Source organism: Quercus robur, chromosome 8 (genome assembly GCF_932294415.1).
Source record: "Quercus robur chromosome 8, dhQueRobu3.1, whole genome shotgun sequence".
Taxonomy (NCBI): Eukaryota; Viridiplantae; Streptophyta; class Magnoliopsida; order Fagales; family Fagaceae; genus Quercus; species Quercus robur.
Window position 1 is genome coordinate 34152787 of NC_065541.1, and position 72089 is coordinate 34224875.

At 35.1% G+C, this 72089-nt stretch overlaps 6 protein-coding genes and 1 pseudogene across 6 annotated transcripts; 4 read left to right on the plus strand and 3 right to left on the minus strand.

Annotated features, from left to right (window-relative positions):
* The first annotated feature begins 2652 nt into the window (after positions 1 to 2652).
* Positions 2653 to 15187, plus strand: LOC126696198 (lysM domain receptor-like kinase 3; annotated as a pseudogene).
* A 3937-nt stretch (positions 15188 to 19124) lies between these two features.
* On the minus strand, positions 19125 to 24547 carry LOC126695301 (uncharacterized). The gene is made up of 6 exons (XM_050391992.1): positions 24181 to 24547; positions 21325 to 22079; positions 21147 to 21233; positions 20826 to 21056; positions 20661 to 20720; positions 19125 to 20545 (listed from the first exon to the last, which is right to left on the minus strand). Exons 2-5 carry the CDS (start codon positions 21649 to 21651, stop codon positions 20661 to 20663), a joined length of 705 nt encoding a protein of 234 aa, XP_050247949.1. The 5' UTR covers positions 21652 to 22079; positions 24181 to 24547; the 3' UTR covers positions 19125 to 20545.
* On the minus strand, positions 21697 to 23703 carry LOC126696200 (protein FAR-RED IMPAIRED RESPONSE 1-like). Its single transcript, XM_050392975.1, has one exon. It carries the CDS (start codon positions 23701 to 23703, stop codon positions 21697 to 21699), a length of 2007 nt encoding a protein of 668 aa, XP_050248932.1.
* A 167-nt stretch (positions 24548 to 24714) lies between the features above and the next one.
* On the plus strand, positions 24715 to 30440 carry LOC126695300 (lysM domain receptor-like kinase 3). The gene is made up of 12 exons (XM_050391991.1): positions 24715 to 25505; positions 25941 to 25974; positions 26072 to 26097; positions 26208 to 26357; positions 26965 to 27173; positions 28023 to 28112; positions 28950 to 29046; positions 29132 to 29283; positions 29358 to 29449; positions 29592 to 29730; positions 29859 to 29957; positions 30039 to 30440. Exons 1-12 carry the CDS (start codon positions 24866 to 24868, stop codon positions 30138 to 30140), a joined length of 1830 nt encoding a protein of 609 aa, XP_050247948.1. The 5' UTR covers positions 24715 to 24865; the 3' UTR covers positions 30141 to 30440.
* Positions 30441 to 32376: 1936 nt separating this feature from the next.
* Positions 32377 to 47907, plus strand: LOC126695305 (lysM domain receptor-like kinase 3). Its single transcript, XM_050391996.1, is given in 15 exon segments — positions 32377 to 33083; positions 33758 to 33791; positions 33889 to 33896; positions 34025 to 34072; positions 39142 to 39252; positions 39887 to 39978; positions 39981 to 40094; positions 40924 to 41013; positions 41406 to 41502; positions 41588 to 41739; positions 41817 to 41908; positions 42472 to 42610; positions 42741 to 42839; positions 42928 to 43089; positions 47393 to 47907. Coding segments are annotated over 15 exon segments (1941 nt in total). The 5' UTR covers positions 32377 to 32452; the 3' UTR covers positions 47465 to 47907.
* A 10945-nt stretch (positions 47908 to 58852) lies between these two features.
* Positions 58853 to 59308, minus strand: LOC126696201 (uncharacterized). The gene has a single exon (XM_050392976.1). The coding sequence runs from the start codon at positions 59306 to 59308 to the stop codon at positions 58853 to 58855; it is 456 nt and encodes a 151-aa protein (XP_050248933.1).
* An 8738-nt stretch (positions 59309 to 68046) lies between these two features.
* LOC126695303 (chitin elicitor receptor kinase 1-like) lies at positions 68047 to 69073 on the plus strand. Its single transcript, XM_050391994.1, has one exon. The coding sequence runs from the start codon at positions 68375 to 68377 to the stop codon at positions 69008 to 69010; it is 636 nt and encodes a 211-aa protein (XP_050247951.1). The 5' UTR covers positions 68047 to 68374; the 3' UTR covers positions 69011 to 69073.
* The last annotated feature ends 3016 nt before the right edge of the window (positions 69074 to 72089 follow it).

Here is a 72089-nt window from a genome sequence, read left to right on the forward strand (position 1 = left end):
ATGGAAAAATTGGGTTTTCATAACAATTGGGTCTCTCTGATCATGAAATGCATCTCTTCAGTCTCTTACTCCGTCATCATCAACGGAGAAGCTTATGGCTGCATCACTCCCACGAGGGGCCTTCGCCAAGGCGATCCTCTTTCTCCGGGGCTTTTTCTATTGTGTGCCGAGGGTCTCTCTGCCCTTATCCATCAAGCCACAAGAAATAAGGCCCTTTCTGGAATTTCAATCTGTAGGGGCTGCCCGGCCATCACCCACCTTTTCTTCGCGGACGATAGCCTTTTATTCTGCAAGGCAAAGGTCATGGAATGCAATGTACTCATGAGCATCCTCGGAGTTTATGAATCTGCCTCTGGGCAAAAAATAAATCCCAACAAGTCCTCGGTCTTTTTCAGTCCAAATACCTCTCCTGCAGCCAGGGACGAGATCCTAAATTCTTTAGGACCAATGCAAGACTCCCGACACAAGAAGTATCTTGGCCTCCCTTCCTTGATTGGGAAATCAAAATCTCAAGTCTTTGCTGAAATTAAGGAGAGAGTGGGTAAGAAATTAGCGGGTTGGAAAGGAAAACTTCTCTCCATTGGAGGTCGAGAAATTCTTATCAAAGTCGTGGCACAAGCGGTGCCCACGTACACAATGAGTTGTTTTCAACTTCCAAAAACCTTGTGCGACGACTTGGAAAGCATGATGAGAAACTTTTGGTGGGGCCAAAGGAACCATGAGTCAAAACTTGCATGGGTTAGTTGGAAAAAGATGTGTAAGTCCAAATTGTATGGTGGCATGGGCTTCCGGAACCTCCAAGCCTTTAACCTTGCCTTACTCGCAAAGCAAGGGTGGCGGATCCTCACTAATCCCACTTCTTTGGTTGCAAAGGTCTATGAAGCTAAGTATTTCCCTTTTGAAGATGTCCTTAACTCAAGAATTGGAAGTAATCCAAGCTACGCTTGGAGGAGCATCTATAATAGTCTTCGGGTCCTAAAGGAGGGCACTCGTTGGAGGGTGGGCAATGGTAAGCGGATTCACATTTGGGAAGATAGGTGGCTCCCAACTCCAACCACCTATAAAGTGACCTCGCCTCAATTAGATTTTGGCATCTTCCCAATGGTCTCTTCCCTCATTGATGAGGATACAAAATGGTGGAGAATGGATTTGGTAAGATCTATCTTCCTGTCCCACGAGGCTGCTGCTATCCTTAAGATTCCTATCAGCTTTAGACTTCCTAACGATCAGCTTGTTTGGGTAGGTAACAAAAGAGGTTCTTTCACCGTGAAAAGCGCGTACTACATTGCTATGCGCATGATAGATGATCAAGATCTTGGTGAGTGTTCTGCTGTACACAGCCAAACCTCGTTCTGGAAAGCAATTTGGCATCTGAATATCCCCCCAAAGATCCGGATTTTTGCTTGGAAAGTTTGCAGAAACGGCCTTCCAACCATGCTAAATTTATGCTGTCGGGGTCTAAATGTCTTTGGTTTCTGCCCTATCTGTGACATGGAAATTGAGTCTTTCCAACATGCTTTATTTCTTTGCTCTCATGCCAATCTTACTTGGGCTAATTGGCCAGACTGCCTTGTAAGCATCTCTTCCCCAAATGCATCTTTTATGGACTCTATATCAAAGGTCATTGATTCAGGCTTATTCAAGGATTTGGCTCTTTTTTTCTTTGTCCTTTGGTCAATATGGGGGAATAGAAATCAAGCCATTTATGGTGACTCTGCTCTTCCGCCAGCCATGGTTTGGGAGACCGCAAAAAGAGCCCACTTGGATTTTGTTGATGCTAGGCTCTCCTCTCCCCCTGCTCTTCCTCCTGCCCGTGCCCATTGGACTGCTCCCCCTACCGGCTTCTTCAAGATCAACGTGGATGGTGCCACTGATGTTGGGGGAGGTAATTCTTGCATTGGAGCTGTCATTCGGGATTCCTCAGGCTTCCCCATTGGTGCTCTCAGCCTGGTTCTTTCTTCTTGTTTTCCTGCTGAAGTCACAGAAGCATATGCTTTACTTCATGGTGTCCTCTTTGCCGCTGAAATGCAAGTCCACCAAGCTCTTTTTGAGTCCGACGCTCTATCTATTATCCATGACTTAACCTCTGAAGCTTCTGGCAGCGACTTTGGGCACATCCTTGAGGACATTCGGGTAGCATCCATCTCCTTTAGTTTTTGTTCCTTTCATCACTTGAAGCGTGAAGGTAACAGAGCTGCCCACTATTTAGCTCTAGAAGCTAAACGCTCAGGCCAAACAAAAATATGGAAAGGAATCCCTCCCCCTTGTATTCAGGAAATTCTTAGTGATGATCTATTGTATTAGCAGGCTCCCTGCCACTGTGTACTCCTTTCTTTATTGGAATGAAATCTCTTCCAAATTTCTCATAAAAAAAAAAAAAAAAATATATATAACAATCAAGGAGTGGGACAGATAATAGTTACATAAAAATATAAATAAATAAAACACGTGCAGATAATAGTTTCATTTGCTCTAATCTCTAATCTTAGAAAAATGGTAGGTTTAACAACTCCTGATTATTTATTTTAATAGCAACAAATGTAGGGGAAATTATTTTAACAAATGGTCAACGGTCCAAAAAATTTAAACAATTGTCACCCTCAGATTCTCTGTCCGTCACCTCCTCAATCATTCATGTGTTTAAATCAGTGAAACTCCGGTACCAGAAAAACTCAAATCTAGATCGGGGTTTTGAATTTTGGACCTGATGAAACCTGAATTTGGGACATGTTTCTTAGTGCTAGTTTCACTTTGTTATACAGTCAAAGCATCACAGTGTAGCCAAGGGTGTAAGGTAGCTTTGGCTTCATACTTTGTATTGCCAGTGTCATCAAGCGACCCCGCACCCGTAGCTAAACTTTTTGAAATATCTGACCTTAATGTAATCCAAAACCACAACACGCTCAATGTAATCCTGTTTCAAAGCTTTTTAAGATATAACTTTCCATTCTCATGTGATTGTATCGGTGGTGAATTCTTGGGTCATGTTTTCCACTACACTACTCGGCCAAATGACACGTACGATATAGTTGCAAAAACAAACTATGTAAATTTGACCACGCCAGAGTGGTTGCAAAAGTTCAATAGCTATGACCCCAACAAAACACTTCCAAGTAACTCAACTTTGAATGTCACTGTTAACTGTTCATGTGGGAATAGCTCGGTTTCGGAGGATTATGGCTTGTTTATTACTTACCCACTTAGGCCTTAGGAGACTGCCGACTCAATTGCATATGCGACGAATCTTACTGCAAATTTGCTGCAGATGTACAACCCAGGCGTGAATTTTAGCCAAGAGAGTGGCATAGTGTATATTCCAGGCAGAGGTAATAAAATTTTTATGCTTTTACTTTATGATTCTTTTTGCAGATATCTGAATATTTTATTTAGTGAGTGTGTGTGTGTGTGAAAAGTGATAACTAAATGGGAATTGGATATCTTGTTGTAGATAATTCAGATTAGACTTAAGCAGGACAACATCTTAGATTAGTGATAGCATGTTGTATTTTGATCCTAGATCATCAATATCATCTGTGGCTGTTGAATGATGAGATGGGGATGGTTGGAATTGTTGGTGTGGGTGTGTGTTCCAAACACTTTTATTCTTATTTATTTTCTAGCTGTTGGAAATTTATGAGTAAAATAGCCGTTGGGCAATTATGAGAAAAATTGCCGTTAGGCAATAATTGATAATATAGCCATTAGGCTTTTAAAGGTTATTAGTAACCAATAACTATAGACTATTATCTTCATAAGTAGCCTATATAATACTCATCATAATACACTTTCTAAAGGGTCTTTTTTACTACTCTATATTTTAGATATACACAAGTCTACTATCTTTCTCTCCCACATATTTTTTCTACAAGAATATTTGTTCTAAGGAAATGCAATAGGAGGTTGTTCTTAAACCTTTTGTGAGTGGAAGTGTGTGCATCACAAAGGTCGACGTTATAGTTTAATCTTGGGGGGTTGTTTGGCCAAGAGAACCAATTGCACCAAGTTTTACTTTGGGTGGCATGAATTAACCTTTAAGGACAACGCTTTCGTAGTGTAATTCTATAGCATTGTGAGATTGTTCTAAACTCTTTTTTATTTTATGTTCTTGCTAATTATTGGGATATTATTTTTTGTATCAAAACTTGTTTATTCACTAAAATATTTCCAACAATCTTAAAGGTTGATTTCTTGCTTCAAAATGGATAAACAAGTTATTGATCATGAAATTTTATATTGTGATATGATATTATGTTTATAAAGAAAAAATGATAGTAGTTATATTCTTAGATATAATTACTTATATCTTTTGTGGAGTTTATTTTGGTATCTGGTTTATCTAAACAATTTGGTGGACTAATATTTTAGAAGAAAAATAAATGACGTCCATCCAAATGTGATTTTGATTCTCTAATCTAAATCATATGTGAATAATATTATGTAACGTTGTATTGATATGTGGATATCAACTTATTGCATTTGCAATTATGTGATATTATATGTGTATTATATTTTGTGAAATTGTTTTATGTTTATTGAAATCTGAGGAACATGAGATTGAAGAAAAACGTATGTGTTTTGAGAAATGTTTTTTGGAATTTTTTAAAAAAATGTTAGAAATACTTTTTATGAGAAATGAGATAAAACTTTATTTTTTGGAAAAATTCTAATAGAGAAAAAAATGGTGTAAACTTATGGTGAAGGCATTCCTATTGTTAAGTGAGAAAAATGGTGCCATATGATCTTGAATACTCCTTTGTATGATGAAGATACAAAGATACTATAATTTAATTGAATATTATCTTCCTTGCCAAAGTATTCAAATAATCATTTATGGTTGTGTGAAAAAGAAATTATGAATGATTAAACATTTGTATTATACAATTTTGGTATCATGATTTCAAATTTTACAAAAATATTAAGTATCTTATTCTTGTAAAATTTTGGACATTTCTAAGAGTGGTTTCTAGTAACTAGAGGCTATCAGCTCTATGTACAAAAGCTATTATTTTTACATCTGTTGACACAAATATATGAAATGAGAAATTATGGAAAATAATTAAAAATTTCTTTATATATAAATAATAAAATGATCCAACTAGTATTTTGGGCTAATGGATAAGATTTAGTGGGAATAAATATTCCTTTTATCCCTCAAGTACAAGAGTGATATTGAAAAATTATATATACATATTTTTATTGGCTATATGTGTTGTTTTGAGATGGTGGATAGGTTTTTGTGAATTTGAAATAAATAAATAAAAAAAAACCTTGCAAATCTATAATAAGAGGAACCAAACTCCTTAGTTTGGTCCATAGCATTTTGGATGATTTAAAACACACAATGATTAGAGGTGGTAAAAGATTTTATGTAATCTTTGTTGATGACAATTCTATATTTATTTAACTTTGTGTATTAGGAACCAAAGACGAGGTATTGGAAATTTTATAAAATATAAAAAATGAAATTGAGAATGACATAAGCCTAACTTGGTATACCTCGAATTGTGGGGGTAGTTGGCTAAGATATTACCCAAATCTAAAATGAGAATACCTCAAAGTGTGGGGGTACTTGCCTAAGGTCATGCTACATGAACCTAAAAGGAGGAAACTTGATTCTTAAATATGTGATTGTGTATTTATTGGTTATGTTTGTTATAGTTCATGATATAGAATTATTTTCATCAATAGTGATGTATTTAGAATTTAATACTATTGTTAAATCTTAAAAAATACTTTCTTTAAGTATGAGTTTCCTTTGAAAAATAAGGAAAATATGTTTCATGAACCTATTGATGCTTCTAATGATCTTATTGTGATGTTCAAGAATTGAGAAGAAGTAAGCGAACTAGGGAGAAAAAGAGTTACGGTAACAATTTTCTTACCTTTATTGTTGAAGATGATCATGTAAGTTATTATGATGCAATTAAATTTGTTGATGCACCATTATTGTTGGAAGCTTTTAACAAATTATTAGATTATGTCTAATCACACTTGGAATGGGTTGAGTTTCCACCTAAGGTTAAGCCTGTTGGTTGCAAGTGGGTGTTTAAAACAAAATTGTATGGTTGCAAGTGGGTTTTTAAAAGAAACTTATAACGGAATGGGATCATAGATAAGTATAACGCATGTTCGGTAGCTAAAGTCTATAAGCAAAAATATTATGTTGATTATTTTATACTTATTCTTCGATTATTAGAATTGCATCTATAAGAATGTTGTTTGTTATTGTATCTATTTACAAACCTATTATATATCATATGGATGTTAAAACTGTTTTTCTAATAGGGGAATTAGAAAGGAGAAAAAAATTATATAGAGCAACCCAAGGGTTGTGTTGTCCTTGGACAATAACATAAAGTTTGTAAATTGGTTAAATCCTTGTATGGATTAAAACAAGCACCTATACAATAACATGAAAATTTTGATATATGATGCTTACATATGGATTTGTGATTTATGGTCATGAGGATAAATGCATATATAATAAGTTAAATAATAATGAATGTGTCATTATTTGTTTATATGTTGATGACTTACTTATATTTGGAACTAGCCATAATGTTGTGCATGATACTAAATGTTTTCTTGCCTCTAAATTTGATATGAAAATTTTGGTTAGGGCAAATGCCATTTTAGGCATCAAGATCCTTAAGGATAATGATTGCAGTGTATTGTCACAATCTCATTATGGGAAAAAAAAAAAAAATTAAACACTTTGATATGTGACCTATGCCTATTATGTATGACTTAAAGGTGCACTTGGTCAAAAATGTGGTGATAATGTTTCACAAGACAAATAAGCACAAATTAATGGTTATTTAATATTTTTGACAAACTGTAGTCACCCTGATATTTCATATGATGTTGGTAGATTGAGTAGATACATTCATAGTCCTAGTGTTGAGCATTGAGATACAATATCTATATTATTGATATATTCAAAGGGGACTTTTTATTTTTGTTTGTTATATTGTTGTTATCCTGTTGTTTTAAAAGGATATTGTGATGCTAACTGGATCTCTGATACAGATTATGTAAAGCCCACTAGTGGATATGTGCTCACACTAGCTGGAAGGGCTGTCTCTTAGAAGTCATCCAAGAAGACTTGCATAGTGAGATCTAATATGGAAATAGAGTTAATGGCTTTAGAGAAGGCTAGGTCCAAAGCTGTATGGCTTAGGAGTTTATTAATTGATATGCCTCTATTTACTAACTCTGTTGTTTCTGTTTGCTTTCCTTGTGATTGCCAGGCTGCCATAACACGTGTTAAGAGCAAAGTTTATAATGGGAAAAGTCGACATATCCAATTGAGGTTAAGACAAATTATTGATAATGATGTTATGTCATTGGACTTTGTGAAATAGGAAAAGTCGACATATCCAATTGAGGCTGAGGCAGCTTATTGATAATGATGTTATGTCATTGGATTTTGTGAGGTCTGAAAAGAACTTGGCCGACCATTTGACCAAACCACCAGTAATGAGGCACGCGAGTGAGACATCTAGGGGGATTGGACTGATACCCAAGTTGCAACACTGTGGCTATGCCCAACCTCTATGATGGGTGATTCCACGCAAGAGGTTAAATGGGTAAAGGTCATTAGTGGTCCATGGGCACTGTCATTTGTTACGTGTTTTCCGCTATTTAGGTAAGGAAATTAGTGATGAGTCCATCCCTATGGTGTGAGACAGTGCTAAGTTGCAGAATTTGGTGAGGTTGAGCTTTAGGCTCTTAATGGATCCATATCCCTACCTATTGGGATGGGGTGTATTTGCATGCACTCCTGATGGATGCCACCGATTAAGTTGCAGATTGTTGGAGGTTGAGCTTTAGGCTTTTAATGGATCCATACTCCTTACTTGTTGGGATGGGGTGTTCTGCACGCACTCCTGATGGATGTCACCTATGTGTGAGTGGAAGTTGTGCCGCTTCCTATGAGACTTTTTGGGTAGGTCTTTAGAGCTCTCATGAAATCCAGTGGCACATGGCCTGGATAAGGTGCTAACCTGCTTAAGAACAACCTTGATAAAGAAAGTTATTTGGGTGGTAAGTTTGGTTTACTAATAGCTTGGTTAAAAGAGTTTTAACTCCACCATTGTCTTTTAGTTACTACTTATTTATCCTATGTATGGTTAAAACCTTCTGGTACCATATTGATGCATGCTTTCTTTAGTTGCTTGCCTTTCCTATTTTGTGTTTGTAACATGTGGGGGATTGTTGGTATGGGTGTGTGTTCCAAACACTTTTATTCTTATTTATTTTCTAGCTGTTGGAAATTTATGAGTAAAATAGCCGTTGAGCAATTATGAGAAAAATAGCTGTTAGACAATAATTGATAAAATAGCTGTTAGGCTTTTAAAGGTTATTAGTAACCAATAACTATAGACTATTATCTTCATAAGTATCCTATATAATACTCATCATAATACACTTTCTAAAGGGTCTTTTTTACTACTCTATATTTTAGATATACACAAGTCTACTATCTTTCTCTCCCACATATTTTTTCTACAAGAATATTTGTTCTAAAGAAAGGCAATAGGGGGTTGTTCTTAAACCTTTTGTGAGTGGAAGTGCGTACATCACAAAGGTCGACGCTATAGTTTAATCTTGGGGGGTTGTTTGGCTAAGAGAACCAATCGCACCAAGTTTTACTTTGGGTGGCACGAATCAACCTTTAAGGACAACGCTTTCGTAGCGTAATTCTATAGCATTGTGAGATTGTTCTAAACTCCTTTTTATTTTATGCTCTTGCTAATTATTGAGATATTATTTTTTGTATCAAAACTTGTTTATTCACTAAAACATTTCCAACAGGAATGATTAGATTGTTCATGTTTCATTTTACGATGTGGTGGGAGGTGTTCTGCCCACAAACATGTACAAAAGAAAATGTAAATTGTGAGCTTGAGCATCCAATTTACTGTATTGGCATCTGTTGTAGACTTTTTCCTTCGGTTTGGTTTGCTTTACTTCTTCTCTTTTTTTTTTTTCTTTCTTTTTTTTTTTTATTGTCACTCAGACTAAAAGAGGGGTAAAGGGGAACAATGAACCAGTAGGCCTTTAGTTTGTTAAGTTTTTTGGTAGGCAAAGTTATCCAATTTGAACGATCAGCAGTATTTATAGTCACCAAATGAATTATAGAAAAAGTTCATTTCTTCCTAATTACAAGAAGAAAAGCCGGTCACAGATTCTATCAAGTCTTAAAATCTGAACATATAAGCCTCCTGCTAAAGCCTTCTTTCAGCACAATAGCCACCTGCAATTATAATCATCTGCCCTGCCTCCTTTCCTGGTCTTATTCTTTTTTTTTCCAATATCAGCTTTAGTTACAAGGAAGAGTTAAACCAACTTTACTTTTAACATCATTTGGCTACTTCAGTATCCTTTTCTTCTGAGCAATCAGAAAAGGTCAGTTTATCAACAATATCTGTGTTCTGGTTAAATTGTTATTTTGGTCATAGTAGAGCTGATTTCATTTTTCACAATGCACATGTTACCAGACGATATAAAAAGACATTGAGTCATTTCACTTTTCACAAAGCCAAATGGGAAATAAATGCAATCTTACCAAAGTAAATGATTTGATATCAAGCATCTTGAGTCTTGCATCAATATTTTTTTCCTAGTAATTTTTGGGTGTAGTGAATTTTTTCATCTTGCCTCACCAATTTTTTTTTTTTTTTTTTTTTTTTTCTTTTTCAGATCAAAATTTCAAATATCTGCCTCTGAAATTAAGGTATCTTTCATTAATCTTCAAAACCAAATAACTTAAAGTAACATCTTTTTACTGCACTGAATCCATTATTAATCTTATAGTTTGTGTAATTTCTTTTCCCTTTTGCAGAACAGGTGGTTTTTCCTTCTTCAAACATTGGTTTTGATGATTATCTTCACTTAAATATTCAGATGAAATAGTGAGATGACAAAGCAGATACCTGATGCCACTTTGAACTTATATTTTCTCATATGAAGCAGGACTATCTGCTCTTGTTATTGCCTGCATATCCATAGCTGCCGTGATATTATTGGGAGTTGGTATATTTGTATGGTATTACTGAAAGAAGAAGGTGGACTCCAAATTTTTCTCAGTAGCATCTGATGATCTATCTGCTGAAGCTATGATTGGTATTTTACTTATTATTCATATCCTTCATTCCTCACCTTCTTCTTTGTTTCTATAGATATTTATGAATGAAAAAAAAAAAAAAAAAAAAAAAAAAAATTCTTTCATAAACTGATTTCAACAAGAATTTTAAAAGTAATTTAACTCATGTTGGAAATGCTGGAAATCTAAATCAAAGGAGGTAACTGATGTACTTAAATCATAAGTCATATTACTCCTCACTCTAAACATATCATGCTTACTGTTAACCATTGCCTTTTCCTAACCAATTACAATGGGTTTCCTATGTAAAATTGATATCAATTAGTTAAAGCATTTAAGTTTTCGCGCACTAGCTTTCTTAAAGTTTTCAACAGATGTTACTCTTTCAAGGTATGTGATCGTCTGATTTTTTCTGGGAAATTGTTACTCTATATTCTAACTAGTGTAATAATGCTCATCTTAGTTTCTTTGTTCATAAAAGTGAGCCAAATTGGTCTTAGCAATATCATTAACCAACACAATTAAATTAGTTGACAAGTTTTAAGTTATGAAGTAGTGAAAAATAGGAGCATCCTGTTTAAGCCATTGACACTGTTTACTTCCTTGCAAACATTAAATTAGTTGAAAACTTTTTTTCACTAGTTATTCTTGCTTGTGCTTCAAATAGAATGAAATCAAATGGATTACTAGACTTGTGTGCTCTGATTGATTTCCCTCTCTTTTGGGTTTAGCACTTGGAAGTTCCCTGGATAAAGCAGTGGAATCTACCGATCTGGCTGCCAGTGATGGTTCTGCTTCAGGGCTCACAGGGATGAATATGGACAAATCAGTGGAGTTCTCATATGCAGAACTTGCCAAGGCTACTGATAACTTCAGTATAGCTCAAAAGATTGGAGAAGGTGGTTTTGGTGCAGTTTATTATGCAGAACTGAGAGGAGAGGTTTGTAGTCACATACATTAATCTGATTTCATAACCGGGTTGTGAAAGAAAAGTTTCATTCAAATTACTGTGAGGCGTCCTCTATCACATAGCATTGCAACTTGCTGAGTTTCTTAGTCAAGACTCAAGAGTAAGAACAATTAATCTTTACAGTAAATGATATGCTACCCACTGTATTGCAGAAGTGAAGCATTCGTTTACATATAAAATGGTGAACGCCTTCCTGTTTACCCAATTAAAAAGCTCAGAAAGGTAATCTAAAGGTTCATAATGATAATCTATTTTCAACACACATAGCTAGAATGTTGGGGCATTTTAGGAGGTTGATTATAAGGGATTTGTGTCAGATGGACATGAATGGTGAAAATAGGACTCTTAGAGTCAGCTCCAAATGGTTATAACTTATCTGTGACTAGTTGGGTGAAATTTAATTTCAATCTGAATGAGAGGAAGCAGATGTGAGATAAAGCCTACTGAGTGGGAAAAATGTATGAACAATTCAGTCAGCCTTTAATTTTTTCTTCGGTTAGAGCTGAAAAGGTTTCATTGCCTTCATAATACAACTTGGCGCAGTTGCATAGTGGTGTTTATTCTGAATTGTATGCAGCACTTGCTAAATCTCTTTGTGGATACTGGATAGATATGCAAGCATCATATTTTTTGGCCGTATTATGCTGTTTCTCTTTGTTTACCTTGTCTTACTATCTAAATATCACCCATTAATCTGTTTATGTAGAAAGCTGCAATCAAGAAGATGGATATGCAAGCATCAAAAAGAGTTTCTTGCTGAATTAAAGGTTCTAACACGTGTTTATCACTTGAACCTGGTAATACACTTTTTTTCCCAACAACAAGTGAATATGATCATTGCTTGAGAAGATGAAATTTGAATGAAAATGTTTTTTCTTTCTGCAAATAGATATAACTGATATTTTATCTAATTAATTAGTTTGGATAATCTCTGGCATGTTACTTACCAAAGAAAAATTGCTGGCATCAGCTAGAAAGCTGTCTAGAAGTGCATGCCTGTCTTATTTTTTTCAGAGAATATCAATATCATCATATCATTGCATTCATCTAAACCTGATACTGAATTTCACATGGTTCCCAAGTGAGGCACAATTGGCCCTTTTTGTCAAAGACCAAAAGCTTATGTTGTATACTTACATGCACAGCTTAAGTATCCAGTGTATGCTTATGTGACTGTAGAACAGTCTTATTATCTGTTGTAGAGCTACCAATATAGATTACTGTATCAATTTAAGCCTTTATATTGTTATAATATATTCCGTTCAGTAGAAACACAGATAATTTTACTGGTTCTTTGCTTAACTGCATAGGACTTGAAACGCTACTTCTCTGTACTAATTACTTATTTATTTCAAAGGTTAGCTATGCATTTACTCTATCATGAATACCTTATGTCCCCCAAACCAAGCACAAAATTAGAATTAAAAGTTGTTGCATCGAATTTTAAATTACAAGTAAGACCTTATGGATTAATTATCAGAGGAGATTATTTTCAGAAGAGATTATTTGAACCTTGTAAAAAGCTTTATTTAAAAAAAAAAAAATTAAAAACGTTTTTTATTCATGTAAAGTAACCACCTGATAAATAAAATCTTTTGTCTGGGACAATTTTTCTAAGTCCCCTGCCTATATAATTCCTTGGTCAGGTTATGCAAGCAATGCAGTTGTGCTTTTTTTCTCTCAAGGATGAATGAGTTTTATGAGATTTGGTTACTTCTAAACTTCCAGATACCATGCATTACTTACAATCACTGCAGGTGCGCTTGATTGGATATTGCGTTGAGGGTTCTCTTTTTCTAGTCTATGAGTTCATTGAGAATGGAAACTTAGGCCAACATTTGCGTGGCTCAGGTGAGCATACATGTGCACTGTGGAGATCTATTTTAGCATCATTGCTTTCAAAGAAATGGTAAGAATTATGTTTAATTGTTCACAGGGAATAAGCACTCCCTGCCATGGTCTGCTAGGGTGCAAATAGCTCTGGATTCAGCAAGAGGTCTTGAATATATTCATGAGCATACTGACCCAGTTTACATCCATCGTGATATTAAATCAGCAAATATATTGATAGACAAAAACTTCAACGCGAAGGTTGTATTTGTACCTCTATTGTCAGTATGGAGCTTAAAGCCTTCTCACATTTGGTACTGACATACAAATGTTGCAGGTTGCAGATTTCGGATTAGCAAAACTCACAGAAGTTGTTGGAAGTATATCATTCCCCACACGTCTCGTGGGTACATTTGGATACATATCACCAGAGTAAGATAATGTTTTTTTCATCTACTTAGGATGTCGGTATGCGCTTAAACCTTCAGTATTGATGGTATCTGACATTGTACTTTGGTTGACTTACCAGATGTAAGCTATCAGAATGTGTGAAGAACAGTATCTCTACAATTGGCTATTCTAAAATGCTTCTGATAGTTTTCCCCCCAGTATATAAATTTATGACTAATAGGGCCATTAGATTGTAAATAATTGTTTAGTACTGTCCCATATATACAAAACCGGAATTAGTTGTTTTGGCCTGCTGCTTTCTGAAAATTCATTTGAGATCGTGAATGGTTGTTGGCATGCCTTTAGAATTGCAACAGGCCCTGTCCTGGATTTTTATTTATTTGTTTGTATTACTAGCTGACCAACAAACAGGTTCAGGATCCACATGGAAATGGGACTAATCTTTTCCCAAAATAGATGTCTATGCTTTTGGGGTTGTTGTTTATGAACTTATCTCTGCAAGACAAGCTGTGTGCAAGACGAATGAATTCAATGTTGAATCAAAAGGCCTTGCCAACATGGTAAACCTCCTTGCCATTCCTCCACTTACACTCGTATCACTTTTTTTCTTTTTTGCCAATAGCTTTATATGAAGTGATGAGGATGATTTTTGACTGATCGGTATGGGGGTGCCGAACCTTCCTGGCGACCCCAAAAGGGGATGACCGACCCATGGGCTGATGGATCGAGCAATTCCCAATCCCGACGATCTATCCCCTAGTTTTTCCATGAGGTTTACGTGGGGCCCACCCACACATCCTTGCATGGAAATTACTTGCACATCACGACCAAAGATCCTACCATGCAATCAGATCTCCTTTATATGGAAAAACGATCCCGAGTATCTTGGATTCTTCTCTCTACAAGGAAACCCCCTGCATCAAGAGATTCGGGTCAACTCTCTACTACTATATAAACCACAAACCTTACCCTTCTTGAGGTACGCGAATTCTCCCTAACTCTTGCACTCTTAAGTTCTTGAAAATTCTTCTATCACTGAATTAACCTTTGGAGGGTCCTTGGCCAATACCCACCTTGGTTCTTCTCTTTTGTTCTTCAGGTACATTCATTGGCGCGTGTGTGAACGATCAACTCACTGATGATTTTTGTGCATCATCCTGAAGCTTACACTTCCTCCTGTCAAATGCTACTCATAAGCTTTAAGAAAGCAACCTGAGCTTACTGCCCTTTTCTGTTTTACAGTTTGATGATGTTCTTAATCAGCCTGACCCTACAGAAGGCCTTCGCAAACTAGCTGACCCTAGGCTTGGAGATGATACCCACTGGACTCAGTCCTCAAGGTAAAAGATTTTCTGAAAGAACAATCTATCAAGTTAAACTTAATGATTCCGATTCTAATAAATTTTTTTGTGACTGTTTTGGTTGCAGATGGCTCAGCTTGCCAAAGCATGCACACATGCGAATCCTCAATTACGGCCGACTATGAAGTCTATTGTAGTTGCCCTGATGACGCTAACATCTGCTACTGACGATTGGGATATAGGCTCCTTGTATGAAAAACAAAATCTCTTCAATATAGTTCGGGGAAGGTAGAATCTGTAGAGAAAAAAAAAAATAGCATTAAGAGAGATTTTTTTGTTTAAACCAGACCATATTTATTGTGTTTTGAAGATGTGTGATACTTTTAACTCTTTTTATTTTTTTTTATTTTTTTAGGGGTAAAATTTTTTACTTGGTTCAAGTGTTAATAAATGTTATAACTAAAAATTATGGAACGGGTTTGTAAATTGTAATCATGTCAATTTTTTTTTAGTTAGAATTGTGTTTAAACTTTGTCCTAATCAAAATATGAAAAATGTTGTAAGTTTCAATTGGCACAATTAATGTAAGTCTCATATTACCAACACAGGACTTGGGATTTGAATTTCATTTTCACCAAAAATCATCTAATAGTATCTTGATCTAATGATATAAAACAGACATCATGGAGTGGATTTCTCTCTCTCTCTCTCTCTCTCTCTCTCTCTGATTGAATAGTTCGAAAAGTGGGGAACTTCGAGTGGTACTCTTGACTTAGTATTGGGGCGACAATGTTTGCTCTATGTCCATAACATTTCACAACAATTTTTAGTAACAGATTGTTACTAGTGAATAAAAAAGTTATGTCAACAGTGGACTTGTCACCATCTAAGATTTGTTGTAAAATTGTTTTGGTGGACTTGCTTATTTACAGTAGTTTATTTGGTGAGACAAAAAGTTAAAAACTAGCCTATTTTTTTAAAAAATTAAAAGTTGGATTATTTGAAATAGGGGCCTAGTAATGGATGCCCTTAGAGCATTCACATCGGCCTCTACAAAAGTTTAACTACACTAATCCAAAAACTTCACTTTTTCTAGTTTAACAAACCTATATCCAAAGGGGAATGCATCGGCCTCAATATTTGTTTCTCCACTTTATTTAAATATTATTTTTTCCCTCTCTACAAAATAATAAACAAATTAGCATTCTATTTTCTTTTTCTTTTTCCTATTTATCTTCCCCAAACCCCAACCCTTTCCCAACAACCCAACAATTTGAGAGGTGAAGTTTCTTAACATTGAAGCCAACATTGTCACCAAGAAGAGCCTCTAGGAAAGCCTCATGATGCATTTCAACGGACTTAACTTCAATGGTTAGCCTGGTGGGACCTGAAAGCTCAATAGTAAAACTACTAAAACTTGTTTAGACCCCTAATTCTTAATTACTACTTGATTAATTTTATGCTTAACATACTTAATGTGGAATATACGTGATTAACAAATTAATCAATCAAAGCATTCAACAATTGCATGGATGAACATATAATTGCAAGGCAAATATGTAAAGGGAAATAGGGAAAAGGATAACAAACCCAAGATAACACGGCAATATGTTATCGAAGAGGAAAACTGAAGAACTCGGTGTAAAAACCTCTCAACGGCCTTCCAAGTTGAAATGATCTACTAGTGAATAAGTTTGAGTGCAAGGATAACCAAAAAGACCCTTTAACCCTAATCTACCCAAAATACTTGAGTCGTCCAAGCTCCAACTACCAACGGACTTCTCGGAATCTTATCTTCACTAGCTTTCTGGATCCCGCAATACAGCCCGATTGCATCACCAAACCTCACCGGCTTATTTTGGCAAAGACCCAATACTTCCCAAGCTCCAAAACACTTTCTATACTTAAATTGAGTGTGAACTGTTTTTGGGTACAAATCTCTTTTCAATGTATGACAATGGAAGAGGGGAAGGGGTAGAGACTACAAGGATTTCTCTTTTGAGGGTGAGTAGCTCTTTCTAAAAGATGGGTGTTGTGAAAACCACTCTCTAGGGTTTTTCTTCTGAATAGCTTCTTTACAATTTTATGGGTAATGAGAATATATATAGTATGGGTGAAGGGTATAAGAGTCACACTTAAAATCCCAGCTGTTAGTGCATTTCGCAAGTCATCTCGAGAGTTAGCCAAGTCACGAGATTACTCGCGAAATACACTGACTCTTCAACTTCCAACATGTACTCCTCATGTGACTTCAACTGTCTTGATAAAATCTTCATCACTTAAGACTAAACCTATTACAATTAAATCCCACAAAATATAAAGAAATAAATTAATGAAATTACAACACTTTTTGTCATGGAATAAAACCAACATAAATGTTATGTGAAAAACCATTGCTTAACGGGACCAAAAGTCACAAGCATACTAGGCTTTACAAAACCTCCTTTTGCAACCTAGTTGAATCTCCTTCAGCAACACCACCAAGCAAAATAAAAAATTTTCACATTCCTTTTCACCGAAAACCCAAACCAAAACCACCACACCACTGCAAAAATCAAACTAAAAATAAACACAAACCTAGCAACCACCTCTCCCATTATCAGAAACAAACACACCCACCGCATAAAACAACACAAATCCAGCAACCATCGTACCCACCTCAAAACCACCACACCCACTACAGGAATCCCATCTCAATTCCTCTCTCTAGTTCTCTGTTGAACCTCTGCCCTTGAAGACCCCACTCAAATCCTAATAGAAAATCATAATCCTACTACCCTTCAACATCAACGGTGCCTTGATCAAGTCCAAAAGATCCGAACCCTCCTCCAACATGGCCGAATGGAAACTGCTCATAGGCTCATTAGGATCTTTTTCACTCCAAAGATCCATTCTCTTCACCGTTTGATCTTTTCACCCTCTGCTCTCTCTTCACCTTCCATGAAGCCCACTTTTTCGAATATGCTATTATCGATTTGCTAAAAGTACAAAATGAAGACTGAGAGTCAGGTGAGAAAAGAGAGAGAGAAAAAAAAAAAAAAAGAAGAAGAAGAAGAAGAAGAGAGAGAAGAGAGGAGAGAATGAGTCAAAGGGGAGAGAAGAGAGAAAAGAGAAAATAAAAAAATAATTTTCTTAGGAGCAGCGAGGAACATGTCTCCCTGGTTGTGGCGAGTGAAAATTGAATGTTAAAAATTTTTGGTAGTATGTTGAGACGGATGTGTAGGTTTTTTTTTGGGTTTTAACTAAAAAGTTTTGATACTACTTTTTATGAAAAATATAAAAAATTGTCCAAAAAAAAAAATCAATTGGTTTTTTATTTTTCTACAAAAATTTTTTGAAAATATATTTATTTTTTTGAGATAAAAGATAAACAATTTTTTTTATACCAATACTTTTTAGATTATCTGTTAACTTTAAAAAAGAAACAAAAAAATAGTGTGAAACTGGCAAATAGTATATATATATATTATTAATAAGAAGATTCTCCTGTTTCGTCTTCAATTTTTAGCGTACCAAAATATTCTTTATAAAAGTTCTGAAATAACATACCTTTTAGTTTAATTTTTTTTTTCTTATAAAAAAGCAAAAAATGTTAAAATAGTAATACTATCTCACATACAAAGGAAAAAAAAGAAAAAAGAAAAAACGTCATTCTCAACCCTTATTTGTATTCAAATGTCTGATTCTTATCTGTATTTGTTATCTATTTGAATTCAAGTACTTTAATTATTAAAAAAAAATTACTTTTTCCAAAAAAAAAAAAAAAGCCACTACCTCATGTAACATTCTTATTCTGAAAATTTTATGTTTTTTTTTTTTTAATTCTTTAAAAAATTCCAAAATTTATACGTTTCATTACCTCCTTAAAATATATATATATAATTTTTAAGTATTATAACACTAAACTAAAAAATTAAAAAAAAAAAAAAACATTATATTACACGCAAGGGCGCGTGTAAAGATTGTAAAGAGGGGAGGGGGTTACGCGGGAATGTTCTCTCAGTGAAAATTAAAAAGGGTAATTCTGATGCCACACCCTCTCCCACAACTTTTTGCACAACTTTCATATGTGGCCAGCCACCTCAGCACCTTGGGCCTACCAACATACCACAGCACTTAACTTTAATTATTTCAAATTTTCAATTAATAAATACCACCGAAACTACCTTTGCTTCTTCTTCCTCCCAAAGCTCATATGTGAAAAAACTTCAGCCCCAAAACAAATTGCAGCGGTTGGAGTACGGTGGTGCGAAAATGGAAAAATCACCCCGGAAGACACCATCCCATGCCAGAAAATAAAAACCCAACCTTGAGAAACATTACCTCTCCGCCGAAAAACCAAAACCCACTGCTCCTTGAATCCGCGAAAGACATCGTCCATCTTAGATTTGCTTTGCAAGAGTACTGGCACGGTGGCTCGTAAATGGAAATCCCACGCCATAAAACGCCATCCCAAATCGGAAAATGAAAACCCATCCTTGCAAAACATTAATCCATTGCCGAAAACAAAAACCCATTTCTTAATGAGCTTACAAATTTTGTGTGTTTTAAATTCCATCCAATGGACTTAAAAATCTTGTTTGTGTTTTGAATTCCATCCAAGTAAAGGAATAACTTCAATTGAGCTAATGTAACTTCTGGGCAGATTGGTGCTGCTCTTTTGATATGGACTAGGCATTAACAAGCTTAAAGGAGGAAAATGGATGCATAGCAACTATAAGATTGCTCTGGTACAGAAGGAAGTCAAATAAAAAATTAAAACTTGTTCTTTGTAATTTGTGGAACATTCCTTTTGTTTGTTCTTTGTGTAATATTTGCTTGTTGTTATGTTGATTTGCTCAAAGTATAATTCCAAGTATGTTGTAGTATTGTGTATTGTTGATAAGATTCTAGTTCAGTGGAAGAAAGGGAAGAAGAATTGATACTTGGAACAAAGAACAAGGTAGAGAGAAATAATAGGGAAGAAACAATGAAATTCTTATCTACATGAGCTTTACAATCCTTGCAGCTATATCCGCACCGACATGCAGGCACACACACCCCCTGGCAGCTATATCTGCACCACCTTGCACACACACGCACACTCCCCTGCACATCCTAACACACACAATTGTCACACCTACACACTCACACCCCAGCAGATATATAAGCACCACTTGTGCACACCCTTACACTCACTCACAAATATCTACAAATATCAATAGCCTACAACTGTCAAATACCTATTTACAAATATCAGCAAATATCCACATATGCATACATTTACAAATATCTGCAAATATCCAGAGTCACACTACAGTACCTATCAATTGTACAAATGCAGTTAACTGTCCAAAAGTCTTCAAAATCCATAGTCTGTCAATTACAATATATACATTCTTTTTTTTTTTTTTTTTTTTTTTTTAAATACCAGAATTGAAGGAATACAAACTATACAAATGCTGGGTGCACCCAGCAACAAGGACCAGGGAACTTAAGAGCAAACTTGGCTGTGTTACAAACTGAGCCTAAGATGACCCGAGGAACAAAAAGGGTCTGTTGCTGCAGAAATGCCAAGTTAGAGAGCAAGGTTATTTGCTGCCAGTTAGGACTACACTGCAAATTACAAACACTAACTAAACCTTTACTACAACACATGATCAAAATTCTGCAGAATCCCAAACTCTTTGCTTTAATAGCAGACACTACTAAAGCTTCTTGCGTTGCTGCAGTAATTGTAGAAGCTCCACTGCTGGCACAACCTGAGAACATGATCCTTCTTTATTTGAAGCTTCATAAGCAAAAGAGGTCCTCTTTGGTCTAGCTTTCCTAGCTCTTGCTATTTTGATAATAAGATCCCAGCATCCTCCAATATTCTGGTGATTAAACTGAATTCCTTTGTTAGGTCTGTCATGGTTTTTCTTTGTTTCAAAAGCTTCCTTGAACCTGCAAGTCCAAGATTGGGCAGTTAGTATAACTTCAGTGGGTTTAGGGGTTTTGCCATTCAAATTTGCTATAAATTTATAAAATCTCTAAAATGGTTAAGGGGAAAGAATTATACCTAAGATTCGTTATCAACTTTCTTCTTTTGATTCATACCAACCTTTTGATAGTGATGACCCTACAAAATAAAATGAAGGATAATATATATTATAATAAATACACTCAAATTAGCAACGTAAATTTCACTAAAAATTTAAAAATAGCTAACTGAAAAAATGCATACCTGAGATACATTATCATGGGAAAGAAAAGGGTGCATACCAAACTTTTGACTTGTTATACTTGTTTGAAATGGAAAAGTTCCTCCTTGTAACATATTTTGTTGGCCAAAATATGGATGTATCCCAGGGATATTAGGAATTCCACTTATGTTTGGCCACACAAGCGATTGGGGAAAAAATTGACAACTCTTATCACCAATATGCTGTGATTGTGACTGTTGCATTTCAAAATCCTACATTTTATATACAATATAATTGCATTTCAGTATACTTAATTTAAACCTATTAGCAACATCTTGATAATAGAAAATAAAGAGCCTTACATTAAAGTTCAAACTCTCATGCATTTCAAGCATACCAAATCCTATGGTAGAATTTGTATTATGCACATTTCCAACCTTGGCAGAATCCTACAAAAGCACAAAGTACAAAAGTTAATAATGGTAATACCAATGATTAATTATCCAAAAAAATAAGTAAATAATATAATTATAGCCTAACCTTCTCACAAATTTCCTCAAGAATTGAATTCTCAACTTGGTTAACTACATTCCTTTCGTTAGTTATAGTCTTCATTTTCTTTTTCTTTTCCTTTTCCTTTTTTTTCTTCACAGCTTGTTCAACCTTTGACATCTTCCTTTTAAAAGATGGTCGCCCCTTTTGAGAAACAACCACTGGATCAAGAATTTTTCTAGCTTCTTTTGATGTTACATGACCATTGTCACATGAGGTGGAATCATTCTGAATATCTATAGAAATAGGCTTATTGCTACCACAAGCATTCCCCCCTTCCTTGAGCTCCCCTTTCATTTCACATATTTGTGTCATCACATTCTTATATGCATTTTCAGAATCTGCTGCCAAATTAGCAACCTAGTAAAAGGCATTACACATCTTTTCATAGCGACATGCTTCAGGTTTCAAAGACCAATTGTCATAACTTATTCGAACTTTAGTGTGCCTCCTTTTGACATCTTTATTCCATCTGTCTAAGATGTACTTGTCTGGTATTCGATAAATCTTCCTATGAATAAACACCAATATTTGATGCCTGCATACTATCCCCTTGAACTCAAATAGCCTGCATTTGCATTTAACTTCACTGTTATCCTCATTAAAATACACATGAAAAATTACGCTCCGCTGACCTTCTCCACGTGATATATCTTCACGTACTTCATACTCTGAAAAGTTGTTATGTTCCCTGCATGAAGACAAACTGCAACAAATACTTCCAACTATCTCATTTTGGAAATCTGTAAATTTTTTCAAAGTGTAAGCACTCTGAAATTGTTTCTCCATATCATAAATAGTTATACAAGAAATGCGTGAATTGAAAGATTTAAAATCTTCAACAGTTTCATTATGCACCTTTGCTGCCAAAGCATTCTCATATTGTTCAACAAATTGTTTTAAAGTAGTTTTCTTATAAATGTACTTATCAAAGAAAGCATTCATGCTTTCACTTCGCTGCGTTGTTGACATTCCTGCCCAAAACATATCTTTCACAAAGGCAGGCACCCAACGATGCCACTCATCATACAACCCAAGTAACCATTCATTGCTTTCAAGTTGATATTTCTTAATGAATCTGCCCCAACTTTCTTCAAATTCTTCTTTTGTCAATGAATCATGAACAACATTTTTCATACAGAATTTTATTGATTCATAATCTTTGAACCCTTTAAATTTGTCAGGCAACTTATTCATGATATGCCACAAGCACCATCGATGTCGTGCATTTGGAAAAACAATCTCTATCGCTTTTTTCATGGCTTTGTCTTGATCCGTAATAATTGCATTGGGAGGACATTCAGACATGCATGCAAGCCAAGATTTAAATAGCCATATAAATGAATTTGTATCTTCTCTTAAGATCAATCCACATCCTAGCAATGTTGATTGCCTATGATGGTTCACCCCAACAAATGGAGCAAATGGCATTTCATATTTGTTAACCATATATGTAGTGTCAAATGTAACTACATCACCAAACTCTTTGAATGCTGCCCTACTCCTTGCATCAGCCCAAAATACATTTTTCAACCGACTATCATCATCAAAATCCATTGCATAGAAGAATTCAGAATTGTCAGCTTGCATTTTCAAAAAGTAATGGTGCATTGCACTAGCATCTCCTTCCCTAAGATGTGAACGTCTGACTTTTTCCATGTGATTTCTACAATCCTTTTCTAGAAAAGACAAATTCTCATGTCCCCCTGCTGCAACCACAAATGAATTAAAACTCTTGTTCATTCTAATACTAGCTTTGTCGTGTAATTCAAGCTTTTTTTTCACATGTGGTTCTATTATTCTATTGCATTTGTAAAATCTGGTCTTACTAGGACTCAATCCATGATTATGGTCAAGTACCATGGATCTAAGTATCCACTTTCCATTTGGGCATAGAGACAACCTAAGTTGAGCTTTGCAATCTGTTTTTGTTTGAGGTTTCAATTGAACTGGATTGGTAGATCTAGTCCTTTTAATTCCAGGACAGTTTAATCTAATCCTTGGCTTTCCAGCATAACTACAAGCAATGGTCACATACCTCACCACCCCATCGTTCCCCTTTTTAGAAGTTCTTTTAGCCACTGCAAAACCTTTTTCTTTAGCATATCTTCTATAATATATCACAACATCATCAATGGAGTCAAACATCATTCCCAACTTAGGGTCTTCTGCTTTGTTTTCCACCCCTTTTGTTTCTACCATTTCATTCAACTCCACTATTTCATTCTCAATATTATTTTCATTCGACTCCACCTCCACCATATCATTCTCAATATCTTCATTTGAATCGCCCTCCATCATATCATTCTCAATATGAACTTCGTTTAATTTCACATGTGAGAAAACATTTGATATTTCATCTGCCATGCCTATACAACATAATTCATAACACATTATCAAAATATAAAGTCACTTAATCATAAGAAAATTAATAATTCTAAATATTATAATTTATCCTTTCAAAAATTTTGTGCTTCATAATCTCATTTCCAAATGCAATAGAAAAATGGAAAACCCAGTTATTACGGGCAACAAATTCACAACTTCAAGATTGCATTTTTTGTTGATATTTCAATTTAGATTTCATTGAAACAGAATAGAGTACAAGGAGAGTATATAAAGCAGTGGAGGACCCTAAAACAAGGAACCTCCCAGCAACAATTTAGTTGAGAACAGAACAAACAATGGACAAAGTAAACTAATATCACAATAGTACATAGTAAAATAACAGAAATGCACAATAATTTTTACTGAATGAGAGCAATAATACAGGGGAAAACAAAGAATCAAAGAGTAACGAAGAAATCTAGAGAAAATACTAGGAAAAGCGGAATGAAAAATCACCTCCTTGGATGGCAGATGGTGATCAACTCTGAGATTTGGAAGAGAACTTTTTTTTTTTCCACAATAGATGGAGCTGATACGGACGATGGTTTTCGCGGGTTTGGGGAGCGGTGGGTTTTGGTTTTTCGGTGAAGAGGTTATGTTTTTCACGGTTGGGTTTTTATTTTCTGGTGTAGGATGGTGTTTTCCGGAGTGATTTTTTCATTTTCGCACTGTAGTTCCAATACTCCAGCAGCTGCAATCTGTTTTGGCGCTCAAGCTTTTTCACGGAGGGAGGGAGAAGAAGACTAAAGGAGTAATGTTTACTATGAAATTTGTTTTGGCGCTCAGGCTTTAAGTGATTGGGTAATTCTGATGCTGTGGTATGTTGGTGGGCCCAAGGTGCTGAGGTGGCTTGCCACATGTGAAAGTTGTGCAAAATGTTGTGAGAGAGGGTGTGGCATCAGAATTACCCAATTAAAAAACATTTCCTCACATTGTGGAATAGTGGAGCAATGACTTGGTCCACCGTATAATTTCTACTCAGATAGAGACAGTCGTCAGCAGCCAGTGGGAATTAAAAAAATAGAAAAACCAAACTATTCAAATTCATCTCTTTCTTTCCCAATTCCAATGACCAAAATCCGAATTCTTGATTTTTCCTAAATCCCACAAATCACATCTGGGTTCCATTTTTGCCAATCCGATGAAACCCAAGTTGTGGCGGCTTTCGTTATTGGTGTTGGTCTCAGTTTGCTTTTCCATAGCTGAATCCAAATGTAGTAAAGGATGTGATTTGGCTTTAGCTTCATACTACTTTTCGGAGACGAATCTCACTTTCATAGCTCAAGTTTTGCAGTCTAACCTTAATATCAACCCTAGTACAATTGTCAGTTACAACAAGCAAACGATAGCCAATGAAAACAGTGTTCAAGATGGTGTAAAAACCCGTGTTCCATTCCCATGTGACTGTATCAACGGCCAGTTTCTAGGTCACATGTTTGAGTACACGGTTCATCCAGGGGTTACGTACATGACGGTGGCACAGGTGTATTATGCCAATCTGACCACATATCAGTTGTTGCAACAGTATAATAGCTACGACCCCAATGATACCAACACCAATACCAATACCAATACCAAGTTGAATGTCATGGTCACATGTTCCTGTGGCAGTAGCTCGGTTTCAAAGGATTATGGTTTGTTTATTACATACCCGCTTCGGCCAGAGGACACCATCGAATCCATTGCGTCGGCTACGAGTCTTAGTGTGGCGTTGCTGGAGAGTTACAACCCGGGAAAGAATTTCAGCCAAGGAAGTGGTGTGGTGTATATCCCAACCAAAGGTGAGTTTATTTCAGTGAAACCAAATAGATTTTTTAAGTTTGTTTGTATGAGTTTATTTTTTGGGTTATTCTATTTATTTGAATTTGATCTAAACTCAACCTGCGTAGTGTACCTCGCTAAGAGTTTCTTATAGTAGCTCAGAGTCTTACTTTTGTTTCTTTCTAATTGAACGTACGTTTTAAATCCTATTATATCTATTAAAAAATAAATAAATAAGAAACCATTTCGGCACTTGCAATCATTTAATTTCATTGCTAGCATTTGTTAGAATATACAAATTTCTCATCCATATAGGAGGAGAAAAGGCAATATTACCTTGTATTTCATTGAGTTTTAAGCATACCGAGATGATACCCTTTTCCTTTCAAAATAATTTCTGGGGACCATGAATTTCCATTTGCTTGACATTTTTTCCCCTTTCTTTTCATTTGCAGATCAAAATGATAATTATCCACCTCTGGTATCAAGGTACCTTCTAAAATTTTTGTCTTCATGCTAAATGAACCTACAGCTTACTTCTGTTTCTCATTTTCTAATGTTTCTTTTCATTTTGTCCCTTTTGCAGCACAAGCGGTTTGGCCCTCTCCCACAGTTGGTTTTACAGTGATTAAGTTTTCTTTGATTTTTGGAGACAAATATGAGATTGTATAGTGGACAGCTGACACTACTTTTGTGCTTAATATTTGCTTATCAATAAGCAGGATTAGCAGCCGGAGTTATTGCTGGCATAGCTATGGGAGCTGTAGCTATTCTGCTGTTACTTGCAACTTGTATATATTTTGGATGTTACCGAAAGATGAAGGTGGAGGCATTGTTGCCCTTTACAGCATCTGAGGGTCAGCATGGGCGTGGTATATTTATTTGTTTAGAACTCTTCCCCTCCTGTCTTGTTAACTTTTATAGATATCTGTCAAAGAGTGATTGCTTCATGGATCTACTGAATGGAAATGCTAGAAATCTCAATTAAATGAAGTGAAAATCTTATTCAATCATCATCACATTGCTCATAAATAACTATAGATCTTATCCTTATTTATTGTTAAGCATGCCCTTACAACACCCCCCCCCCCCCCCCCCCCCCCCCCCAAAAAAAAAAAAAGGCATTATAGTTCTCATTAATTTTTTTGTTTTCATATGTGAATGAATTTATCTGAAGTTGCTGACAGATGTTACTATTTTAATGAATGTGATTGTTGATTTTATTTGAAGAGTTTGCAACATGAAACTCTCACTAGTGTCAGTACTTTGATCTATCCTTTTTTCTGCAAAATAGTTAGCAAAGTTAACCTTGGACATCCTATTTAAGCAGCTCCACTGAATCCATTGTACTGTATATAAAGAATCACTGTGACTCATAGAAACAATGAAATTGTATGGATCTTTCTACTTCTTTTGTTCAATAGAATGGGAGGTTAGACATGAGTTCACTGATTTCTTTTCCATCAATTTTATATTTAGACCCTAGACCTACCATGGGTAGAAATGCAAAATCAACTGGTCCTGCTGGTGATCCAGATAAAGCCTTGGGATTTATAGGTATGACTGTGCACAAATCAGTAGAGTTCTCGTATGAAGAACTTGCCACAGCTACCAATGACTTCAGCATGGCTAGTAAGATTGGTGAAGGTGGTTTTGGGGCTGTTTATTATGCAGAGTTGAGAGGCAAGGTTTGTAGCCACATGTATTTTTATTCATCATAGGCGGAATGCACATTAATCATGCACGGCAGATGCAAATTGATTAAGTAGTTGCTCTGCAACTTGATTGATTTTATTAGTTGAGTTTTGGTCATGTAGGTCTATATAAAATGATATGTTAGTCCCTCTACATAGCAGGTTTGCAACCTTTCATAACATTTGATGATAAATCTTTTAGGGATAGATGTCAAATAGGAACACCATGCCGATCCTTTTAGATGGGAGATGGTGAGAACTTTGAATTTGAATTTGAATTTTTAACCAATTTAGAAGAGTTTGGGAACAAAATTATTAAAGCACATATAAAGGTTCAAGGTGAGGACTACTTTGCAAAATGAATAGCTGAATAGATTAAATGACTTCACGTAACTGTTGTATTCTTATCTTAATATGTGCTCTATGACATATTGTTGGATATTTTAGCTACTCTAAACTAGAAATTTTGAGTTTTATTGTAAGAAAAAATTTAGTTCAGAAGTCAAGCTGGACAAAATGGTATATATGAAATTTGCAAAGTTAGCTCCAGGTTGGATGCATGAGGGTAATTGAGTAGGGTTCAGCGCCCAATCTGGAGAAGTGGGAGTGGATGAGAAATTAATCTAACGAGTGAGAAAAATGGATGCACAGTTCAGTCAGTCTTTAGCGTTTGCTCAGGTTAAATATGAAATATACATTTATCAACATCTATGCTCTATGTTGCGTGTTGCATTTGTCATTACCCTATATGGATGGCTAAACAGGCACATCAGCTTTTAGCCATGTCATCTTGTTGTCAGTTCACTTTCCTAACAGTCCCTCCCCATCACTCAATTTGTGCAGAAAGCTGCAATCAAGAAGATGGATATGCAAGCATCCAAAGAATTTCTTGCTGAATTAAAGGTTTTAACAAGTGTTCATCACTTGAATCTGGTAATATACTTTCTTTCCCAGGAATTTTAAAAATATATTCTTATTAAAGGTTGTACCCAAAGCACAAAGCTCCCATTTTTGTAGGGTCTGGGGGAGGTCATGGTAGGCTACCTTACCTCCAATATTTTTTTGGAGAGGCTGATTCTGGGTTCGAATTCGCAACTTGTTGCTTTTGGTGGAAGGCACTTGCCATCACACTAAGGCCCGACCTCTAAAAATATAATGCTTATTGTTTGGAAAAAAATGAACTAAAGTTTTTCCAATCATAGTCTTTGGAGAATTGTTCACATAAGCCAGAAGCTTTATATAAATTTTCATTTATGTATCATATATGGGGGATATGATCCTCACCTCATTGCACCTATCTCATTATTATCTCATTTTTAAAGTGAAGCATCATTGGCCCATGGACCAAAGGTTATGTTGTATGCTTATATAACCAGTAATTGTCTAAATCAGTAAATCATCTGTGCAATTATATCCGTATATATGATTTTATTAACTGATCCCTTTACTCCTTTCCATCATGTTTATACATGTACAAACACACACAGGTGAGCTCAATTAATATGTCCATCCAGGGTTAGCCATGCCATTTATTTATCCCTTTGCCAATGCCATCCATGCCCTAAATATGACCAAAAGAGTTTTTTAAAAAGTTGAATAATAGAAGCCCTTAGAGTTGTGGTAGTTGCAAGTAAGACCTTAATGCTGAGGTGTTAGACGCTTGTACGCAGTAGTCATGTTATTTTCTCTGTTATGTAGACAGAGCTTTAAGATGTTTGATTCTTTTTTATCATCTATACACTATATATTACTTACTATCAACCAATGCAGGTGTGCTTGATCGGGTATTGCATTCAGGGTTCTCTTTTTTTGGTCTATGAATATGTTGAGAATGGCAACTTAAAGCAACATTTGCATGGCACATCAGGTGAGATTGTATGTGCATAGTGATGATCTTTTTAAGTGATGTCACATTCAGATCAATGGTCATAATTATGTTTATATGTTTCTAGGGAGGGACCCGTTGACATGGCCTACTAGGATACAAATTGCACTTGATTCAGCCAGAGGTCTTGAATATATCCACGAGCATACCATTCCAGTTTATATCCATCGAGATATTAAATCAGCAAATATATTGATTGACAAGAACTTCCATGCAAAGGTTGCATTAGTAACTCTATTCTTGCTATGGATCTTCAAAAATGTGTTCACATTGTTTTATTGCATACATTGTAGGTTGCAGATTTTGGGTTAGCTAAACTGTCTAAAGTTGGAGGTGTATCAAGCTCCACACAAGTCATGGGAACATTTGGATACATGCCACCTGAGTAAGTTTACTTTTGTTCGTAAAATTATTAACGTACGGTCATTGTTCACTGATCCCCTGGACTGCTTTGTAAATGGGGAGGAAAAACTTTAGCTATGATTTCTGTAAAAAAAATGGATTATTTTTACCTATCTTCTGCGCAGATATGCTTGGGGTGGAGATGTTTCTCCCAAAGTAGATGTTTATGCTTTTGGGGTTGTCCTTTTTGAGCTTATTTCTGCCAAGGAAGCATTGCTTAAGGCATATGATTCCACTTCTCAATTTCAGAGCCTTGTCTCCTTAGTAATCTTCTTTCCATCCCACTAATTAAACAGCTGGATGCTATGCTTTTACTAGGCTTACTCATGTCTGGTACTATTCTAGGAAACCAACCTTGGACATATATTTATTTTATTTTCTGTGTTTCATAGTTTGAGGATGTTCTTAAGCAGCCTGATCCCAGAGAGGCCCTGTGCAAAGTAGTCGACCCTTGTCTTGGAGATGACTACCCACTTAACTCAGTCTGGACGGTAAAGCAACTTATACAAAAACCTATTTTTACTTTTTAATGATTTCATTTCCCATAATTCTATAGAGTTGTTTGGTTACAGGTGGCTCAGCTTGCCAAAGCATGCACACAAGAGGATCCACAACTACGTCCAAGTATGAGATCTATAGTGGTTGCCTTAATGCAGGACAAGCCAACACTTTGACAGAAAAATTAAACAATAACAAAAATTAATGATAGAAACCTAGGAATCAGTATCAAGTTTTGCTTGGAAGGCTTTGTTTGTTTGAGGATGGAAAAATAGGGGATAAAAAATGGTAAGAGGATGAAAAAGTGGGAGGATAGGAAAAAAAAAAAAAAAAGTTCTCTCTCGTTTGTTTGGTTGGGGGTAGAAAAGTGGAGAGATAAAAAATTCTTTTATTTGGTTAAGAAGAAAAATAAGATTATAGACAATAGAATTTGTATAAATTTACTTTAATGCCTTTATTACATAAATTTTTAAAAATATTTTATGAAGGAAAAAGAAGTATTGTTGGAATAAATAAATTAAAAAAAAAAAAAAGCTCAAACATTGGTTTAAAAAAAAAAAAAAAATCAATGCACATATGGTTTTAGGGTGTAGATAAGTAATTTTCTTCAAACCATGTCTCCTCCCCCATTTTTTCCCCAATTTGGGGTGTTGAATTTTGGTGAGTCTAGAAAGAAAACATGAGTCCCACCTCCCCTCCCAACCAAATATCTCCCCTAAATATTATCCCCACAAATTAGCCCAACCAACCAAACACAACCTAAGTAAAAATAAATAAATAAATAACTACTAAGAGTTGGTACTTTGATTGGTTAGAGTTGGTACTAGATCATGGAGACAATCTCAATTGAAACTTTTATTCATCAAAATAAGTTCTTACAATAGGGGTATAATATTTGTTCATACATGAATACTAAATCTTATTTCTAATTCACATAAATTTTTTTTTTTTTAAAAATCTAATTGATATAGAAAACCCTAATTAAATAATTACAAAGATAACCCTATCTTTAAATAAATACTAATAAACCCAATTAAATGGTATGACCTAAAAATAAAATAATTTACTAGCACACTTAAATGATACTAAATTAAAATAAATATCTCCTTGTGTTTGTCAATCTAATGCTTGGAAAGGTAGAAACATCTATTTTGTTAGTTCCCAGCTAACTGTGTTAGCTATCAAAAGGATTAGTAATTCACCAAATAGAAGAACTATGTGGTAGTAAAATAAAGAAGTTGAAACTGTTGGTAGATAACTCGGCTGTTATTCTAAGGAGAAACCAAGCAAACTCTAGAGCATCTCAATGAACCCAAAAGCAACTAGAATTCATCTTTTGTTCTACCGCATACGGGAAGCTCATGTAGTCAGTTTAGCAGCGACCGCGAACTTCTATATAAAGCTATTCATGTAATAACAAACAAATAAAATAAAATGAAATAGCAAACAGTGCGTCCTTTGTTATTAAACACGCTCCTCCTTGCATTGTAGCAAACAAAATTAATTTTCTTTACTTAATAAAAGCATGTTATCAACCTACCCGTCCCTATGCTTCTTAACTTAAAAGCATGTTATCTCTAGCCACTTACAATTACAATCTTGCACCCATCTTGGTATCAGAGTAAACTAACCATAAACTCTGGCAACAAGTTCTAGTGCATTTACATTCACTTTCAACTATGTCCAATACATTGTTCCGGTTTTTACCAATGGGGGCTATGATTTTTTGAGCATACCAATGAAGACATTTTTCATTTCACAAGATTTGTGGGGATTTAATTGAAGAAAGCTACGAAGAACGTACAAGTTCAGAAGACTTGTCAACTTGGATAGCTAAAACAAACAAAAAAAGAATTCAAGCAAAAAAAAAAAACAATTTCTCTACTCTTCATCCACCAAGGGTAAGTAAAACTCCTATTTTTTATAAACAAGTCACACTTTTTCTTTTTATTTTTTTGTAAACGTATAAAGAATTCATTTGTTTAGGTAAAGAAGGTATAAAATACAAAATCTTCTCAAACCTTATTAGGTTTAAGAATGAATTCAAAATTCAAATCCACCTTAAACCCATTTTAAAAAGGTTCTAAACGGGTTGGCTCCAAAAACCCACATAATCAGACCCATTGCCATATTTATTTTCTTCTTTTAAGAAAAATTATTGATGAAATTGAAAAATTATTAAATATATGCAGTATTTATTTAAGGGGAAAAAAAAGTTAAAACAAAATTTTTAATCAAAACAAAAGCAAATGTTGACCGGTGGACCCTTACACACGCTCATGACTCAAGAGACCACTTGACAGCCCCCACGAGTTTTGAAGTTTCAATTTAGTGTAGAAAACCGCGGGAATTTTCTCTAAGTCGTTGGTAAAAGTAAAAATAAATCAAACTCTTCAGTTTCAATTTCTCTCTTCCTTTCCCAATTGCTATAACCCAATTCTTGATTTTGCCGAAATTCCACAATCACGGTTCCAATTTTCCCAATAGAATGAAACCCAAGTTGAGATTTTTAGTGTTGGTGTTGATGTCAGTTTGTTGTTCCATAGCAGAATCCAAATGTAACAAAGGATGTGATTTGGCTTTAGCTTCATACTACATGTGGAAGGACTCAAACCTCACATTCAAAGCTCAACTTTTTCAGTCCAACCTTAACATCGACGCTGATACTATTCTCAGTTACAACAAGAAAACCATAAACAGCAAAGACAGTGTTCAACAAGGTGTAAGAGCCAATGTTCCATTCCCATGTGACTGTATTGATGGCAAGTTTCTGGGTCATGTGTTTGATTACACGGTTCAATCAGGGGACACGTACGAGAAAGTGGCGCAGACTTGGTACGCGAATCTGACAACGTACGAGTTGTTAAGGCAGTACAATAGCTATGACCCCAATATGATACCTGATGAGAATGCAAGGATGAATGTGACAGTGACATGTTCGTGTGGGAATAGCTTGGTTTCGAAGAAATACGGTTTGTTTATTACGTATCCACTACGGCTAGGGGACACTGCGGATGCAATTGCTTCGGTTACAGGTCTTAGTGTACCGTTGCTGAGGAGTTACAACCCTGGTATATATTTCACACAAGGGAGTGGTGTGGTGCACTTCCCAGGAAAAGGTGTGGCTTGTTTGTCAAACCTTTTGAGTTAAAAATTTTTTTATTTATTTATTTTATTTTTGAGATATGAGATTTGGGATTTTGTTCATTAGATTTATTTGGTTAGGTTCAGAGGTGTGAAATCTTGTCTTCTTTCTTCTCACCAAAACAAAACAAAAACAAACAAACTTGTCTTTTTCTAGATGTATTTGTATTTTTATATGCTACCTTTTTTTAATTTCTTTTTTATATTTAAAAAAAAAAAAAAAAAAAACCAATGAAAATGACTCACCTCTCTATTGAATTAAAGCAACTAGCAGTAAACAAAATCTGATAAAATTAAATTTGGTCTTCTCTAAACAAATTCTAGTTAAATTAAACATATATGGTTTTCCTTTTTGATATTATTCTAGCATGATTATCACATTGGTGATTTTGACAGTGATTCCTTTTTCTTTTTTTTTCTTTTTTTTGTTTACCATGATGCACATTTGTTCAATTCCAAATTCTGTGAAAAGTATTCGCTATATCCTTTGTCTATTGCACCAAGGGGCCACAATAATTATGCAAAATTATGCTTTCCTTGAGTTTAAAGCATATCGAGATGATACCCTTTTCCTTTCAAAATAGTTTCTGGGGACCATGATTTTTTAAATTAGCTTGACATTTTTATTCCCATTTATTTCCATCTGCAGATCAAAATGATACTTATCCACCTCTGGTATCAAGGTACCTTCTACAAATTTTATCTTCATACTAAATGAACCTACAGCTTACATCTGTGTCTCATTTTCTATTGTTTCTTTTCATTTTATCCCTTTTGCAGCACAACCGGTTTGGCTTTCTTCCACAGTTGGTTTTACAGTGATTATGTTTGCTTTGATATTTGGAGACAAATATGAGATTATAAAGCGGGCAGTTGATGGTGCTTTTGTGCTTAATATTTGCTTATCAATAAGCAGGATTAGCAGTCAGAGTTATTGCTGGAACGGCTATGGGAGGTGTAGCTGTAGGGAATTTAACAAAAAATTCCTAACCTGTGAGAAACAAAACAAATAGAGAAAACACACGTCAAAGAAAATAATCACACGCACAAGACAATATTTACGTGGTTCGGCAATTTGCCTACGTCCACGGAGTTGCAGGGATTTCACTATTATCAGGGAAAATACAATAGTGCACAAGAACACTCAAGAAACCCAAATCCCAATTACACCCTAGCACTCTCTCACAGAAAAAAATAAGAATAGAAGCTGGCTGCCTCTCTTTTCTCTATTTTCTCTCATGCGGCTTGCTCACTAGGTTAATTAGGATTTCTCTCTTTTTTAATCTCTCGGCATTGCCGCATATAATGAAGCATATATATATATATATATGTTACTTTATGAAAGTCGGCTGAGTGGATTCCTTTTTCAACTTGTATTAGGTCACCTTTATGGCCGGATTGGGCTTGGTTGGGCCTTATGGGCTTGTGGTAAAATTCAAGCCACACTAACAAATCTCCACCTTGGCTTGAATTGATCAAGCTACACTAGCAAACTCCTCCATCAGCTCCACCTTAGCCCTTAAGGGCTCACAAGCTGCAAACATCAGCCACAATCCTCCATAACACAGTCCCTCATCCCTGCAACTCATCCTCCTGTCCTCAAGCTAGAAGACCAATTGAAGCTGCGCACAGCTTCAACTTCTCAATAGTGACACCCTTAGTCAACATGTCTGCCGGGTTCTTAGATCCACAAATTTTCTCAAGCATTACCAGCTTATCTTCAACAAGATAACGGATAAAGTGGTATTTTGTCTGTATGTGCTTCGACTTTGAATGAAAAGCCGAATTCTTGGCAAGAAAGATTGCACTCTGACTGTCACTGTGTAGAATGCCCATCTCCTGCTTCTTACCCAATTCTTCTAAGAAACCATGTAGCCAAATCATCTCCTTTCCAGCTTCAGTTGCTGCAACATACTCAGCTTCTGTAGTAGACAAAGTAACAATCTTCTGTAGATTTGAAGCCCATGATATAGCTGTACCACCCAGAGTAAAAACAAACCCAGTAGTACTCTTTCTACTATCAATATCACCAGCAAAATCAGCATCTACATAACCCTGCAGTTTCAAACTTGCACCTGTGAAGCAAAGACATGTATCTGATGAACCCTTCAGATATCTCAGAATCCACTTGACTGCCTCCCAATGCTGCTTTCCAGGCCTACTCATGAATCTGCTCACAACTCCCACTGCATGTGCAATGTCTGGCCTTGTACACACCATAGCATACATCAAGCTGCCAATAGCTGAGGCATAGGGCACCTTGCTCATGTGGTCCCTTTCTTCTTCTGTCTTCGGTGATTGTTCTTTGCTTAGTTTGAAATGACTACCCAAGGGTGTGCTCACTGGTTTGGCTTCATTCATGTTGAACCTGCTGAGAACTTTCTTCACATACTCTGACTGTGAAAGCTTCAATGTACCATTAGCCTTGTCTCTAATGATTCTCATACCAAGGATTTGCTTTGCAGCTCCCAAATCCTTCATTGCAAACTGTTTGGAAAATTGCTTCTTCAGATTATTAATCTCCTCAATGCTAGACCCTGCAATAAGCATATCATCCACATATAACAGTAATATGATGTAAGAATTGTCAAAAGATTTAACATAGCAACAGTGATCAGCTTCACATCTCTTGAACCCAATTCTATGCATAAAACTGTCAAATTTCTTGTACCACTGTCTAGGAGCTTGTTTTAGGCCATACAAGCTCTTTCTCAGTTTGCAAACTAAATTCTCTTGTCCTTGAGCAATGAACCCTTCTGGCTGAATCATGTAAAGGTCTTCCTCCAAGTCACCATGAAGGAATGCTGTCTTCACATCTAACTGCTCAAGATGTAAGTTTTCTGCAGCCACCATTCCCAGTACTAGTCTGATTGTTGACATCTTCACAACTGGAGAAAATATCTCTGTGTAGTCAATGCCTTCCTTCTGCTGGAATCCTTTAACAACTAATCTGGCCTTATAACGTTTGCTACCATCATGCTCATTCTTTATTCTGTATACCCACCTGTTGTGCAAAGCCTTCTTTCCTACTGGCAATTCAGTCAGTTCCCATGTCTGATTCCCCAACAAGGAATCCATCTCATCCTTCATGGCTAACTCCCACTTGCTTGAATTCTCATCTTGCAAGGCTTCATTATAACACTCTGGCTCACCACCATCAGTCAACAGGAGATAATTTAGACTGGGTGAATAACGCTGTGGAGGTCTAATGTTTCTGGAAGATCTGCGGACTTCAGCTACAGGTGTACTCAGATCTACTTGTGAATTTATATTCTCCTTATCTTCTTCACCCCTTTTCTGGACAGTACCTTCAGTCAATTCATCTAAGTTGACAAACTCAGATTTCTTTTGATCTATCCCTGTAACATCTGACACTACAGTTGACCTGTCCTTGTACATAACCTGTTCATTAAATATCACATTTCTACTTTTGATGATTTTCCTGTTTTGTTCATCCCAAAACCTATAGCCAAATTTCTCATCACCATAGCCAATGAAAAAACATATTTTAGACTTTGCATCAAGTTTACTACGAGCATCAGAATCAATATGAACATAGGAAACACAACCAAAAACTTTTAAGTGTGAAAACTTTACCTCTTTACCGCTCCAAACCTCCTCAGGAAGTCTGAACTCCATGGGAACTGAAGGTCCTCGGTTTATTAGGTAAGCTGCAGTGCTAACAGCATCAGCCCAAAAAGTTTTTGGTAGTCCAGCATGCAACCTCATACTCCTAGCACGCTCATTGAGAGTTCTATTCATGCGCTCAGCCACACCATTCTGCTGTGGTGTCCCAGGAATGGTCTTCTCCATCCTAATTCCCTGTGCAGCACAATACTCACTGAACCCTCCATCTATGTACTCTCCTCCATTATCTGACCTCAAACATTTTACTTTCAAACCTGTTTCTGTCTCAACCATGACCTTCCACTTCTTAAAGGTTTCAAATACATCTGATTTATTTTTCAGAAAATAAACCCATACCTTTCTACTTGAGTCATCAATGAAAGTAATGTAGTACCTTGAACCTCCAAGGGATGCAACCGGAGAAGGTCCCCACAAATCAGTGTGTACTAACTCCAATTTTTCAGCCTTCGGTGTCCTGCCAGTTTTCAAGAAGCTCACCTTTTTCTGCTTTCCTAAGATGCAACTTTCACACATGTCAAAATCAATGGACTTCAATTCTGGTAGTTTTCCTTTTGACAACAGCATCTTCATCCCTTTCTCACTCATATGACCAAGTCTGCGGTGCCATAGGCTTGTATTAGTACTTGCATCAGCAACTGCAATTGTGTCTCTTGGACTTGAGGTCATGTACAGAGTACCAGTCTTCTTTCCACGAGCCAATACCCTAGCTCCCTTTGTAACCTTCCAAGTACCACCAACAAATAGTATTGCATGTCCTTCATCATCAAGTTGTCCAACAGAAATCAGATTCCTCCTCAGGTCAGGAATATGTCGAATCTTTTCCAGTAACCAAACAGACCCATTGGGTAACAATATTCGAACATCTCCCATACCCACAACATCCAAGGCTGAACCATCAGCCAAATACACCTTACCAAAATCACCTGCAACATAATTATGTATGATTTCTCGGTGTGGAGTGGTATGAAACGAAGCTCCTGAATCCAAAACCCAATCATCAAGTGGACTGTCTACTGCAAGAAGTAATGCATCCTGTACCTCTTCTGTTACAGCATTAGCTGAATCATCTTCATTCTTCTTCTTAGGACTTTTGCATTGATTCCTAAAGTGACCTGTTTTCCCACAATTCCAGCATTGTACTTGTTGGCCTGATCTAGATTTACTTCTGTTCCGATTAGAATTTCTGGATTTTGATCTGCCCCGATTTGAATTTCTGTTATTACCTCTGCCTCTTGTCTCAAGGTTTAGGGCAGAACCAGATCCTGAGGATTCACTTGCATCTCTTCTGCGAATCTCCTCAGCCAGAATTAAATCTCGTATATCATTGTACTTGAGTTTTTCCTTTCCTGTAGAATTGCTTACTGCCATCCTCATTGCCTCCCAACTGTTTGGCAAAGAAGCCAAGACGATCAGAGCACGAATCTCATCATCAAAATCAATTTCTACAGACGACAATTGATTTGTGATAGTATTAAATTCATTCAGATGTTGTGCTACTGATGCATTCTTTGCCATCTTCAGATTGAACAGTTTCTTCATCAAGTGCACCTTATTGTTTGCTGACGGCTTTTCATACATACCAGACAAAGCTTTCATCAGATCTGCTGTGGTCTTCTCCTTTACAACATTGTGTGCAACAGACCTAGACAGAGTTAACCTGATAACTCCTAGTACCTGTCTATCAAGAAGAGCCCATTCCTCAGCCTTCATAGCCTCAGGTTTTTCCCCTAGAAGCGGTTGATGCAATTTCCTCCCATAAAGGTAATCCTCAATCTGCATCCTCCAATACGCGAAGTCTGTGCCATCAAACTTTTCTATTCCAGACGCCTTTCCTGCTTCCTCTGTCATTGCTCCCACTTAAACCTAACCCTAGGCTCTGATACCAGTTGTAGGGAATTTAACAAAAAAAATTCCTAACCTGTGAGAAACAAAACAAATAGAGAAAACACACGTCAAAGAAAATAATCACACGCACAAGACAATATTTACGTGGTTCGGCAATTTGCCTACGTCCACGGAGTTGCAGGGATTTCACTATTATCAGGGAAAATACAATAGTGCACAAGAACACTCAAGAAACCCAAATCCCAATTACACCCTAGCACTCTCTCACAGAAAAAAATAAGAATAGAAGCTGGCTGCCTCTCTTTTCTCTATTTTCTCTCATGCGGCTTGCTCACTAGGTTAATTAGGATTTCTCTCTTTTTTAATCTCTCGGCATTGCCGCATATAATGAAGCATATATATATATATATATGTTACTTTATGAAAGTCGGCTGAGTGGATTCCTTTTTCAACTTGTATTAGGTCACCTTTATGGCCGGATTGGGCTTGGTTGGGCCTTATGGGCTTGTGGTAAAATTCAAGCCACACTAACAGTAGCTAGCGTGCTGTTACTTGCAGCCTGTATATATTTCGGATGTTACCGGAAGATGAAGGTGGAGGCATTGTTGCTCTCTTCAGCACCTGAGGGTGCATCTGCTCAGCATGAGCGCGGTATATATATTTTGTACAGAATTCTTACCCACCTGCTTTTGTGCTTTTAAAAATAATTGTCAATGAATGATTGCTTCGTGGATCTACTGGTCCTGAAAATCATCTTTGTACTTAATTTACCTCTGAATGGAAATGCTAGAAATTTCAATTAAATGAAGTGAGAATCTTATTTAATCATCGTCGGCCAGACAGTCACATTGCTCATAGATAACTAAAGATCTTATTCTTATTTATTGTTAAGCATCCCTTTACCCACCAACACCCCCCCCCCCCCCCCCCCCCCCAAAAAAAAAGAAAAAGACATTATGTTTCTTGTTAATTTATTTTTTTCATTTCTGAATAAAGTTATCTGAAGTTGCTGACAGATGATACTCTTTCAATGAATGTGATTGTTGATTTTATTGAAAGAGTTTTCACTGGTGTTGGTGCTCTGATCTTTCTGCAAAATGGTTGGCCAATCTAACCTCAGACATCCCATTTAAGCATCTCCTCTGAATTGTTTGAACTTTATATAAAGAGTCATTGTGACTGATAGAAACAATGAAGTTGTATGGATCTTTGCTTCTTCTTCTTTTTTTCAAGTGGGAGCTTAGACATGAATTCACTAAATTTTTTTACCTCTGTTTTTATTTAGGCCATAGACGTACCAAGAATAGACATGCAGAATCAACTGGTCCCAGTGGTGGTCCAGCTTCAGGTCATATAGGTATAACTGTGCACATATCAGTTGAGTTGAGTTCTCGTATGAAGAACTTGCCACAGCTACTAATGACTTCAGCATGGCTAGTAAGATTGGTGAAGGTGGTTTTGGGGCTGTTTATTATGCAGAGCTGAGAGGCAAGGTTTGTATTCATAAGTATTTTTTTTCATCATAGGTGGATTGTACATTAACAATGTATGGGAGATTTGCAAATTAATTATGTGGTTGACTCTGTAACTTGACTGATTTTATTAGTCAAGAGTTTTATTCATTTAGGTCTATAATAAATGATATACTTGTTCGTCTACATGCTAGGTTTGCAACCTTTCGTGACATTTGATGATAATCCTTTTAGGGAAAGATATCAAATAGGAACACCATAGTGATCCTTTTAGATAGGAGATGGTGAGAACTTTGGTTTTCAATTTTTATTTTTAATCAAGATGATATTGGGAACAAACTTATTAAAGCACATATAAAGGTTCAAGGTGAGGACTACTTAGCAAAATGAATAGCTGAATAGATCAAATGACTTTAGTAACTTTTGTATTCTTATCCGAATATGATTATATTTTTTGTGAATTTTAGCAACTTTAAACTAGGAATGTTGAGGTTGATTGTAAGAAAGAATCTAAATACAAAAGTCAAGCTGGACAGAACGGTATATGTGGAATTCGCAAAGTCGGCTCTAGTTTATATGTATGAGGCTAGTTGAGTAAAGTTTAGGTACCAATCTGGAGAAGTAGAAGTGGTAATGAGAAAAATGGATACACTGTTCAATCAACCTTTAACCTTTGCTCATGCTAAATAAGAATTTGTACATCCATCAACATCTAAGCTCTACATAGCATTTTGCATTCGTGATTACTCCGTATGGATGGCTAAGCAAGCAAATCAACTTTTAGCTATGCCGTCATATTATCAATTTTCACTTTCCAAACAGTCTCCCCCCATCACTCTTATCTGTGCAGAAAGCCGCAATCAAGAAGATGGCTATAGAAGCATCTAAAGAATTTCTAGCTGAATTAAAGGTTTTAACAAGTGTTCCTCACTTGAACCTGGTAATATACTTTCTTTCCCAAGAATACTAAAAGAATATGCTTATTGCTTAAAAAGCTAAATGAAAGTTTCATCAATCATATTCTTTGAACATCATTTCTGGAAAATATAATCTGCCTCCCAAGAATTGAAATGATTGCAGACAGAAGGAAATTTTGGTTGATTTATTTACTTGTAGTTGTGGTTATTGGGGGAATCCTATATCCATTAACTAATAATAATGATGCTCTGGTAGGATGGATTTTTATCAGTCAGCTGTGTATTAAATACAAGTGTGCATCCAAAAAATGCAGTAGCCATGTTATTTTCTCTGTAGTGTAGATAGAACTTTAAGATGTTTGATTCTCTTCTTTTTGTCTATACGCTATATATTACTTACTAACAACCAATGCAGGTGTGCTTGATCGGGTATTGTGTTCAAGGTTCTCTTTTTTTGGTCTATGAATACATTGAGAATGGCAACTTAAATGAACATTTGTGTGGTTCATCAGGTGAGATTACATGTATATGGTGATGATGTTTCTAAGTGATGTCAAATTCAGATCAATAGACATAATTATGTTTATATGTTTCCAGGGAGGGACCCCTTGCCATGGTCTACTAGGGTACAAATTGCCCTTGATTCAGCTAGAGGTCTTGAATACATCCATGAGCATACTCTTCCGGTTTATATCCATCGTGATATTAAATCAGCAAATATATTGATAGACAGGAACTTTCACGCAAAGGTTGCATTAGTATTTAGTAACTCTATTGTTGCTATGGATCTTCATAAATTTGTTCACATCGCTTTATTGCATTGTAGGTTGCAGATTTTGGGTTAACTAAACTGTCTAAAGTTGGAGGTGTTTCACTCCCCACAAGTGTCATGGGAACGTTTGGATACATACCACCTGAGTAAGTTTACTTTTGTCTGTAAATTTATCAAGAGAGTAACAATTTCAGCAATGGGAGATGGAATTGGGGTGTTTTGCAGATGCGAGCTGCTGTTAGAAGGACCCTATATAAGCTCAATGAGTGGCTATCTAGAGTTTTCTCTGCCAGTCTATAATTTTCTGACCAGAGGACTTGCATTGTGTGTGATTGATAAGCAATGTCCAACATTTGATACATATCTATGAGATTGTTTGGGCTTGACGATTTATTAATTTCACTAGTGGTTAATGGCATGGCAGCTGCCATCAAAAATTTGAGAGACCTTTCGTTAGTGATAATTTATGCTTTTTTAGGTGCCAGGATATGCCTCTCTTTTTTCCCCTATTTCTGCCAATATTTTATCCTGTGTTACTGTTGATATTTTGTTCTTCTGGCCACTGATGTTCTCCTTGGAAATGGATTTCACAAAGATGAGTTCGCTACTCATTGTTTACTGATCCCAGGGACTCCTTCCTAATATGGGAGGAAAAACTTTAGCTACAATTTCAGTAAAAATTGGATTATTTTCTATACCTTCTTTGCAGATATGCTCGGTATGGAGATGTTTCTCCCAAAGTAGATGTATACGCTTTTGGTGTTGTCCTTTATGAACTTATTTCTGCCAAGGAAGCTGTTCTCAAGGCATATGATTCCACTTCTGAATCTAAGAGCCTTGTCGCTTTAGTAATCTTCTTTCCATCCCTCTAATTAAACAGCTTGATATGAAGCTTTTATTAGGCTTACTCCTGTCTAAAACCACTTTCAAAGAAATCAAGCTTGGACATATATTTATTTTATTTGTTGTGTTTCACAGTTTGAGGATGTATTTAATCAACCTGATCCTAGAGATGACTTGCGCAAAGTAGTTGATCCTCGTCTTGGAGATGACTACCCCCTCGACTCAGTCTGGACGGTGAAACAATACTCACACAAAAACCATTTAAGTACTTTTTTGTGATTAATTTCATTTCCAATGATTCAATAGAGGTGTTTGATTGTAGGTGGCACAGCTTGCCAACGCATGCACACAAAAGGATACGCGACTACGTCCAAGCATGAGATCTATTGTGGTTGCCTTGATCATACTTTCATCGACGGCTGAGGATTTGGAGGTTAGCTCTGTTTATGAAAATCAAGCTCTCGTCAATCTAATGTTCAGAAAGGTAGAATGCAGATAGTGCAATATCTTTAAACGTCAGGGTTTTTCTTTCTGTGAGTATTATTAAGCCATTTCAATAATAGCACCCTCTGAATCACTTTAATTATTTCTTTTATAGACGGAATCAATCTCCATGCTAGGAACATAATTCCAGCCCCTTAGGGCTAAACCAAATATAGGTTTTGCAATAGCTGACTGCTGACCCTATTCTTGTTCCCAGCCATCTGTTAAGAGTCTGAAAGTCTATAAATTTGTAATGAGATTTGATTATCATGATAATATCTTTAAAAGAATGAGAAATTGAAATAATTAATTTGAAACTTAAAAGAGATTAGTTTTACAAAAAAAAAGACAACTCACTATATCACTGCGCACCCTTGATGCGGTGGTTACTTCACAAGTATAAATACTTGTGGGGTGTGGGAAGTAATAAAAAACTTTTAAAAGTAGTTCAATTTTTAAGGAGAACAAATTGTCTTCACTAAATTTTAAAGAATAAACTATATATTATACCACATATTGTGAGTTTTTTTTTTCTTAGAAAGTTTCAACTTATAGTGTCCACTTTTGATGATAATTCTTTATTATCAAATTAAGACACTAATCAGTTTTTGGTGTAGGCGAGAACACATATTGGGAGATGAAAAGGTAAAAAGGGGGAGAAAAATTGAAGAAAGTGTAATAATAAGTTAAGAAATTAATAATAAGAAGAGTTAAAAATAAGAAAGAGATGATATTTTGACTATTATATATTGGAGTTTTAATTCACCTAAAGTGAGTAAATGTTTAAAAAAAATTAGGAAAAATTAGAAAGAAAAAGGATAATGACATTGCAGCTAATATGGCTAAATTGGAGTAACGATAATAAATGTTAAAATTAATTAATAATAGAAAATAAAAATTAATTGGAAAAGACAATCTAATTATCTTAAGGAGAAAACTATATTAAGAATAAGAAGATTACATGATTATACAAAAATTCTTATAATGTTAACAATTGTGAAAATACTTTGTGAATAATGATAACAATGGTTAACAATGTAGTCAACCATATAATCTTCTTCTTTTAAAATATTTTACATCAGAAAATATTATAGGAACAATATGAATGGATGAATACAATCAACACAAAATTTATTTTTTGTATAAAAAATAAAAGAGTTACATTCATCATGAGCCACCTTTTGGATTGTAGGGTAGAACAAATTGGCCAAATTTTCCATATTATACTCATTTTCAAACATATTCATTAGTTAGCATCGTTTCCAAACTTATTAGCAAACTAACATCTCGAATCTCTTAGACTTGAGTTCACTGTAGCAACTCGAATCTTAGAGCCTCGAGTTCTATGTGTTGGCAGAGTTGAGATGGAATAAAATCCATGTGGAACTCGAGTCTAAAAAGACTCGAGTTCCTACTCTGCACAAATAACAAATCTAATTCATGCAATTGATCAAAGAAGAAGAAGAAAAAAAAAATTAAGGAATTAGAGGAAAACCTTCACTTGGAGCATTTTTTGCCTGGGTTCAGTCTGAACCGCTGCTTGGAGCCTTCTTTGTGGTTTGTGTTTTTGATCTCTTTGGGTTTGTTGCTTCATGTTTCTGTTTTTCATCTCTCTGGGTGTTCGTGGTTTCTGTTTTGATCTCTTACTTCGTGTTCCTGTTTTTGTTGTTTCTTTGATCTTTTGTAAGAACTCGTGGATCTTTTTCAGAGGGAGAGGAAGAGGTTCAAAGAAGAAGAAGAAGATACCCACGTTTTTTTTATATCTTCTTTTGGTTTTCTTTTGTGGAACTCGAGTCTTAGAGACTCGAGTTCCACATGAATTTTTATTCCACTTTAGCTTTGCCACCTCATGGAACTCGAGTCTTAAAGACTCGAGATACTAGTTTCTTAAATAATTTCGAAAACATGCTAACTAGCAAAATTGTTAGCAAAATGGTGTTAAATTGCAAAAAAAATCCGAACAAATTAGGTTTTAGAAAGTTTGTTTAAAACTAAAAGAATGATTCACAAATTCTATATATTTTTTAATGATACAAAAAAGGTTATAAATAGCTTTTATTAAAATGTGAATATTTTCACTAACTTACTTTTCAAATTCCTGAAAAAAATTGTATTATTTTTAATATTAAATTTTATTTTAAAATATTATTAAGATGAATTAGCAATTATTTATTTTCCTTTTGTGCATTGTAACGTTTCATGAGGACATTTTATGAAGAAAATTTTATTTATTTGAATTTAAGTTCTTCCAACAATTATGAAAATTTCAAGCAATAATTTGAAAGGTAATTCATGTTGTAGTTCATTTTTTTGATTGTGTAGTTGTATGATGGAATTGGGTTGTAATTTATAAGTTTTTTTTTTTTTTTTTTAATCATAATTTATAAGTTGCTTAGGATTGAATGTTGTGTAATGTGTGATTTATGGAGTAGTCAATTGGTTTTTCATTATTTTTAAGTTAATAAAAACCTTATATATACTCTTTTTTTTTTTTTTTTTTTTTTTTAGCCTTAGTCCAAATTGCTTAAAAAAGTTAATAATAATAATAAAATTATCACACGCAACATGCGGGTTTGCACTTCTTCCAACATTTTCCCTTCCTTTTTATCTCTTTATCTCCCCACTACTCTTTACTTTATCGTTACACTTTCTTCCTCTTTCTAATAGTTTGACTCTTTTTCTCTCCATTTTATTTTGTATAAATTTGATATTATTTTCTCAATTCAGTCCATATTTTTCTGCCACAAAACTGTGAGTACTCTCTCTCTCTCTCTCTCTACTTTCTTTTGGTAGATTTTTGTTCTTTCTTATACATCTAATTAAGGTTGATTGCTCTTTTCTCTTTTTTCTTTTTTCTTTTTAATATGTGTTTTCGTATTGTGTTTTTTTTTTTTTTTGGTCCTAATTTCCCATTAGAAAGTCTTCTCTTTCCCTTTAATCCTTTAATAGCTTTGGTTGAATCTTAGTTTGGGTTAATACTTAGTTTCTTTTGGAAATAGGAATTTGAATATGCCTACTAATTGTTTGAATAATAAATTATTATAAAGTTTATTTTTTTATTCATTTAGTTTCATTTTAATTTTGGTTAAGATAACATTGTATTTCTGTGATGTGAGTTTTGATTATTATGATAATTTTCTTATTCCTTAAGAGATGAGAAATTTGAATCAGAAATTTGAAACTTATAAAGTTTAGTTGTATATTAGGCAAATATAATACACTACAATAAAAGTTAGAAAAATATGGTTCACCTTAAAAAAAAAAATTAATCAAACACACAAAAATAAAATAATAAAATGATATATTTGTAGAGATAAAAAGATTAAAAAAAAAAATACTTGTAGAAATATTCTTAAAAAATAAACAATACTTAAAATAATTATTACTTTTTATATATAACACCTCATTACATAATATTTATATTCCCATGCATCGCGTGGGTCTGTGGCTAGTGGACTTAATAGTCAAGACCCACTCATTTCTTTGCTTCAAAACGATATTCCTTCACACTCATTCAAGGGTTAATATAACATGTTTCTTTTTTTTAACTTCCTAATTTTGATGTCGATCTAAATGCATATAGAATAATGCTAGAGATATAAACTTTTTTATAAAAAAATTTACAAACTGCTGATGTAATGAATAATTATTGGTAAATGAAAAAAATGATGTTAATGATAAGCTAAAATGAAAACTGATGAAGCACGAGCTCGTCAGTAAGAGTGGGCAGATGGAATCCCTTGTTGGTGTGAGTATATGCTCTATAAGGGTCACTGGTGTGATGCCTGCCACAACGCCTCCGATGCCAAAGTTAAAATAATAACAAAACAAGATAAAAAACCAGAGTGCTCTCTCAAAGTGTGAATGTATGTGTGTACTTTCTGTTGACTGTGTGAGGGCTTTATACATGTGGCTTTAGGGGCTAGTTGTTGTTGTTGTTAATGCTTTCCCAGGTAACGCCTCTGGTCCAATAATGGGACTTTTAAGAGGCTCCCAACGGTCTGCCTGGTTGATTTGGTAACTGCCTAGGTCATTGATTGACTGCATTGAATGACTCCCCTGCCTTCGTCAGTGATGACTGTTTTTCTTCGTTATTCAGGACGACTTCGTCAAGGATGCTTTCTTCGTCATTAGTATTAGCTTCGTCTGTGGGATGTAATCTCATCATTCCCATCAAAAACCAATAAAAAGCTGACCACTTTAACAGTTTGTAAAAATATTGTAAAATAGTTTGTTTGTAACATTACTCATGCATATATGATTACAATAGTGTCAATTAAAACAAGACTGCTTACCTTGTGCAGGAAATAAATTATCAAGAAGATACTGAGGAAGAACCCAAAATGCAAAACAAAACCGCGTTCAACTCTACTTAGCCCTGGACAATATGATCCATTACAATGGCTACAATTTTATCATCCATCCTCAATTACCATATCTCCTCCATTGATCTATTGTATCTCTCGTCTTTCCTTCCAAAATTAATAGAGCAGTTACATTATAAATAATTAACTCTACTTGTTTGATAAGTTGCCAAGTGCAGCTAGATTTTATTCAAATGTAATCTCACACTTTTTCAAAATGCTGAGGGTTAATTGCAAATTGCTGAAGATTCAACAGACTGCTTAATCGACAGTCGTATGCTTGTTGTGGTCTACTCTAGACTGCAAGTCATGTATTTCCTTCCTATTCATTTTATTGTAACAACTAACAACACGTGATTAACTAAGTCTAGGTGTCCCTGTATGATTGGATGTCAATGTAACTGATTTAGGAGATAGTCTGTTAGGAGTTAGTTTTTTTTTCTCCTAGCCTTTATTTTCTATTATACTATAACATAGAGGAGCTGTACAAATTGAATCAATTAAATTAATACAATTGAGAACTTCTCTGCAATTCGATATGGTATCAAAGCTACGAGTTGACACAAACCATTTCAATGACGTCAACTTCTTCAACCCCAAACAATTGATGATTCTCACCCTCTGTGGAGAAAGCCCTAGTGTTGTGTTAGTTTTCCAACTTGGTCTCGTCACGTGCAATGGAGAGGTCTCTAATTGCAAAGAACAAATTAAGATTTGTAGATGGGACTCACTCTTAGTACAACTATGGTGCAAGCCTAGACACGTTGCAACAATATAGTTGCATTTGGATTCTCAATTAACTCACCAAGGATCGAAATGAGTCTAGTTTATCGCAATCCTGCTCTTGAGGTTTGTAACAATCTTAGAGAGATATTTTGATAGCAACAGAGATGGAATTCATGATAAGTGACTTCCTTTGGGTGGAAGACAAACCACAGTTCAATAGCAAATTCCTCGACAATTGGCCTAATGCCATACATGTTTATTTAAAGAGCAACAATTTCCTAAGATAACTAGATATAGTTAGTAGATAATTATTCAAATATTCAAATAGAGATAAGATACCTAGATAACTAGGACTACTCAAATAAAAATAAGATAACTAGCACAAAAGATAAGGACTCTCAAAGGTTGGGCAACAATAAGACTCTCATAAGGCATTTATGTAGTACCCCATCATTCTGCCCCCCCCCCCCCCCCCCCCCCACCACCACCACCACTACAAAAAACTAGGACTATAGTGGCGTTTGTCAAAAACGCCACTATAAGGACCCTATAGTGGCGTTCTCTATAAACGCTGCTATAGGCATATCTATAGTGGCGTTCACGGAGTCCTATAGTGGCGTAATGGGTAGAAAACAACGACTAGAGTTAATGGAAAGTGGGCAGTGCTCTTCTCATGCAATAGGGAGCCAACAAGAAGAGACACGTAATGCTGCATTGGAGGAAGACATTCCACATAACGATGATGCCACAAAACCTCCATGTATGAACTCTACTTTTCAAATTTTTGCTTCCATGTGTGTGCTAGTTGTGATGTGAATATTGGAAAGTAGTTTCTCATTGTGGTTCACTATGTACAGATGACATGGTGGCAACCCCTGCTAATGTTGGACTATGTGCAAAACATGGTAGTACTCTAATAAGAGACATTTGGAATCTGCCACTAGGAACAAAACATGTACTGCATTTGAATGGCCAAGGGCAATCAATTGGGGGAAGTGGGGCAACATTTAAGAGGTGGATAGGCACTATTACGAGAAAGTATTATATGTGCCCAGTGGTGCCTATTGATTGGAAGTGCCTATCTAATACAAAAGAGAGTGTTGGGGGGAGATTGAGGTAATAGTGACAACAACTTTGGCATGTTGCTTTAATATTATCAAAATATAAGTATAGTTATGCGTAGTTATGCTAGATGATGTAATATATACTAGAGTATCATTATGAGTAGCTATGTAATTATAATTTCGACAAGGATCAACTTTGACATGTATGTTGACTAAGTGTGTTCTTTCTAGAGACGATGGGCCATCCCTGCAGATAAAGTCCCGCTAGCGAAACCAAAGGACTGGACAATGCAACTATTGGGGCTCCTGAGAAGGGCGCACAGGACCATGTTAAAGAATGAACAATGTTTGGAAGGTATGAGTAAACAACAAGTTGTAGACAATATACCAAACAATTGTGATGAAGAACGGTGGAAGAAGTTGGTGGAATATTGGTTTGCAAAGGAAGTATAGGTACTAACATTTTTTGATTATTGAAATTCTTTGCGGTAACAATGGATTGATATTATTGGACTTTACGTAGTATATTAGATTGATGATGTTGTTTGGTGGTGATTTGTGTGACTGCATTTGTAGACAAAGGCTCTGCAGAACAAGGCTAGCCGTGGATTCCAAGAAGAAATTCCTAGAACTAGAGCAAGAAGTTTGGCACAACCAGTTGCTATTATTGTATGATGTCTACCTCTTACATTACTTCTATAAAAAAACAAAAACCGAATATGCTAAATAGGCTATTGATTTAAATATGAGATTTAGTGCTACAAATGATCTTTCTTACGCTATTCTCACAATTCAGTTGTCTACCATAATAAGCATATCAAAAAGACTTATCATTGTTAAAGATGTTACTTTTATTGAAAAAGTCATGTGCTTCATTATTTGTGGCCTTGCTCTAAAGCTATATCATGGTTCATCTCTCATAAGCCTTATCTTGGGCTAAGCATATTATGAATGGAGCTACTATAGTTTGTGTAGCGTTAGTTGATAAAAGTTCATCAATTAGAGAGTGGTTTGTGAAATTTTGAATTTAATTTTGAAAAAGAAAAGTTCTTAGCAACCATTGTTGCAAATCTGATTTATTAATCTTGGATGACTTACTACATTAGGAAATTATAGACAATATAAGCAATAGATCATAAGGCCTTGATCTACTCAACTCCTCCATAATTACTTAGCAAATAATTTTCTTTTAAAGAAATGAATTTTTACTTATTCCCTTGGAAAAAATTTTGGGAATCAGTCCATACATGACATGTAGTCACACTTTTGGGATCAATTTGAGAAATTGTCTCCAATTCTTTTGGGGAGATTGTTTAGAATTTATCATTGAAGTCAATATTACATTAGTTGTTGATTTTTATAAACTATGTTTACTAACAAATAACTTATCAATACATGTTTCTAATTATTATCTACCCCCTATAAGGGCTTAAATTTCATTTGAAGTGCTAAACGGGTGCTAGGAGGGGATATTTGTATCAAGGGATCCTAATGAAGGTTCTAAAAGTATTAATATAATAACTTTTTGTTCTCTTTTAAATTTTCTCCCAAGTATGGCAAGTAGTATATTTTAATGTTTTCTGCAATGCCAAGCCAAAGTCATTAAGTTATTATTCAACCATGTTGCATAATTGCATGGTAACCTTGACACCATGCATGAGCTTAGAACCAATATTTAAGCATTGCAAATTTGCATAACGTATTTGTTTCCTAAAAATTTTAGATTTGTGGCATATAGAAATAAGGTGGCTTGTCTTGTTTTGTGTTTGTTTGTTTGTTTGTTTTTTTTTTTTTGTCTTACTTGTTAATAGTTTTACTTAGCACAATAATTAATGTATATAATGAACGTGTTCTAAGGAAACGAAACAGGTAGGCCCAGGGCCGGCTCAACAAATTTTGGGGCCTTAGGCGTAAATTTTAAATGGGGCCTTTTTATAATTAAATATTAATAAAATAAAATATATTTATATATTAAATTTTTTTATTTAAAATCTATTTTTCTTGCTTTTTGAGATGCAAAATTACTAATTAAGTTTTTGTATTTAAGTTCTTCTAACATTTCTTTTTCAATTGATAATATAGCTAATCCACTTAATCTTTCTTGTGACATAATAGACCTTAAATAAGATTTTATTAATTTTAATAAGTTTTTCATATCTAGATAAATATTTCCTAGTAGACATTTATAATGAGAAAATATTTATAGATAAATAAAACACAATTTATAATTAAAAATGATAATTTAACTAAAAATAAAAATTTAAAGTATAGAACAATAGAACCTGGTTATTGCAATTTTTCTAAAGCCATGATCACTTGAAAGTTTAAACCTGCACAAATAAAAATTAATTTAATACGTGGTTTAATAAATTAGTGTCACTATAATACAAATGAGTTAATATGATACACATCAAATCATTAATTGGCATTATAATTTATAATGATAGATAAAGAGTCCAAAAAAAAAAAAAAAGGGGTGAGAAACCGTCGGACCAAATAACTGTGGTCAGTGGTCTTTAACCAAAAAAAAAAAAACTCTGGTCAGTGGTTTGTCACGTCTGTGGACTGTGGGCTGTACTGTACAGCCCACAGACGTGACAAACTTGTACTCCTATTAAAAAAAAAAAAAAAAAAAGTGAGAACCATCCAGCCTTTTCTCCACTAGATCTTATATTTCTATGGCTAAGTTTTAAAGCAGAAAAAGGTCCACAGAGGGAGAGGGGGCAGAATTAGAAAAGTATCATAGGAAAAAAAACGTGTCCCATCCCATCAAAGAGGCAGTGCAGTGAAAGTATGAAACAGACTAAAAATATATATAATTTAAGTTAAAGAAATAGAAGACTCTTGAGTATTTATTTTCAGAAAGACAAAGAGAAAGAGGGGAAGAACTGAAGCAGAAGAACACCTTCTGTGAATGTCGGCTGGTATGCTGGAATCAACAAAGAAAAATTTCAAGCTAGAGGGGCTAACTGAGTTGATGGAAAAAGATCAAAAATCAAGATGAAGATGAAGAAAAGAAAGGTAAGACCGTAAGAATATAGATAAAGAGGCAGAGAGATAGAGAGATGAGAGGTTTTTCTTTTGTTTTTGACATTTATAATCTCTATTTTAGCATATTTCAAGACAATTACGTTATATTATTAATGAATTTGTCTGCTATTAATTTTAATTTTAGCATATTTCAAGAATGGGTTAATACATTTGTCTCCTAAAATTTAATTGTGTTAGCTGAACTTTGACTTTTTTTTTTTTTTTTTTTTTTTTCCAGTTTAATCTTTTGCATTTTAGGATACAATGAGGCCTTTTTAATGCATTTTATTGACCAATAAAAATGCTTAAAAATTTTTTAACTAAAATATATAAATAAATATATTATATATATAAATTTTTTTTTACAAGTGGGGCCTTCTTTTATTTGGGGGCCTTAGGCGGTTGCATCTCTTGCATCTAGTGTTGAGCCGGCCCTGGGTAGGCCAGTGGAGTGTGCTGTAGTATATGACAAAGCTTATAGATGTAAAGATGGGGACACCTGTAACAGATAGAGCTGCTGAAAACATTGTAAGTATTTTCTCTATTAATCATTTGTGACTTGCTTATTTTTTAAACTGACAAGGAAAATGCCACTAATAAATACACTTATTTTTTTGCACTATATGTAGAATCTAAGAGCATTCACATCAGCTCTTGGATAATTGTGTATAAATGTGTAAAATACACATTTTGACCATTTTTACACATTTTGAAGCAAAAAACACACTACATCAGTCCATTTAAAATCGTGTAAACCCATCTATAATTTTCAACGAGCTACAGTACCCGTGTAAATTTACACGGGCACTGTAGCCCGTTTATACCTTAAAATAATATTATATGTACAGTATAAACAAAACCTCATTTTCGCTCTTTTTTTTTCTCTCTCCTCTCACTAAGCACACCAACGCCTCTCTCACTCTCAGCTTCCCTCTCCCTCTTGAGTTCTTCCTCTCATGTTACAGTTCGAATTCTTTTGCTCATTCTCATCACCACGGAAAATAAAATGTGATCGGTTTGGGAGTTTTGCAGTTCCGGTGAGGAGGGTGGATCAATTGACAGACGGAATCTTCTCTATTGACAGACGTTGGGGCTGATTTCTCTAAAAAAGGTATGGGTTTTTCTCATTGAGATTTTAGAGTTTTTTGGTTTCAATCAAGATTCTTGGGAGTTTCTCTAAACTAATTTTTTTGGGGGTTTCTTGTTTCAAATTTTTTCTGGTTTGGGGTTTTTTTTTAGGGATTCTTCGGAGCACACCCGAAGTTATTTTTGAGAGCTGGTGTGCTGTTTTAGTACCTCCATGGGATAGTTCTACATAAAAAAGAAAAAAAGAAAAAAAAAAAGAGAAACTCTTGCCACACCAACAAGAGAAACTCTTGCCACAAATATAAATCAAGAAATGCATAAAAAGATAGCTTTTTGTGTTCTGCGTGGCATCACCTGATTGGATTTGAATAGATAGTCATCGTATTCACCCGATTCCATATTTCCATGCCTATACCCCACTAATGCGAGAACGAGTTTTAATTTATGAACTTTGTTCTTGATAGGTCAAAAAAGTTTCAATCTATGACCTATCTATTATTTTTTTTCCGTCACTTTTCAGCTTAAATTATGAGATTAAAAGTTGTAAAAATTGTTGCAACGTAGAACAGAAGCACGTCTTCTAGTTCCAGCTACTTTCTTATAAAAGCCAGACACTGAACAGGAGCACACCCGAAGTTATTTTAGCAATTCTAGTTATAAACTACTTAGTTATATACTTAGCTTTCAGACTGTTTTCCCTATGCTGTTTTCCCTGTGTTGATTTGGTGGACTCTTGGGTTGGGCTAGAACTTCAGTTTTGGGTTGAATACTTACCTGGGGACATTATCCCCCTTGCTCTGTTTGATGTTCATAATTTTCTTATATTTTAATAAGAAAACTATATAAATTATTGTAGCGATAAATTATTGTAAAATTTTCAACGATGTAAATTTATTATGTTCGGTTACTTAATTTTGCAAGTAACTTATTCCTCAAAAAGATGCTCAAATTATTTTGTTTCTTGCAGCTTGATCTAAAAACTTTATCCGTTACAATCTGTTTCTTACGGGCCAAATCTCCTGAGCAACAGGCAGCTGTGGACTTGAACACCCACTACTCAGAGGTAAAAGATGCTCTCAATTCTGTCTAGAGTTTTGCTATTTATGTATTTGGATGTTCAACTGGTGAAAAAAACTGTTTTATTTGAACATTTAGTGGAAGATAATCTTGATATTCGTTTTACAATTTCTTTGGGATATACTTGAGAAACATATACTGTTTGTTGGCCATGAAAGAATTGCCTAGTATGTCTCTGCATGAAAGAATTGCCTAGTATGTCTCTGCCTGTGGAGCAATTTTAATCTAGGACTAATCTTTAATTTTTTATTTTTATTCTAGGACTAATCTTATAGGTTGCAAACAGTATAGCTAACTGCTTGTCTTTCTGTCTCTCTTTTGCAAGCTAAATTTGATAAAATCAGTCTTTTTTTAGTTCTTCATTTGAGAATAATTTGTGGGAAATCGGTTTAAATTTTGGTTTATTTTTGAATTCTGTTGAATACTTATTATTTCTAAGGTTGAATTCCATATGGGTTTTGATATTGCTCCGAATCAGTAAGGTGGAATGGCCTGGCTTCGGTGGGCTGTTCAAACGGTTGATGGCCTGCAAGGAAGAAAATGCGATCAAAGAGGAGACCGGAGAAGACCGGTCGAACCCCCTCCGATGGAGAAGTTAGACTCGTAGAGAAAGAAGTTCCAAGTGTTTTGGAAATTTGTCTGAGAGAAAATCTTACCTCTGTCGGGTTCAGACCGGTCCCTTATATAGGGAGCCTGGGGCGGTTATTTGTCCAATAACCTCCCCAGGTTTTGTGGAATCCAACAACTCCGGAGTTAACTACCTCAACGGATATAAAATGGTAACTGCTAATGGAAGTTAAATTATTCGAAGGGTTTGTTGAGATAGTTGAGGGTTGCTGAAAGTCTAAGTGTTGAGGTTTCGTCCGTCTGGTGTAGAGTGGTTTAGTCGTCCAAGGATATTTGACGACTTCTCATGGACGAACCTCATGGACGAATGCTCATGGACGATCCTGTCGTCCATGGGAGACTTAAACTTATGGAGTGGTGCTATTATTCTTGGACGTTTCTCCTTCTTCTGGATAAACTCTTGGATCAACCTGCGCTGTAGGCTCTGGACGATCCATTTGGACGATCTGGAGATGGATTGTTTTCCACTTCTCTATCAGGTTTTATCTTGTGTTTGAGGTTTGAGGTTTGATTTTCTGAGGTTTGAGGTTTGAGGTTTGAGGTTGAATACTTATTATTTCTATGGTTGAATTCCATGCTCTCAATTCTGTTGCTTTGAGGTTTGATTTTCTTGTGTTTGTACATGAATTGGTAAATGAATTAGACCATAAGGGTGCTTGGTTGTGATTGTGGAATTTGATTAACTCTGTGTAGTTAAATGAATTTTGGTTGTTGTATTGGCTGTGAGTTTCCTTGATTCTATGTTAATATAAGTACAAATGCATATGAGTTTTACTTGAGAGTTGAGAGTTTTGTTGATAATGTTAGTGTTTTAGACGTGGATGGATCATGTGTCAATGGGGACGGTTGGTGTTCTTTGTGTTTTCAGCGAGTTATACTCTTAAATCTATGTTAAACAATGCCTTTTCTTTTTTGTTTTCAATTTTGTTGCTTATTAGTGTTGCTTCTAAATTACTTTGGTGTTTGTTAGGTGATGGACTCACAAAATCAAAATCCCTTCTTCCTTGACATTTTACAAGACAATGAACAAGATTTTGAGTCTTTTGATAGTAGTAATTTGATGTCCACTCCGCATTCAGACGTCAATGTCCATCAATCTCCACCCCAAGTTAAAATGGGATAATCTATACCCCCCATTGCAAAAAAATCAACTACTAAGAGAGGTCAACGGGGAATCAACTTCACCATAGATGAAGACATTAAGCTAGTGTCGGCGTGGCTCAATGTTAGCTTAGATGCCGTGACATCGACGGACCAAAAACACAACATTTTGGGAGAGAATTTGGTCGACCTTCCACAATGACAAGAAATTTAACCGCACCAAGGATTCTTTAAATAGTCGGTGGTCAACAATTCAAAGGGAGACCAACAAGTTTTGTGGATGCTTGGCCCAAATTGAGAACCGGAATGAAAGTGGTAAAACTGAGCATGACAAGGTATTTCAACTCAACATCTAATATGTATTGTACATCAAAACACTTTTAGTTTTATGATTCTCATTATTTTCAATTTTTTACTTTTGTAGATTGAAGATGCAAAAACTATGTATCAAATTAATTGCAAAAATGCATTTCAATTGGAACATTGTTGGAGAATTTTGAGGAATGAAGCTAAGTGGTTGATTCTAAGAGATAGTTTGAAGGCCCGCACAAGACAACCAGCCACACAACCAGCCACACAATCTTGTCATACCTTTGTAAGCTCAATAAATGTAGATGAAGATAATGATGAGATGAACTCCAGCGAAACCTTGGAGAGACCCATAGGCAAGAAGGCCGAAAATGAGAAATTAAAGAAAAGAAAGAATTGTGAAGACGTGGTCCCAACACTTTCCTCCCAATTGGACGAAATCAGGAAGAAAAGAGAAGAATGCATGAGGAGAAAAAGGAAAGTATGCGCATTGTATTAGAAGAACGAAGAAAGGCAATGCGCATTGCATCCGAAGAACGAAGAGAGTTGATTTGTATCAAGGAAGAGAAGAATGAAGTAGAAAAGAGGAAAATAGAAGATGAACTTATGATGAAAGATACAAGAACCATGGATCCTGAGCAAAAAGAATATATTCGTCTATGTCGTTTGTAAATCTTGGAGAGGTTAAGGTCTAAATATACATCATAATGGAATATTATTATTAACAATATCTAATCAAGTAATTTTTTGTATAGTGCAAAGATACTAACACATAGTTGACATAGATGATTTGATGTTAGACATCTCTTTTGTAGTATTTACTTGTGCAAGGAACATGATTATTCAATCTCTAATCATGTTAAATATATTTTTATAGTCTTCACTTATGCAAGGAAATAGATGCAATGTTGTAAATTTTGTATTGTGCACGAACAATAGCACTTGATTATTCAATGTAATTTGTGATTCTATTCTTGTCATTCTGTTTTGGGTGAAGCAATGTCTCTGTTGAAGGTGGTTGTACTTGCTGATTTTATTGGTTGTAAATGTTATTTGAATGTAAATATGCTATTTTATTGGTTGCTGATTTTATTAGTTGTATATGCTATTTTTCTGCACTTTCTCAACAAGTGGCTGTACTTGCATTATGTCATTTTTCTGCATAGTGTTATTGTTCTGCATAATGTTATTTTCTGCATAGTGTTATTTTTCTGCATACTGTTATTGTTCTGCATACTTTTATTTTCTGCATAGTGTTATTTTTCTGCATTGTGTTATTTTTCTGCATAATTATTTTTCTGTATAGTGTTATTCTTCTGCATACTGTTATTTTTCTGCAGTGTTATTTTTCTGCATACTGTTATTTTTCTGCATTGTGTTATTTTTCTGCATAATTTTTTTTTCTGCATAGTGTTATTTTTCTGCATAGTGTTATTTTTCTGCATAATGTTATTTTTCTGCAGTGTTATTTTTCTGCACTTTCTCAACAGGTGGCTGTACTTGCATAGTGTTATTTTTCTGCACTTTCTCAACAGGTGGCTGTACTTGCATTGTGTTATTTTTCTGCATAATATTATTTTTCTGCATAATTTTTTTCTGCATAGTGTTATTTTTTTGCATAATGTTATTTTTCTGCATAGTGTTATTTTTCTGCACTTTCTCAACAGGTGGTTGTATTTGCATAGTGTTATTTTTCCGCATAATTATTTTTCTGCATAGTGTTATTTTTCTGCAATTTCTCAACAGGTGGCTGTACTTGCATAGTGTTATTTTTCTGCATAATGTTATTTTTCTACATAGTGTTATTTTTCTGCACTTTCTCAACAGGTGGCTGTACTTGCATAGTGTTATTTTTCCGCATAATGTTATTTTTCTGAATTCTGTAGACATGATTTTCTGCATAGTTCTGCATTATTTTTCTGCTGTTAGCAGGGGGTTAAATACCCCTGTTTGAGATAAAGAAAGAAAAATTATTGTTCTGCATAGTTCTACATTATTGTTCTACTGTGTTTTAAATTATTGAATAACTATAAATTATGAATGGACTTTTACCAAATGAATTATTAGGTATAGAATGTCAATGTATGGTAGAAAAGGTGTTTGCTTTAGGCTACATATACTGATTTACTAAGCAAATAAGCTTTGTTGAATAGCTACAGTTGTGTTAAAAATGACCAATGATCAGGATAGTATCTGGTGTAAGTTTACAACTAAACTTGAGTTAACAAACTTACCTAAGGGTTTGTCAACTTATATACGGCTTTTTGTTGTCTCAATTTTTTGGAAACTTAGTAATATTAAATTTAGAAAATTTCAAATTCCAACGAAGGTTCACATTAAATAAAAGTAGTAATGCTTAGAAATTTAGAATTACAAATTCCTACGACTGGCCTTGTAGTTGCCATAGATACTCAACGAGATCTGCTTGAAGTTGAGAATGAATTCCTCTATCTCTAATGGAATTATGACATTCAATGAACTGCATAAGGTTACAAGTGGGATTATGTGACACCAGTTTGGGTCCATTATCGTTGATTTGATCATAATCAAAGTCATTTGCTCCAAGGTAAGTATGTCGCTCATCTTCAACGATCATATTACGCAATATTATACATGCCATCATAATGACCTTAAGCATTTCAAGGTGGAAAAAACGTGCAGGCCCACGCACAATTGCAAATCGCGCTTGAAGTACTCCAAATGCATGTTCGACATCCTTCCTGACCGCCTCTTGTGCGGAAGCAAAATGTTGTCTTTTACGGTCTTGTGGTGCTGGAATTGTTTTGACAAATGTTGCCCATGATGGATATATACCATCTGTAAGATAGTACCCCATCGAATAGTTATTACCATTGGGTTTGAATTTACCATTGGGTTTAAAGTTAAAAAAAAATATGACATTTAGGTTTGAATTTATCATTGGGTTTAAAGTTAAAAAAAAAAAAAAAAAAATATGATCTTTAGGTTTGAATTTACCATTGGTTTTAAAGTTAAAAAAAAAAAAAGATATGACATTTATGTTTGAATTTACCATTGGGTTTAAAGTTAAAAAAAAAAAATATATATATATATATATATATATGACATTTAGGTTTGAATTTACCATTGGGTTTAAAGTAAAAACATATGACCTTTAGGCTTGAATTTACCATTGGGTTTAAAGTTAAAAAAAAAAAATGACCATTAGGTTTGAATTTATCATTGGGTTTAAAGTTTAAAAAAAATATGATCTTTAGGTTTGAATTTACCATTGGGTTTAAAGTTAAAAAAAAAAATGACCTTTAAGTTTGAATTTACCATTGGGTTTAAAGTTAAAAAAATATGACCTTTAGGTTTGAATTTACCATTGGGTTTAAAGTTAAAAAATATGACCTTTAGGTTTGAATTTACCATTGGATTTAAAGTTAAAAAAATATGACATTTATGTTTGAATTTACCATTGGGTTTAAAGTTAGGTTTGAATTTACCGTTTGAATTTCAAAATTATGACTGGTGGATATAACAATAAAAATTATGACCGTTGGGTCAAAAAAAATATATATATATGACCATTGATCGGAGACATCGATTTGACAGCATCAATTCGGTCACCGATTCTAGCAATACGGTGGTCGGAGACATCGATTCGGCGGTGGTCGTCGGAGACATCGATTCGGCGGCGGTCGTCGGAGACATCGATTCGGCAGCAGTCGTCGGAGACACTATTACAACAATCGGCCCATCGGTGATGGCAGTACAATGGTCGGAGATACCAATCTAGTGGGCCATCAGACCTCCACCACAAGCGGCTCCATTGGCCGAGCCACCGGTGTTGGTAGTTTACTTAAAATATAAGTTTAAATTAAAAAAGTATAACCATTAGGGAAAATAATAAAAAAAAATTGATGAATAATGAATATTTTATTGAAAAGTCTTGTAAAATAGATAAACTGATGTGGGTGTTTTGTAAAAGTGATGGTGTAAAATAGAAAAAGTAGGTTTTTTGTGTAAAATAGACGGAATCTTTTCCACGAGCTGATGTGGTTGCTCTAATAAGTCATTTGGTAAAATTATGAAAATAGAGGAAGATGCAAGAACTGCTGAATGCTGGAACCCAATTAATTGGAGAGAGTAGTCATGGTGGAGGTGTTCGTTGGGCACTAGATGATGCCTATGTTCAAGTGATGGGGCAAGAGTGTCATGGACGTGTACGTGGAGTAGGGTTTGGATTGACCCCATTCGGTAGAAAGGCGAAAGACGTTCTGCCGGACAGTATGACTTCACGACAATCTTATGCCAGTGACCAGAGGGTTGTGGAGTTGGAGGATTAAATAGCGACACTGACCCAAGCTCGAGTGGAGGATGTAAATAAAATAGAGGCACTAGCCCGATTAGTAACAATTGAGAGAACTCAAAGGATAGAACAAGACGCCCAATTCCAGGAAATGATGGATTCATTTAGCCAGCATGTGCGTGAATTGCAGAGTCAGGTATAGCTTTTTAATTTATTAATGTCATTTCATGTATTAGTCATTGGTACTCTTTGATACAAATGCATACAAAGACAAGATAGGTCATTTCAGCACTTGACTTGGGCTTTTATGTTGAAAAATGGCTTAAAGATAGGTCATTGTATTATGTATGTGTTAGTGGGAAGGTTGTGAGCAGTTAGAGGCTGATGAGTGGGAGTTATTCAAGGGTAGATTTGGGTATGTAGATTTTTTTTATACCTTTGTGTCATATGTTAGAAGTGAAATAGAGAAAAATATATTGCAGACTTATTTTTGTCATTTTACCAAAAATTACTTTTATACTTGATTGCTTTGTGATGTGCTTTTAAGGCAATTTAGGAATTAGAAAAGGTAATAACTAACTTTGTGAATCCTTTTAATATATAGAGATATATATGTATCAAGCTTAATTTGATATAATATTTGGCTTTGTTTGTTCATTTGTTATAATGTTGCCTCCATCTTATTCAGAGCAAAGAAGATGCTTATGCTGATGTTGATGATGGGGATGAACTTGATGATGGGGATGCACTTGATGATGGTGATGATAGATTTTTTTGATGGAGTTATAAGTATTGTCCTTCTGCTCCATGTGTTTATATTGATTATGTAGTTTAATTGAGTATGTATGTATGTATCAAGTTTAGTTGATACAATATTTGGCTTTGTTTGTTCCTTTGTTATAATGTTGCCTCCATCTTATTTAGGGTGAAGATGATGCTCATGTTGATGTTGATGATGGGGATGCACTTGGGGATACACTTGATGATGAGGATGCTTTTGATGATGGTGATGACAAATTTTTTTTTTTTTGATGGAGTTATGATTATTGTGTCGTTGCTTCATATGCTCCATATGTAGTTAAATTGAATGCTCCATATATTAGGGCCTATTTTGTGTACCCTTAGAAAAGGTGATATGTTTTGTGTATCCTATGCTTGTGATTTGTCCAGGACAAGTGAAATATGTGTGCATGTATATATCTATATATAGTGGCATTTGTGACTATTGATATATGCTTGTGATTTTCTCAGGACAAGTGAAATATGTGTGCATAAATATATATAGTCACGTTTGTAGACCTAGCTAGCTATTTTTGTATTACCAAAAAAAAAAAAAAATTAATATAGTGGTGTTTTTGGACCTATAGTGGCGTTTGTAAAATGCCAATATAAACAATTGGTCAGAAATCCGTTCTTGACCTATAGTGGCGGTTGCAAATGCTGCTATAGGTCTATCCCCTATAGTGGCGTTTACAAACGTTGCTATACCCCTTTAAAAAAAAAATTACCTATAACAACATTTTAAAAACGCTATTATAGGTTATGGACCTACAATGGCATTTACAAACGCTACTATAGGTAAATTATTATTATTTTTTTAATAATTTGGCTATAGTGGCGTTTCTAAAATGCTACTATAACATAAAAAACAATTTCAGCCTATAGTGGCGTTTTAGGGTATACCTATAATGGCGTTTGTAAACACCACTATAGGTCTATAGTTGCGGTACAATAGTGGCGTTTACAAACACCACTATTGTCCAAATGGGCCTATAATGGCGTTTTTTGGACCTGTAGTGGCGTTTCACAAACGCCACTATAGGTCCTGTTTTTTGTAATGCCCCTTGAAGTTGAACCTTGTCCACAAGGTTCGTCATCCCAAGCTGAATCTCCACCACCTTCTAAGAATTCTTGATGTGGACAAAGTTCAATGACAAAGGCTTGTAAAGTTGCACAGCGATGTCCTGGTGTGAACTTTTCATTGTAATTGAAGTATAGCCCTTTCTGCCTCCGCCTTTGCAATTCCTCCCAAGAAATTTTTTTTGTACTTATAGTTCCATTTGTTTGACTCGTTGGTCCAAGTGTGTTGGTTGGATTGACACTCTGCTTTGACAAGGTTGCCTTATTTGTTTGTGGTTGATCTGCCTTATTTTGTCGTCGTTGTCTATCCACACTCTCATCCCTAATTCTAGCTAACTCAATAGCTTCTAAGAGTGCTTTTGGTTTGAACATCTGAATTTCTAAAGCAATGTCATCCTTCAGTCCACCTATGAATGCTCTCACTAATGCCTTTTGAGGCCAACCATTAACCTGATTAGCAAGTCTCTCAAACTCCTGCTGGTACTCCTTAAGTGTCCCACTTTGACATATTCGAGACAAAGCCTTGTCAAAATCCTCAGCCTCAGTTGGCCCAAATCGGACTAGCAACTCCTTTTTAAATTTTTCCCAAGTGATTTCAATCTTCTCCTCGCGATACACCTTCTTCATCCATTGCCACCATTGGTTCACTTCCCCTTCCAAATGAAAGGTTGCCAACGTGACTTTACGATCTTCAGATGTCCCTTGGTAGTCAAAATATTGCATTACACGGTCAAGCCAAACCGTTGGATCATCACTTGAGTACTTTGGAAAATCTAGCTTGGTGGGTTGTGGTTAATTGTGTGTTGTAGTTTTGAACCCAGATAACTGATCGGATTTCTCTCTAGTGTGTGATGAGGTCCCCTGCTCATCTAATTTTGGGGTTGAGGAAAAGTCTAATTTGTCACGAGATTTGGATAGCATCTCTTTAATTTCACGCACAAATGAACCAAGAGATTGGGACTCTATGGTCATCTTTTGCATGCTCTCTTTCAGCTCCTGCATTTCACTCTCTAATTTCTCAATCCTATCCTTGTTGCTGGCTATGCTCTGAAACCAATTGATAGCAATAGAGATGGAACTGATAAATGACTTCCTTTGGGTGGAAGACAAACCACAGTTAAATAGCAAATTCCTTGACAATTGGCCTAATGTCATGCACGTTTATTTAAAGAGCAACAATCTCCTAAGATAACTAGATATAATTACTAGATAATTATTCAAATATTCAAATAGATATAAGATACCTAGATAACTAGGACTACTCAAATAAAGATAAGATAACTAGTAGAAAAAATAAGGACTCTTAAAGGTTGGGCAACGGTAGGACTCTCATGAGACATTTATGTAGTACCCCATCATATTTTCTCAAGGGAATGGACTAAGAGTGTTCCAGTTACAGAAAGTCCTCGCTAGCATTTCACAAGGTGAAGTTTCTGTGAGTGATTTTTCTTCACTCAATTGACGATCCTCTAGGATGAAATTCATAACTTTAGGCCATTACCATATTGCTCTTGTGGAAAATTCACTTGCAATGTTGATGAGAGGATTACTGTTTTTCAGCAGCAAGAATTGGTCTTACAGTTACTTAGGTCTCAATGATTCCTCTGATAAGATCTGAGGGCAAGTTCTTCTAGCTAATAGATCCATTTCCATCTCTTCACAAGAATAAAGACAAAGATCAATTGGACATTCAACTAGATCTTTTGTTGAATCCACTACCCTTGCTACAAAAATTGGGAATTTTGGTGCAAAGAACTCCAAAAACAAAGGGAAAGAAAGGCTCGTGTGTAGTCATTGTAGAATCATTGGACATATCATCGATAAATGCCATAAGATCCATGGATATCCTTATGGTTATAAGTCTAAATGGAAGAATACAATGACCAATCTAGTGTCAAGCCAAGATTTTTCCTCAAATGTTGCAGTTAGTACAAATAAGAAACAATTTTCTTTTACACCATAACAATACAAGAAGATTCTTGCTATGATCATGAGATTCAAGCAACAATTGTGATTCTTGCTATGATCATGAGATTCAAGCAACAATTGTGGCCATGGAAAACAATGTCTCTTTCATCCACATTAGTCCATTTCACACCAATCCACTCCTTTAGCAAGTAATCAATTTTTTTTTTTTGAGAGGTACAATTTCAACTTATGACGTCTACTCCTGATAATTGTCCTTTATCATCAAACCAATACACCAGTTGGTTTTTGGTGTAGGCATAGATAAAACCCTAGATCTCTTATTTAACCATCAGAAACTTTACCAGTTGAGGTAACTGAAACCCACGCAAGTAATCAACTATCGCCTAAACATTCCTTTGATCTTAGGCATTCCATTTTTAGTGCTAAAGTCGTAAATAGAACTGCATTTGGAAATAATACTCAAGTTCTAGATACAGGTGTTATTGATCACATTGTTTGCTCTATGACCTTGTTAACCATAATTATTTCCATTACTCTATGTGTCGTTGAATTTCCTAATGGATAAATTACCCAAGTCACACACATAGGTTCAGTTAGAATCTCAGCACATTTATTTTTAACTTTTTTTCACTTAGCTTGTTTTCTGTTAACGAAATTACATAGAAATAACCATACTTCCTTGTATTCTTGTCCCAATTTTGGTTTTTTAAGAACCTTTCTTGTTGGAGGACAATTGGAGTAGGTGAAGTGCACAATGGATTGTATTTGTTGCAAAGATCCACTTACAAAGCCATAATTCCCTCTTCCTTGACTGAATGTCTTTCCTATTTGAATCTAGCTAATTCCTTTTAAGATTCTGTTGTAAATTCTATTAGTGATATGTCCAAAGTGCAGCATTACAAATTAGGACATCCCTCTTTAAATAAAACTAGTAAGTTACCCGTGCGATACACGGATAATATTGTAATATTTTATGTAAGATGGTTTTGGAGAATATTGTATATGTATTATAGCATAATTGTTATAAAACTTTATTAGTAATGAGTTCATCATAAAAAGCAACAATTATAAATTGCAGACACGTCCATTATAATTATTCAATTGAAGTAATGAGGAAAAAAACAAAAACAACTTTGGAGGAATATTATAGAATAAAAGTTGATAGAGAAATAGAATGTGTCTTTCTCTTTTCCTTAATTCTAAAAAACAAAAAAAAAACACATGTTAATCACCCACAGTCAATCACATCATTTACAAAATCCACAAATTCAAATCGTAATTGCCATTGTCATCACTCAATATAAAATGCAAGCCCCCTATCCATGGTTGTAGCCAACTTCTGCGGGTTAGAATTAGATGAGACATAATATTAGAGCTACGTAGGCGTTGTTTGGATTGGCCAATCCGACTGGGTTAACCGGGAACCAGTCCTTGGATCGGTTCTATAAGAACTTTGTTCATCCATGTCATTATTTTGGTAAAAATTGATGAAAATATGCTACTGTCAAGAATTTTTGCTCTCAGCAAGTGAAATAACATGTCTAGCATGCAAACCATTAGGCCACACACATATTATTGGTCAAGAATGAAAAATTAATAAATATAAACCAATTTAAGTATCAAATATATTAAAAAAATTAATTGGCACATCATGGTTTGACCTCGGTTGAACTTCGGTCCAATCTAAAAAATCTTGAACATCTCCCTTTTCCAGTTCATTAAACGGTTTATGTTTCAAAACCATGGATGACATGAAGGGTTATGGATAGGTATATATAAAGGGGTAGAAGTGCAAGAGGTGAAAATGGTAAATTAAAATGCAAAGAAATTTGTGTGTATGTATGAGGGATGAAAAATCTTGAAACATTGAATCAAAGGATACAAAGAATATTTATTGTTTAATTAGAAAAGTCTTGTTTCTCAAAAAAACAAAAAAAAAGTCTTGAAACATTGAACTATATAAAACAAAAATTCAATATTTAATTGGTTTAATATTTAATACTTTTTGTATAAAATGCGTCACTTGACAAGTCCCCGTACTTTCCCACATGAGTTATTTACCTTTAAATAGTATTTACCTACTTTTTCAAATCATTGTAATGACACTTGTAATGTTTGTCCTTTGGAAAAACAAAGAAGATTGTCATTTCCTCTATATTATAACAAATTTATATATATATATATATATATATATATGCAAGTGATTCTAGAAAGAGTTAAAGATCCTTTGCTCATTCGGTTTTGTGGATCTTGAATCAAGTTATTCTAACATGTATGGGGTCATATTCTGTTCCTACTCATGAAGGATATAAATATTTTTAGACAGTTGTTAATGATACCACAAAATCTAGCTACTTGGGCTTTTCTCAAGAAAACAAAATCAGAGGTTAGACCTCTTTGGTTTCTTTCTATACCATGGTGCAAACTCAATTCAGAGTAGCATAAAATCCATTATATCAGACAATGGGCCAGATTTTTGTAAGATTTATTTCTATAGTTCTCATGGAATTTTTACATCAAAAGAGTTATGTTTACGCTCCAAAAAATAACTCTATAGCAGAGAGAAAACGCCATCATATTCTCTCTATTGCCAGAGCTCTAGACTTCAATCCAACATTCCTTTAGCTATGCCAATCGAAATTCACTTAAGGGTGGCTACTTAATTCATTGAAATAATAGTAAATACACTTATTCATAGAATAAATCTTCATCACAAAACAAAGAACACACATAGCTAAGGAATAATCAAATCATGAAACTTTCACTTACTCAATTTCAACTCAAGATCGATTTGTAGGAATAGGTTCTGCCTAGTACAATACTTGCCTCTTTTCTTTTCTATTCAATTCATGTTTTAGTTAGAAAAAATGTTGGCTGCTATAGTGTAAGATTCTGGACTAATTGGGCAGCAATAGATTGCAAAATTAGATGGTTGCATGGGCAAGTAGGAGGTGGCAGCAGGTGAATTAGGTGTCATATGGTGAGAGCCTTCTGCCTTCATGCATGGGGAAGTATGAGGTGTTGTGAGGGAAGGCTAATGGTGTTATGATGGGAAGCAAGAGGTGTCATGGCTGGACACTTCAAATATTTTTTGCAAAATGGTCCTTAATTTTTCTGCCTAATTGTACCAAGTCTCAACTCATTAAAATTTTCTGCAATGGCACTCTTATTTACCTCCCGCATCATTTAAGTTTCCTCTTTTATTTCTAAATTTTCATTTCCTTTAAGATACTATAAACAAACTTAGACCAATGAAACCAATATGAATTTTCAAACAAGTGTTTTTAGAACCACCATTTTTGTATTACAACTTTTATCATTTTTGTAATATGACTAATTGTGATTTGTGAGTAACTACATACTACTTTTCACATGTAAGTATCATGTTTTCTTCACCATTCAACGTCAAAGTTATTGCATAAACTGCGGCAGAAGAGTTCGTGTCAAATAGAGTCTATATATTTTGAAACAGTTAACATCACACTTTTTAACGCCCATAGAACTTGACGACAAATACGGCGTTTGAGTTCTCAGTCTTTGCCCAACCTTCCTTGACTAATTAGGGTGTCTGATTCAAAGAACCTTCCTTGATCCTCTCTTTAGTCTTTACACCCAATAACATCCATCCACGCCTATCTAACCCAGATCCTAATTTTTTTTTTTTTTTTTTGAGAATCACCCAGATCCTAAATTTGAAAGTAAAAAAAGGGTCCAAAAAATCCAGCTAAACTCAATTTCTCCCTTTCTTCTTCCCCAATCACCAAAAATCACCCCCCCACCCCCCCCACTTCTTGATTTTGCTAAGCTTTCACAAATCAGGATTCCAATTTTGCCAATACGATGAAACCCACGTTAGGAGTTTTGGTGGTAGTGTTATTAATGTTGGTCTCAGTTTTTAGTTCTATAGCTGAATCCAAATGTAGCAAAGGATGTAGTTTGGCTTTAGCTTCATACTACGTCTGGAAGGGCTCAAATCTCACATTCATAGCTGAAGTTTTGCAGTCTGACGCCGAAGTAATCGTCAGCTACAACAAGCAAACCATACCCAACAAAGACACTGTTCGAGAGGGTATAAGAGCCAATGTTCCATTTCCATGTGACTGTATCCGCGGAGAGTTTCTGGGTCATGAGTTTAATTACACAGTTAATAAAGGGGACACATATACGAAGGTGGCTCAAGATTACTATGCAAATCTGACCACGTATCAGTTTTTGCAACAGACTAATAGCCAATATCCCACCAATAATATACCTGTTGGTGCCACGTTGAAAGTCACCGTCAATTGTTCGTGCGGGAATCGCTTGGTTTCGAACGATTACGGTTTGTTTATTACGTACCCGCTTCGGCCAGAGGACACTGTGGAATCGATCGCCAACGCTACGGGACTTGATGTGACACTGCTGGAGAGTTACAACCCAGGAGTGAATTTCAACCAAGGGAGTGGCTTGGTGTATATCCCAGGCAAAGGTACGTGATAAGTTTACCATGCTTTGGCTTCATGATTATTTTCTTTTAGATATCTGAATTGAGATTTTGTCAATAGAGCTTATTGAATTCAGGAATGTGTTAAAATGGTAACAATTAGATATTAATTTAATTGTTGCTTGGTTTTTTTTTTTCTTAAGTCGATTTTGTTGTTAGGATTTAAATAATAGTATAACAAGTTTTACTACTTTCTCTATAATTGGATACTTCATTGGTCACAGATAAGATCAATGATTACAGGTTGCGCCCTTGCTATTGTTAATGTTAGTCACTATAAATGAATGTTATAAAGAGATTTGATGGTTTTGAAGTTTCGTTATTGGTAGTGCTGGAAGGTATTATTATGCCAACAAATTTAAACAAGAAAATGTTAACTGGAAAATTGAGAGTAACCGGTTTTATTTTTTATTTTTTATTATTATTATTATTTAAATTCCGTATGAACTCAACATAGGTAATGTAGACATTAGTTTATGGGATGACCCTTTATGATAGTAGGCCAGGTACTTCATTTTGTGTCCTTTGAAATGAACGTCTCCCATGTTGATTTGAGAGGGTAGTAGCAACGAGGGTCAGAATTTGTCCTAAGCCTCCCAAATTGTTCTTGCCGGGCACGGAATTTTCACTAAAGTATTTCCAGAAGCATCTTCAAATTTTTATACGGTTTGAAGAGTATTGAATAGTTACTTTTATCTTTTGCCTACTTACTTTTTCAAATATACTTTTTAACAAACTCTCTATCATTTTTTTATGTTATTTAAATATTATTTCTTCATTTTTTTCATTATTCTTTCATTAATTTTCCTTTATTCATTTTTTAAAATCTTTCTTTATCCTTCTTTTATTCATTTTTAACGGCTATATTCTCCAAATTCTCAACCGCTATATATATTAAATCTTATAACAGTAACATTTTCAAATTTTCAAACAGTCTTTTTTGTTGACAATTTAATTTTAATTTTCATGCTTAATTGTAGTTTGAAATTTATCAAATTTACCGTTAGTCTTGTGAAAGTCTTTAAAAAATTCTATGTAATTTAAAGTTTATCAAATCTATATGATTTGGAATGAATTTAGCTCGTTAACTTTCCTCTAAAAAAATTCATTAATTTTACTTTTTTCTAGATTATCAATATTTTTTTTTGTAAGGACACAGTTTACCGCCCAAGCCCAAGATGTATGGGATCTTGGCCCAATGAGCCTAGTATAATAAATTTTAAGAGAGTGAGTCAAAGAACTAGGCCCTAATGAGTTGAACAACGTCTAGTACTGAATTAAATGACAATCAAACACAAATAAGAGGTTCTGATATCAATTGACTTTCAGTCTGAGGAGGTCTCACTTGTATATATTGATCACAATTGAATACTAAGACAATTTAGATTGCTATAGTATTCTCTCTCTATTTTTCCGATCCCTTTCTCATGGAGGGTCTCTCACATTATATAGCTCCCTTTGGACTATCTTGATCCTACACTTGTTGATCATTCGAACCCTTACTTGAGTACCTGTCCCATCAGACACTCTCTTTGGCTTTCTGTGAGTTGCAGTAGCCAAAGTAACACTATTCAGAGGTCTTCTTCACATAAATGCGGCCAGAAAAGTAGTTACAATGCATTTAATGCGGTGGTAGCAGCTTTCCCTTAGATATTTTTGGGTTTCCTTCCTTCTCGTATGTTCATGAGACACGTCTCTATCATTGGAGCTTCTTAGAGGGTGACTCTAATTGCTTGAGTACATACTTGAGTTGTTTTCATCATATCTCCTCCTTGGACTGCCTTCCATTCGTTCTTTACTCATGAGACTTTAAATTGGAACTCCCAATAACTATTTGTTCCTCCTTAGACCATTCAACGTCCCCGGACAAAGTCCAAGGCCCAATATATGATTCTGGGCCCTTATCCCTACATTTTTTAATGAATTTGGTTTCTTATTATTCATTACTTAATCCTTTCCAATTTTTCTAAAATGAAAAATCATATCAAATTCCCTTTCTAATGTATCACTTATTTTACACTTTCTAATTTATCATTAACCCTTTTTCTCCATTGCACGCCCCTTTCTCATTAATATAACAACCCATTTCTCCAACACATACCATAAGTATCAAATGTCATCTAAAAAACACACACACACACACACATGCACAAAGCAAAGACTGGAGGAGATCTTTCAAATGAGAGAGAGAGAGAGAGAGAGAGAGAGAGAGAGAGTCGTATCATCTTTGTCCTCTGCCATCACCATGCAAACCCAAGAGAGCAAAAGTCACGTCATCTTTGTCTTCCGTGTCATCTGCTCTAACTCCACCATTGCTTGTTCTCCTTCCCTACCAACGACATCAACCTAGATGGGTCAGATCGGCTTCTCTTTTTTCTTTTTTTTCTTTTTTTCTTTTTTTTTTTTGGGTTCTAATTTCATTAGTTTTATGATAAAGATTGTGTTTTGTACTTTGTAGCTGTTGTGACTAAAGCTAAATATTATAATTTGTTGTGCTAAATTTTTTATTCTGATTTATTTAGTTGTGGAATTTTTTTAAGGTGTGAAAATAGTTTAGAGTGTCTACAGCTGCTCTCTTGGTCAAGAGAGCTACTATAGCAACTTAAAATTTTTGTTTTTTGTTTTCTCATTTTAGAGAGACTGCTAGAACTAATTTTTATAGGTTTGCTCTTCAAAATGGAGATGAAAGTGGCTTTAAAGAGCATGTTAAACTTACTCTAAACTAACTACCCAACATTCTACAATAGATTCGTCTGACATGACCATCAAGTCGGCCTTCCATCGACATTGAACAAAGGTAGTCGTCCATCCCCATGGACAACCAAGTGCCACACAAAACTCCAAATCACAGAACCACCCAAAGTGAGTCTAAACCCATGGATGACCACAGTGCCCTCCATTTGAGAAGAAAGACTCTCCCAAATGGCCTCGTCCAACAAGTGTCAATGCTAATCCAAAAGAGACGACATATATGGCCCCTCTACTTAACAACTAAAGACCAACGAGCAACCTTTTCGTCCAACACATATAAGAGTCTTCTTTCTAGAATACTTTACATTAGGACCTTAACCC

What these genes read in the sequence shown, in the direction of transcription:
- LOC126695301 (XM_050391992.1), bottom strand. Translation starts at nt 21,651, where the DNA reads ATGACACAAATATGTGAAATGAAAGGGGAGCTCAAGGAAGGGGGGAAT. An exon ending in ATGAGAGTTTGAACTTTAAT is followed by an intron (nt 21,057 to 21,146) that starts GTAAGGCTCTTT and finishes TATAAAATGTAG; the next exon opens with GATTTTGAAATGCAACAGTC. An exon ending in CCCATGATAATGTATCTCAG is followed by an intron (nt 20,721 to 20,825) that starts GTATGCATTTTT and finishes TTTATTTTGTAG; the next exon opens with GGTCATCACTATCAAAAGGT.
- LOC126696200 (XM_050392975.1), bottom strand. Translation starts at nt 23,703, where the DNA reads ATGGCAGATGAAATATCAAATGTTTTCTCACATGTGAAATTAAACGAA.
- LOC126695300 (XM_050391991.1), top strand. Translation starts at nt 24,866, where the DNA reads ATGAAACCCAAGTTGTGGCGGCTTTCGTTATTGGTGTTGGTCTCAGTT. An exon ending in CGGTTTGGCCCTCTCCCACA is followed by an intron (nt 26,098 to 26,207) that starts GTTGGTTTTACA and finishes ATCAATAAGCAG; the next exon opens with GATTAGCAGCCGGAGTTATT. An exon ending in GTGTTCATCACTTGAATCTG is followed by an intron (nt 28,113 to 28,949) that starts GTAATATACTTT and finishes CAACCAATGCAG; the next exon opens with GTGTGCTTGATCGGGTATTG.
- LOC126696201 (XM_050392976.1), bottom strand. Translation starts at nt 59,308, where the DNA reads ATGGGGTACTATCTTACAGATGGTATATATCCATCATGGGCAACATTT.
- LOC126695303 (XM_050391994.1), top strand. Translation starts at nt 68,375, where the DNA reads ATGAAACCCACGTTAGGAGTTTTGGTGGTAGTGTTATTAATGTTGGTC.